The sequence below is a fragment of the Anomalospiza imberbis genome, chromosome W, assembly GCF_031753505.1.
Source record: "Anomalospiza imberbis isolate Cuckoo-Finch-1a 21T00152 chromosome W, ASM3175350v1, whole genome shotgun sequence".
NCBI lineage: Eukaryota > Metazoa > Chordata > Aves > Passeriformes > Viduidae > Anomalospiza > Anomalospiza imberbis.
The window spans coordinates 4,466,024-4,538,112 of record NC_089720.1 but is presented as its reverse complement, the minus strand read 5'-3'; positions in this window follow the sequence as shown (position 1 = coordinate 4,538,112).

The following is a 72,089-nucleotide window of genomic DNA, read 5'->3' as shown; positions in this document are numbered from 1 at the left end:
CACCTTTTCCGGTGTCCTACTGCAGCATAAGGGTATTTTTCCCAGAGCCGTCTTCTGACTCTGTGGAGCCGTTCTCCAACTCCTCCCCCACCATGGTCACATCGCGGTGGTCTCCGACTTGGGCTTCCCACTTTTTCACTCCATAGACCCGTCTTCAGAGTCCAGAGGGTCCAAAGGGTCCTGTCTACTTCATTATTACATGGTAATCTCCTCGGTATTGTTAGGAATGAGATGCTCGACTCAGCCCATATATCAAGCAGCAATTCAATTTATTAATTAATATGGTAACATATGAGCAAAGACAGCACTGGGTACAGTGGTGGGGGTTTCGCTTCCAGCTGCACACCGGTTGTTGGGCTTGCTGGTATTTATTGATCATATTCATGCATATTCATAATATTTTCCCAGTTTCTACATGAGCTTTTGACAGTTTCCCTTTCTACCTTTAACATCACAATTCTATACTTGAGGATCGTAAATCTATGATGGTGGTGTTTGGTTCCCTTCCAATTTCTATACCCTATTGTGTATATCCCAGGATGTGTGTCCAGATGGTGAGGTCCAACTTCTATTTTCTGGGATCATTAATCTATGGTAGTGATGTCCAGCTTTGCCTTTCAGTCACTAATCAGCAATCTTGATGTCCATCTTCCTTCTCCAGGAGCTTGAGATAGGGATACTTCCCTTTCTGTTTAAATCCTTTTTAAATTCTAAAGCTACAGTTTAAAATCCTTAGTACTATGCAACATTCTAAGGTTATAATTCAAAAGTCCTTATTACAAACCAGCTTAAGACTTATACATTCTAAAACTACAGTTTAATATCCTTAATACTAAGCAACATTCTAAAGTTATAATTCAAAAGTTCTTATTACAGAACAAGCTTAAGACATATAATTGTTATTTGCAAACAAAAGATTGGTTCAAAAGCCTTCTTTCATGCTTTCCTCGGTTGTTTATTAGAACTCATCTTTATAGCTGTCCCATGGCCATGTTCCACACATTTCATAACCACAACTACACAGGTTGCCTTTATTTATCTGACATGAAACACAACTTTGTATTTCACAGTATCACATCATGGTTCACCAATATGCAGGAAATCAGGACTTCTGGACAACTAACCAATATGATTAAGCAGAAGACGTTTGTTGTTTATGTTATGCACTTATTTATACATTCTAAAACTACTGCACATGCTAGTCATGCATTTCTTCATTGGTGACCCTATCTTGTCCATACGTTCTGCATGCCCTCTTCAGAGTATGTGATTGCTTAGAGTCCAGGTGGTTCACCACCCTCTGTTATCTAGTTCTTGCAGTCTTGGTATTCTGTTTCTCAGCCTTTTCTTTCTTAATTTAGCACAGTTTATGTCTTAGTAACTTTGATGAATTCCAGAGGGCTCTGATAAGAATAACTAGAGATAGTTTGGCTGGGGCACAATGATGCCTAAGTGGTTCAGATACATTGCTACGGGCCATATAATATTGGTTTTTGCATTTATGTATTAGCTTTTGCATGTTGTTAGTGATTATAAGTATTTAGAAATAGTACCAATTATAACTCTTTTTAGCTGCTTGTTAATATAATATAATCAGCTTAAGTATGCACTGTATTGCTCATAGAAATAGTAGTGTAATGAATATAATATCTATGTATCGCTTATGGAAATAATAATGTGATGAACATTTTGTACTATAGAAAATGCTTTTGTCTAACTAAGAACAGTGTAAGGCCATCCACTGACTGACCTGTACATATGATAACTGTGACACAAACCAGAGCACCGGAGGACAATTAGAGAATACCATGTTAAATTTAAGGAGGACATACTAAATCCTTATCAGAGGATGTGAAACAGCAGGATGGAGATACAAGAAGAAATAACATATATTGACCTGACACTCAGGATGTCATGCAGATAAGCTGGAGTCTGAAGAAGTCAAACAAAGGAGTTCCCAAAACATCAGAAAGTTTGCAAGTGATATAAAATTTCAATAGCCAAACCGAATTTTATTTCTATATATTTTATTTTAAAGAAAGCAAGTAAGCAGCGCTGGGTGGCCAGGGAGTCACCGCTCCACTAACAGCACACACCACTTACAAGTTCGGCAAAGTATATATACTGTTTTTAAGCCTACAAAGCATTTTCCAATGAGCTTGGTTAGTCCGAATCAGCAAATATCAATAAGCTGGAATCAGCAATTTCATAATCTTTCCAGGTGGTCGTTGGTTTCCTGTCCTTCTTGTGGTCGTCTGGAGGGAGGCCTTAAACCCGTGTCTGCTACATAATTTTAGTCTGGCAGAAGTGCATCAAAATTTTTATTATACATGAGCATTTAGTCTCTTTGTTGCAATATCCCTTAGCTTTACCACAACTTCCTCTATTATTTTCTAAGTATCAGTCATTTTGCTACCTCATCTCTTTACTCTGCTATACTTCTTCTATTTCAATGCTGTATTTGGCCATTCAGTCAGAAAGTTTCAATTGCTGATTCCATTGCCAATTGGCATGAATCACAAAAACATTTTTCACAATCCCTACCCATTTTCTTTATGTTATTGATTTCTGTCATTGCTTCAAATTGAGCTAATACTTTTTGGATCGCAGTTCTATTTAGTTCTGCTTTGGTCTTGACTATCATAAGGAAGTGAGGTTTTTCTCCTGTGGTTATTTTAGGGTTTATGGGCGTTACTGAAATCTGCATACCCTGGATCACTGAATGTATTGGCCTAATAAAGCATGGAATCATACATGGTATAAACAATAGGCCTAATGCAGAACAAAGCACCATGAACCCAAACTTCTTCCACCAGGCTCCTTCAAACAAATTATTCCACCAATTGTCAGTTAATATGGAATTCCATTTCTGCACTAGAACATGTGCAGCTCATTTAATTTCATCTGCCAAATTTGTAATAGCCTCTCCATTATCATCAATCTCTAAATAGCACTCAGATGTATTACATTTTCCACAAAACCCCCCTTCTTCAGCTAATAAATAATCTAAGGCTAGCCTATTCTGATATACTGCTGCTCTGGTCTGGGTTAGTTGTCTAGCTACAAGCTTCAATGTCTCTGATGTTTGATTAGAAGTAATTTCTACAGTGGCCTGTAATCTAATAATTCGGTTAAGCATATAAATAGGAGTTCTATAACCCCAGCTGCCATCCTGGGCCCAGGAGGCAGGATCATAGTAATCTATTATTTGTTGGGAAGTCCATTCTCCATTATTCCAGGTCTGTTTTCCTCCTATTTCAGTTTGTTTTATTCTGCACAGAATTTCATAAAGAGATCGTCCTAAATATTCACCTTTGCTCTTTGGTAGCAAAAAGAATGCAGGTTGTATAATTCCAATTGTACAGGTACCTTTCCATCTCCTTGATAGTTCATTATATGCTATTTTACCACATATCTAAAATAATCCATCTGGAGCTTTCCAATTTTCAGCCGTCTGCCCCAGATTTTCCTAATATCCCTTAAGAGCTTTTACTTCTTTACAAGGATTAGCATGTGTTACACTTTTCCAGCAAATAGTTCTGTTGGCACAATTGATAGACCTGTTAGTGGTTTTGGCCACCAGGTCGTAAAAGTGGAGTTGGTGGTATATATCATCTTGCAGGGGGTATGTCTTAAGTATGTAGTAAAATTGTTTCCTTCCCTAGAAATACAAATTTGGCCTACTACTTCATGACTCAACATCTACCCCTCAGGTCGAATTTCATTAGATTTATGTGTCCTGTTCTATAATATCAGCTGATCAGGCCCTACCCCTTCTCTTCTCCATGGCCATTGCTCAGTCATTTAGGATCCCACACAAATCTAACAGTTAGTCACATTCAATTCCTTAACTACTTTTTACATCAAATCAATAAACAAATTTTTTCCTAATGTGGAGAGGTCCCAGTCACTGAGTTTTTTCTTAATTTTTTCATACAGGTCACTTCCTGCTCTTGCTCTTTTCTTTTTTTTTTTTTTTTTAGTTTGAATTTCCCCTAAATTCTTTGTGATGTTTTTCACTAATTCTTCCTTGAATTTATCTTGTACTCCCCCTTTATATGAGTATCGCTACATTCCACCTTTGGTAAAACAGAGGAATGGTTTTCCCCAGGGACAAAACTGATAGTTTCGAGGGGCCCATCCTCCCATTCCTAAATGTGTTGCCACCCAATAACTCTTCTCTCTGTACAATAGTACAGGTTTCAAGTTTTCCTGGCTCATAACATCTTGCATTAATATGAGTGCGTGCTGCAAACACTCGGGCCATGGTCCGGCCGTACCTCACATTTTGGTAGCACTTTATGCAGGGATCAGTTATCCCATTCCGTGGAAGACTCAACAGTAGCATAAGGCCCCACAGTTTTATTATCCCTCTGTCTCCTTCGCCTTCCGGGGTGCTTCTGGCAGCGAGGGGTACCATCTTCACGGCAGCAAGGATATTTTTCAGGGGTTCCGTATGAGCTTTCCCGGATTTTGTGCCGTTTCTTAAATACTTCCCAATTCTTTGCTTTGACTGGCTTGGATCCGCAAGGGACTTGATTACGTTCGCGACTGTCCTGGGGTGACAGGACATTTTCATGCTTTGTATCCCAATCGTGTATTCCTGTTCCCGTGCTCTCAGTTTGCTTTGTCTATAGCCGTGTCCCTCCCCCGGCTGCTTGCTATGGCTTGCTGCTGCTAGCTTTAGGCCTGCTTCGCTTGCTCTGCTCGCTTGCTTTTTTTGTTTTTTTCTTTGCTTGCCTTATTTTGCCATTTTTCTATTTTTGTTTTTCCCTTCCTTCCTCCCCTTCCCTGAAGACATCGGACCTGCTTCGGACCTTGATTCGGGAACGTCAAGGAACTCCTCCGGAGTCTGCACTACAGAGAAGCTCAGCACCCTCCTCAGCAGACTGCCCAAGCCGTTCGGCCTCTCTCAGACTGGTGAAAACGTTTGTTGTCATCTCGGGCTGTTTTTTCTTGTGTTGGGGAGTGTTTTTTTGTTCTTGCTTAATAAACAAGTTTTTTCCACTTATCCTCCGAGGAAATTCCTCTCGAACCCGGTAGTGGGGAGGGGGGAGGAGTTGTGGAGGTTTGTTTCCTTTAAGGGGCTCCTTTGGAGATTTTCCCCTAATTTGTCCTAAACCAGGACAATATATTTTTTGGTGGCCCGTATGGGGAAATCGACCAGACAAAGTGGAAAAAACTTCATTCTAAATAATATTTTGGTCTCAATTGTTTAGTGGGTACATTGGTATGTCTGTTTTTGAAGTTATAATGTCATTTGGATTGAAAGCCTGCCTCTATTTCTGGTCATTAGGGTTTTTTGAAGTTTTAATACCTTTGTGGTCCCTAGGTTTATTTTCTTATCCAGAAATAGCTCCGGTATTGTCCCTAATGCGTAGCTTTTGTAGCAGAGGGGCACTAACCAGAATATTTATCGGGCTGGGCTTGGTTGTGATGATTTGCAAGAGGTTTATAAAAATGTTGCTATCGGTTCCAGGAATGTATGGTTTGTGGTTGTGGCTGTGTACTCAGTTTGTTAGGGGAGAAGCAGGGGAGGAGGCTTTTCAGCCTTTGCTTTCCTTTTTCTCCTCTGAATTATTTACATCTCTATTAGAAAATGTTTGGTTCTCCCTGACTGCCAAGGACACCATCTTTCTGGCATTTAATTTAGTAAGCTTTCTTTATACTGTCTGCAGTTTATATAAGATGAAGGCTGAAATTTCTAGAGGGGCTGGTGAGACTCCTGATTTAGGAGTAAAACCAAGGGTGAGGAGTCCTGAGTGGTGTGGGAAATGGGAGGATATGGGCCAAATTTTAAAGGAGTTTTCTGATCCTATAGTCTGGGACTTTCCATCTGAACAAATTCAGAACCCAGCTGAGGTGGTAAAGTACCTGAAAGAGAGGTGCCATGGTAACACTAAGGAGGAAAAGATCATTGCAGTGAGCTGGGCCCTGGCACATGCTTATCGCACCCTGCTAGACACTGTAGGGGAGCAGACAGAGGAAAGGGAACAGGGAGATAAGTTAGTTACTATCCCAGTCACTCAGGCTGCAGCCAACATCCCAGGCTCCAGGCCAGTAGTTAAACCAGAGAGTAAGCCTCAACCAATGGCTGTTGCTGCTAATACAAGAGGTGGAAAGTGCAAAAGCAAGACTGACCGAAGGGTGGAGGATGATGATGATGATCCAAGAGAAGGACCATCACCAAAATCAGAAACCACACCAAATGGCACAGATTCCGGAGCCAATATTGATTTTTTCTCCCTGAAGGACCTTCGAGGCTTAAGGAAGGATTATAGGCGACAGCCCGATGAATCTATAATTAGTTGGCTAGTCCGCCTTTGGGATGCAGCAGGGGAGGCTACCATTCTGGATGGCACTGAAGCGAGGCATTTGGGATCCCTGTCACATGATCCTGTGATCGACCAAGGCATGATGAGAGGGGCTAGCCCTCACAGCCTCTGGGAACGGGTCCTGGACAGCGTAGCACAAAGATACCTGTGTGCAGATGACCTCTATATTCAGCAGACACGGTGGAAGACCATAGAACAGGGGATCCAACGCCTGAGGGAGATGGCAGTGGTAGAGGTCATTTTTTCAGATGACATAACAACTAGGAATCCAGACTTCGTACCGTGTACACCTGTAATGTGGAGGAAACTTGTGCGACTTGGGCCACCTGAATACGCTTCTGCTCTAGCAATAATGAAGCGGGATGAGGTATATGAGACTGTACTCGATATGGCAAAGAAGCTTCGAGCATATGCGGATGCTGTACATGGCCCGACTCATGCCAGAATTGCAGCTGTGGAAACACGACTGCAGAAATTAGAAGACAAAATAGAGGAAAGTCGTAAGAAACTCAGGGAAGAGATTAAAGAGGACCTCCTCCAAATCTCAGCTGTACAAATTAGACGCCCTGGTATCCAACGCAAACGTTCCATTGTTGGGGAGAGAAGGTACACCCCACGAGCTGAGTTGTGGTTCTTCTTACGTGAGTCTGGAGAAAACATGAGGAGATGGGATGGGAAGTCTACTGCTGCTCTGGCACAACGGGTGCGTGAATTGAAGGAAGGTAAGAAAAGGGAAGCAGCTCCAGTTGCCCGTAGTCGAATTGTCAGGCATAATGATGACGATGATTTGTCGGATCCCCTGGAAGGAACCTCCAAGACATATGTCTCTGGAAAGAAGGATAACCAGGCTTAGAGGGGCCCTGCCTCTAGCCAGGTAGAGGTTAGGGAAAATCGAATCTTTTGGACGGTGTGGGTTCTATGGCCTGGCACATCAGAGCCACAGAAATACAGAGCTTTGGTTGATACTGGTTCGCAGTGTACCTTAATGCTTTCAGGACATGTGGGAACAGAACGTATTTCCATTGCCGGGGTGACGGGGGGATCACAAGAATTGACTCTGATGGAAGCTGAAGTAAGCCTGACCGGGAAGGAGTGGCACAAACATCCAATTGTGACTGGCCCCGAGGCTCCGTGTATTCTGGGCATAGACTATCTCAGGAGTGGCTACTACAAAGACCCTAAGGGACTCAGGTGGGCTTTTGGAATAGCTGCTGTGGAGGCAGAGGGCATTAAGAAATTGAACACCTTGCCTGGATTGTCAGAGAACCCATCTGCAGTAGGACTCCTGAAGGTAGAAGAGCAACAAGTACCTGTTGCCACCTCGACAGTGCATCGCCGGCAGTATCGAACAAATCGAGATGCTGTGATCCCCATTCACAAGATGATTCGAGAGTTAGAGAGCCAAGGGGTGGTTAGTAAAACCCACTCACCCTTCAACAGTCCCATTTGGCCTGTACGTAAATCTGAAGGAGAATGGAGATTGACCGTGGATTACCGTGCATTGAATGAAGTGACACCACCACTGAGCGCTGCTGTGCCGGACATGCTGGAACTCCAGTACGAGCTGGAGTCCAAGGCAGCAAAGTGGTACGCCACAATCGATATTGCCAATGCATTTTTCTCCATCCCCCTGGCTACAGAATGCAGGCCTCAGTTTGCTTTCACCTGGAGGGGCGTGCAGTACACCTGGAACCGACTGCCCCAGGGGTGGAAGCACAGTCCCACCATCTGTCATGGACTGATCCAGACTACACTAGAAAAGGGTGAGGCTCCAGAACATTTGCAGTACATTGATGATATCATTGTGTGGGGAAACACAGCAGCAGAAGTGTTTGAGAAAGGAGAGAAAATCATCCAAATTCTCCTGGAAGCCGGCTTTGCCATTAAGAAAAGTAAAGTTAAGGGACCAGCTCGGGAGATCCAGTTCCTGGGGGTGAAGTGGCAAGATGGGCGGCACCAGATTCCTACCGATGTCATCAACAAAATCACAGCTATGTCCCCACCAACCAATAAGAAGGAAACACAAGCTTTCTTAGGTGCTATAGGTTTCTGGAGGATGCATATTCCTGAGTATAGTCAGATTGTGAGCCCTCTTTACTTGATTACTCGTAAGAAGAACGATTTCCATTGGGGCCCTGAGCAGCAACAAGCTTTTGCCCAGATCAAGCAGGAAATTGCCCATGCAGTAGCCCTTGGCCCAGTCAGGACGGGACCAGATGTGAAGAACATGCTCTATTCTGCAGCCGGGAACCATTGCCTGTCCTGGAGCCTTTGGCAGAAGGTGCCTGAGGAGACCCAAGGCCGACCACTGGGATTCTGGAGTCGGAGCTACAGAGGGTCTGAAAGTAACTACACCCCAACGGAGAAGGAAATCTTGGCTGCTTATGAAGGAGTCCAAGCTGCTTCAGAGGTGATTGGTACTGAAGTACAACTCTTCCTGGCACCTCGACTACCCGTGCTGGGGTGGATGTTTAGAGGAAAGGTTCCCTCCACCCACCATGCCACCAGTGCTACATGGAGCAAGTGGATTGCCCTCATTACACAGCGTGCCCAAATTGGGAAACTAAATCGTCCTGGGATTTTGGAGGTAATTACAAATTGGCCTGAGGGTGAAAACTTCAGGCTCACTGGTGAAGAGGGAGAAGAGCAAGTGACCCGTGCCGAAGAAGCTCCACCGTATAACCAACTGCCGGCAGAAGACATACATTACGCTCTTTTTACCGATGGTTCCTGTCGCCTCGTAGGAATGAACCGGAAGTGGAAAGCAGCCGTATGGAGCCCCACACGACAGGTTGCACAAGCTATCGAAGGAGAAGGTGGATCGAGTCAACTTGCGGAACTCAAAGCTGTTCAATTGGCCCTGGACATTGCTGAAGCAGAGAAGTGGCCAAAACTTTATACTGATTCCTGGATGGTAGCCAATGCTCTGTGGGGATGGCTGAAGAGATGGAAGGAGGCGAACTGGCAGCGCAGAGGAAAACCAATTTGGGCTGCTGAAGAATGGAAAGACATCGCTACCCGGCTAGAGAAACTACCTGTGAAGGTTCGCCATGTAGATGCCCATGTCCCCAGAAGCAGGGCTAATGAGGAGCAGCAAAACAATCAGCAGGTAGATCAGGCCGCAAAGATAGGGGAGTTGAAGATAGATCTTGACTGGGAGCACAAAGGAGAGCTGTTCCTAGCACGATGGGCCCATGATGCCTCAGGCCACCAGGGCAGAGATGCCACCTATAAGTGGGCACGAGACCGAGGGGTGGATCTAACCATGGACAGCATTTCTCAGGTTATCCATGACTGTGAGACGTGTGCCGCCATTAAGCAGGCTAAGCGGGTGAAGCCCCTCTGGTATGGGGGGCGGTGGTCCAAGTACAAGTATGGGGAGGCTTGGCAAATTGATTACATCACACTGCCTCAAACCCGCCAAGGCAAGTGCCACGTACTAACCATGGTAGAAGCCACTACGGGATGGTTGGAAACCTACCCCGTGTCTCATGCTACAGCCCGCAACACCATTCTGGGCCTTGAAAACCAGGTCCTTTGGAGGCATGGTACTCCTGAAAGGATTGAGTCAGACAATGGGACTCATTTTAAAAATAATCTTATTAACACCTGGGCTAGGGAACATGGCATTGAGTGGGTGTACCACATCCCCTACCATGCACCAGCTGCAGGTAAAGTGGAGAGATACAATGGATTGTTAAAAACCACTTTGAAAGCATTGGGTGGGGGGTCTTTCAAGAACTGGGAGCAGTATTTAGCAAGGGCCACCTGGTTAGTTAACACTCGGGGTTCCACCAACCGAGCAGGTCCTGCCCAGTCTGAGCCCCTTAATATAGTCGATGGAGATAAAGTCCCAGTGGCCCATATCAGAGGTTTGTTGGGGAAGACAGTATGGATTAATCCTGCTTCGAGTACAGGCAAACCCATTCGTGGGATTGTCTTTGCCCAAGGACCAGGTTATACCTGGTGGATAATGCAGAAAGATGGGACAACCCGTTGTGTACCTCAGGGAGATCTGATTGTGGGATGATATCATTATTTGCTGAACGTTACCACCATTGTCTGTACGTTACATCATACAGACATGAGACAGAAGGAAACGTGAAAGTGTCAAAGGTCTGAGCAAGTAAGATGGAAGGAAATGTGTTAAGTGTGGAAGGTTTGAGCAAGTGAGATGAAAGGTTTTACATTGTGTTCATTAACATGTTCACGATATGGGATAAGGGGTGGAATGTCCTGGGGTGACAGGACATTTTCATGCTTTGTATCCCAATCGTGTATTCCTGTTCCCGTGCTCTCAGTTTGTTTTGTCTATAACCGTGTCCCTCCCCCGGCTGCTTGCTATGGCTTGCTGCTGCTAGCTTTAGGCCTGCTTCGCTTGCTCTGCTCGCTTGCTTTTTTTGTTTTTTTCTTTGCTTGCCTTATTTTGCCATTTTTCTATTTTTGTTTTTCCCTTCCTTCCTCCCCTTCCCTGAAGACATCGGACCTGCTTCGGACCTTGATTCGGGAACGTCAAGGAACTCCTCCGGAGTCTGCACTACAGAGAAGCTCAGCACCCTCCTCAGCAGACTGCCCAAGCCGTTCGGCCTCTCTCGGACTGGTGAAAACGTTTGTTGTCATCTCGGGCTGTTTTTTCTTGTGTTGGGGAGTGTTTTTTTGTTCTTGCTTAATAAACAAGTTTTTTCCACTTATCCTCCGAGGAAATTCCTCTCGAACCCGGTAGTGGGGAGGGGGGAGGAGTTGTGGAGGTTTGTTTCCTTTAAGGGGCTCCTTTGGAGATTTTCCCCTAATTTGTCCTAAACCAGGACAGCGACACTAAATCTTTTTTATATTTGCCTCACTTGATAGTCCCCCCCATAATCCGTATTTCTACAACATCCGCCACTCATAAGAATCTACTTCTAATGTTCCTTCCTCTATTCTCTTTTTTAACATATATTCAGTTAAAATCTGTTCAATGTGTTTACATTCTGGACACAACGCACATGGAGGATAACACCTGCGACAATGACAATACCACCTCTCCTTACAATAGTTGCATTCAGTGCTTACAAAGGGAGAGCAATTACAATATTTTTCAATACAGGTTATTTTATCTCCCGGCATCTGATTTTTGTGTCATTTTCACCTTCAGTTCTGCTGGCTGAGAGGTAATTTTCCAGTCTGCTTCCTTTGTTGTTATAGGTCATTTTACTCGGGAGATGTGTGTCCACCCTTTCTCTGCTTCCCGGATTGCCGTATCTGTGGTCAAGAGCACAAGGAAAGGTCCATCCCAACGGGGAGCCAATCTACTTTCTTTGTAACTATGGATCAATACTTGATCATCTGGTTGTATTTTTAAAATTGCAAATCCTAGGGGAGGAGTTTGATTCATTATTCCTTTCTTCCGAAGTTCTAGAACAATTTTTTTTCCCCAAAGTCATGACATACCCTTGGATCAACATATTGTCTGCTATAGGATTTCCCACCAGCATCTGTTGAGAATATGGCATCCCATATAAAGCCACTGTGCTCACCATGAAGCCCCCTGGCTTCGCCTGCCCGGCAGAGGCACGGCCAGCAGTGGGGGACACCTCCCTGTTTCTCGTGGCACATTCGGGGAGCGGCTAAGACAGAGTGCTTCGCTGTCTGCCTTGTATGGAGGAGAGGCGGCATCCGAAGAGGTAATGAGGGAGTCAACTCACGGCCGGAGAAAAAGTCTAAGGTTTATTGCAAGCTCCAGGGAGCTCTGAATTCCATGTCCCAGAAGCTGAAAGTGGCCACGTGGCTTTTGCAATCACCTTAAGTACCGGGGCGGAGGCAAGGGGGAAGGATGCCCACCACCCAATGGGGGAATTTGGGGGAGTGGAAGGCGGAAGGACAGGCAGAAGCACAAACCAGTGGGAAAAGTTCAAGGGAGGGAGCTGTGTGATGGACAAAGCACCAGGGAGGGATGGCATTGGAGGAGCGGCGGGAGAGCTCAGGGTGGAACCATTGGGAGAAAATGGGGGGTGAAGGAGCAAACCATTAAAGAACTGTTACAAAGATATAAAAACACAATACAACAACTCCTCCTTTTTGTTTTAAAAAGGAAGGAGGAAAAAATTAAATGAAACTAAAGGTTTGGTTTTTTAAAATTGACCCGACCCAGCCCAAGAGTCCCATCTTTTAAAGAGTCCAGTCAGCCAGTCTCAATCTGCAGTCCTGCTGAGATGGAATGCACTGAGTGGGAGCAGCAGCTGCAGGATGGGGCTTAGCTTGATGTTCATGCTGGCTGGGTCCAGATCAATGAAATCTGAACGGAATCTTGTAAACAAAAGACATTAGGATAGAGGGAGGAGTTAGGGGTTTAAAGGGTGCGACGTCTCTTCCTTCTCCAGCAAGCGCTGGCTACCTGTGCCGTGGTCCCGGACCTGGATACTTTGGGAACGTAAGGTTTCACCCACTTGGAGGGGACCCACTTCAAACCTGAGGGGGTGGACACACAGGCATATCCCCTCCCCCAGGTTATCATTTCATAGGGTCCCTCCCTCTCCCACGTTTCTGGGTTCTTTACCAAGACAGGTGGACGAGCCTTAAGGCTGGTTTGACTGCTTTCCAGAAAATGCCTGGTAATAGGTGGATTCAAGTTCTCATATGTGCAGTTTAAGATATTGACAGTAAACAGTGCTTTGGACATCCGTACTTGAGGGGATTCCACCTTCACTGCCTGTTGCTGTTGATGCAGAACCCTTTTTAGACTCTGGTGGGTCCTCTCCACCACGGCTTGGCCTGTTGGGGAATAGGGGATGCCAGTTTTGTGCTCTATTCCCCATTGTTGCAGGAAGCTCCGGAACTCCTTGGACTTGTACGCTAGGCTGTTGTCTGTTTTGATGACTTTGGGGATGCCCAGCATGGAGAAGGCCTGCACCAGGTGTTTTTTGGTGTCAGAAACCTTCTCTCCTGTGTGGGCTGAAGCATAGACTGCACTAGAGAAAGTATCCACTGAGACATGGACATATTTAAATCTGCCAAATGACTGGATGTGAGTCACATCCATTTGCCACACCTCACAGCTTTTCAAACCCCTAGGGTTTGTCCCTGAGTTCAGGGAAGGGAGAGAATTTTGTTGACAGTTGGGACATGTGGCCACAATCGCTCTGGCCTGTTCTCGAGTGATGTGAAATTGACAAACTAGGCCAGGTGCATTTTGATGGAAGAGCTGGTGACTGATTTTGGCCTGACTGAATACATCTGGAAGTGAGGCCATCTGTACAGGCGCTGCGAGGGCATCAGCTCTTCGATTACCCTCGGCGATGAACCCTGGCAGGTCGGTGTGTGACCTGACATGCATTGCATAAAATGGTTGCTCTCGGTGGGAGACTAATTTTACCAGTTTTGAGAGCAACTCGTACAATGCAATGTTGGAGACTTCTTGCAAGATTGCATTCTCAGCTCTGGATACTACACCTGCTACATAGGCTGAATCTGTGACCAAATTAAATCGTTCAGAGAACCTCTCAAAAGCTCTGACAACAGCAGCCAACTCAGCTACCTGAGGTGATCCTTCCACCTTGGCAACATCTGCCTCCCACTGCTGAGTCTGAGGATCTTTCCAGGTCACGACTGACTTGTGAGATGCTCCTGATGCATCTGTAAACACTGTCAGTGCCTTTAGAGGTGTTTTGCTCTGAATGGGTTTTAGTGCCAATGTAAGTTGGACATCCAAATTGAAAATGTTGTGGGCTGGTCGATGGATTGAAATTTGACCAGTGCAACTGTCCAATGCAAATTGCAGTGCTTCGTTTTCCTGAAGCAGATGTTCTAACATTGCTTTGGATAGATGGCCCGATTCTAATTTTAATGGAATGTGGATGCAGTCAAAGTCACACCCTGCTAACTCCCTGATCCAGACCCTTGCTTTCCGGATCAGTTCTGCCACCAGCTCTTGTGGTCATGTCATCCTTTTGGACCTGTTGTGACTGAGGAAGACCCACTCTATGATTAAGAGTCGGTCCTTCTAGTCCTGGTCCTTCTTCCCTATTTGGGTGACCTCCCATTGGAAGATCACCCTGTGGAGGTGTGGTAGCTTACCAAGAATGATGAATTTGAAGGGCAGGCCTGGTTGGTAACGGTGGGCCTGCCTGGCAGACATCATGTCCTGCACTTTCTCCAGTGCGGCCCTCGCTTCCTGGGTAAGGGTCCTAGGAGAACTAGGCCCCTCTCCCCCTTTCAATAAATTGAAAAGGGGGGCTAGGTTTTCGGTGGAAATACGCAGCCAAGGCCTCACCCAGTTATAAGAGCCACATAGTTGCTAGTTGCTGGACATCAGCCAAAGTCCTGATGTTATTCTTGATGGCTAATTTTTGTGGAGCAATGGTCCGCTTCCCGATCTCCAGGCCCAGGTTCTTCCAAGGTGGCATCCTCTGAACCTTTTCTTCATGGAGCCCGAACCCTACAACAACCAAAGAATTGATTGTCAGGTCAAGCGCGTGGGTAAGTATGTCTTCATTTGGGGCACACACTAAAATGTCATCCATATAATGAAGGCTGATGGCATCCTTCATGGCTGCATGGACTGGGGACAGCAAGGAAGAGATGTACCACTGGCAAATACATGGCCTGTTTTTCATTCCCTGAGGAAGAACTTTCCAGTGGTATCTCTTCCTTGGGGCTTCTTGGTTAATGGTGGGAACTGAGAATGCGAAGCGTGGGGCATCGTCTGGGTGAAGGGGAATTTGAAAGAAGCAGTTCTTAATGTCAGTCACAGCCAGATTCCAATTTTGGGGGAGCATTGCTGGGGATGGCATCCCTGGCTGGAGAGAGCCCATGTCTTCTATTACGCTGTTGATTTGACAGAGATGGTGGATGAGCCGCCATTCGTCTTTGCCTGGTTTTTTAATTACAAAGATGGGGGAATTCCAGGGAGATGTGGTTTCCTGGATAATCTCCTTTTTTAGCTGCTCGTCTACGAGCTCCTCGAGCGCCTTTAATTTTTGTTTATTGAGCGGCCACTGTTCTACCCAGACTGGAGAATCTGTTTTCCAATTGAGTTTCTGGGTAGCGTGCTTTTCAGTGACCGCTGCCCGAAAAACCTGGGGGGTCTCTGGGATGTCAATTCTGACCCCACACTGGGCAATCAGGTCTCTCCCCCACAAGGGTTCTGTGTAATCTAAAATGAATGGGCATATAGAAGCTAATTGCCCATTTGGCCCCTCAATTTGGACAACACTCCTTGACTGTTTTGATAATTGAATGCCCTCAACACCTTGTACATGTCCAGCCACCTCCTGCAACTCCCAATGTGACGGCCCTCCCCGGGAGGGAATGACAGTCACATCTGCCCTCATGTCTACGAGTCCAACAAAGGTATTGCACTCCCCCCTCCCGGTGTAATCTGCATGAGATCTTTGGTTTTTCAGCCCCCAGTACCTGAGTCCAGGCGATGGTATGATATGTGTTTTTCCTCTGTCCCTGGCTCCACGAAGGCTCAGACACTGGGATGGCGTGGGCGATGACTTGGCCTTTGGGCAGGTACACTGGTGGGTGAATACAATGCAGCCAAAGGATGAGTTTCCCCGGATCTGATGTCACAAGGCCTGGGAGAATGTGAATATCTAAAGGTGTGTATTTGGTGTCCCCAAGGATGACATACTACGATTGTTTCCCCAAGTACCAGGTTCCTTGGGGTTCACTGACACAAAATGCCACGTGGTATCACGAAGATGGAGGGGCTCTGTCAGAGCCAACCTGAAAGGCACATTTTGAGAATCAGTGTTTAAAATAGGTCTTGGTTGGTGTGAGTGAGTCAAGTCCGCTGAAGAAGATATGTTAATGTTTGGTTCCCCTCCCCCCCCGACGATGTTTTCGGCCCCACCCCATTTCTATCATCGCGCAGGGAGGGACTGCGCTTAGATTTTAGTTTTGTGATTGCCCTCCTTCAGAGGCAACCTTTTGTTTTTGTTGGGACTTCTGGAAGTTAATAAACTGTTGCCTCAATGGCAGTTGTGCATCCAATGCCCTGGATCCCTGCAAAGATGACACCGCGGGTCTGCTGGGGGAGGTCTCTTAAATGTCCGTGGAGTGTGCGGCGGCTGGCTGCTGGATGGCAGGTCAGGGAAATCGGCAGATGCCACCCTCCTCAGTTCCCTCTGTTTGTGATGTTGATCTGCGGATGTAATTTTGACTTTCCTTGTGCATACTTCTAACATGGACTGCAGGGTCAGCGGTGGGTCGAGGGCCAGGCTCAGGTTTGCATCTTTACACTTTTCTTTGGCATTTTGCCGAGCAATTTCTATAAGGATTCCCTGCCGCACTCCCGGGTCCTGTACTTGAGGGTCCACCGTCCTGCTAAGTCGCTCAACGAACTTAAGAAAAGACTCAGAGGGAAACTGAGTTATAAACAGATAATTATCAATGGGGACATCCAGTCGCATCCCGAAAAACACCTTTTCCGCCACCTTCACGCTCTCCCGGAGAGCCTCCTGAGGTATTTTTGCCGGCTTGTTTTTCCCCCTCCTCCCATTCCCCCTCCCCGCAAAGGTGATCAGTGGTCAGCAACTCGTCCTCATCCACCGATATGTCCTGAGCCCATAGTGTTGTTAAAGCGGACCGTGCTTCCTTTTTCCACACTGCTTCCCATACTAAAAACTCTGTTGATGATAGCAAGCATGAGAAAAGTGCACAGAGATCCGCAGGAGTTAAGGCATTTCCCGATAGAGTGGCCTTCAACAGTCCCTTGAAATATTCGCTGTCCCTACCAAAATTTTTTGAGCTTTGCAGAGCTCTTTTTTGATCTGGTAATCAAGTGGGGACCATTGGGGCCTGGGTCCCCCCCCACTCTTCCCAGGGATATAGGTGACCAGAACAGCGGCGAGAGCGGGGATAGAATCAGGGTTCTGGTTCACAGGCCCCTCTCCTGCCCTGGAAGCCCGAACGTGGGAACTGGGGGAGGGGTCATGGGAACCGTGGGAAAAAAGGATGACATCAGAGGGGGTGTGGCTAGGACATGGGAAGGAGATACATGACTGGCATATCCCAGAGTGGGCGGGACTGGGGGGTGTGGTTTGGGGGGAGATGGGAGGAGCTGGAAGGGAAGGTGGGATGCCGAAAAGAGGGGAGGAGTCAGGAGACAGGAAGGGGTTGGTCGATGGGCGGAACGGGTTTAGGGGAGGGGCGGGCAAAGGATTATGGGAAGAAGAAGGCCATGTGGCAGGGCCCACCACGTGGCATCCGCCATCTTGTGCCTCATGGGGAGAAGAAGAGCGTGTTATATGTAACAGGTATAATTCGCGCCATTTTTTTTTTACATTATATATATATATATATATATATATATAATGTTAAATAATTGTTAGGATGTACCCTTTGGCATTAAAAGCCTCCCTTCTCAGGCAAAACTGAGTGTGTGTTGAAACCTGATTTACAAGCAAGGGGATGTAGCTCACCAGGAGATGGACCTTATCTGAAGCGATATGGAGACACCCAGGCGCTGATCACCATCAGGAACATCCTCCCCCCGGGCCGATATATGTGAATACTCTGTTCCCGTAAATTTCATCAAGAGTTTCCACGACACCAGCCTTTGAATTTCTCTGCCTTGTCTCCGAGAAGGAAATCTCATCAACTTATGGGACTTTGAATGAAACAAAGGACTGAATGCTGAAATCCTGGCTTCAGGCAAAATTTTCCCTATAAAAATCGCTTGTACCAGGATGGTAGTGTGGAGGCATAGAGTGAAACCTCTGCTGAGGCTGATCTCTGTGTCTTGCACCCAGCGCCGATCCCGGGCTCGGCACTGTCCTTTTCCGTGTGGCTGGCTAAGTTAGATCTTTATTGCTAAAATAAATTCTTTTAATTTTTTTAATTTGGCTGGATCATTTTTCATTTATAACAAGCGCATGGCAGGGCCTGCCACGTGGCGTCCACCATTTTGTGCCTCAGGGGAAACTTCTTCTGAGATACTAAAACGAACAGTGGACTTTTGGGACGGGGCTGTACAACACGGAGAAGTAGGGGGACAGGAAAGGTCCCGAGCAGTCTGGCCAGGACTGTGGGGAACCAGGGGGACAAAGGCACCCCTGCGGCTCTTGCCGGGCTGTTCCCTTTAGAATTCCCAGTTTGGGGCAGACAGGGGAGGTAAAAGGGTTAGGATGGGGAGAACTAGGGTCAAGTTTGCTCCTATGTGGCTGTTCCTGCATTTTAGAAGAGGCTCTGAAAGTATTTTTAATTTTCATGGCTAGGAAAGCGAACCTAGAAAGGGAGGAATCCCCTAGCCGCAACAGCTCACTATCCACTAGATTCCAAAACTCCAACTTATGAATTTGGTCAGCCGAAACATTAGAAAAATGCAGGAACAACCACTAAACAAACTTTTTAACTTCTCTTTTTTGAAAAGGAATCCCATTCCTAAAAAGGACACCCACAACTTGGCAATAGACTCCCTTTTGAGAGACAGAAAGCCGAGCACCCATCGTGGCTGATGTTAAATCTGTTTCTTAAAAACACATTACTCAGGGAAAGAACAAAAGGAAAAGAGAAACTCCTGCTGCTGGCCGCCTGCTAAAAGGTGCTGAGCAGCAAAATACCAGCTACTGTAGTAGTGAAAATCTTCCAGAGGTGGAAAAAGTTGACTCTCTTCCCAGAAACAGGCAGGGAAAGAGTACCAGAAAAAAGCAGGCCAAGAAAGCTCCCCACTACACCGAGAGGGAGAACAAAGGAGGGAGAAAATATACTCACTGCTCTGAGGCTGGCAGCAGGAAAGGAAAAATCCTGAGTAGTATCCTCCTCGTGGAACTGACTACGTGGTGCCCTGTGGCTACCAGTTCCTTCCCTAGGAGTGTTACCCACCAAAAAGGGGTTTGCTACTCCTGGGGTAGTTTGCCGGCCATGACACGGAGTCCAAACACCGCTGCAGAATAAATCCAACAGGACGTCCTGCCATCTCCTCCATGGGGTCTGGCGATGTCCTCAGCCCCCACGTGGGCACCAAACCTGCCGCCATGCTCACCCTGAAGCCCCCTGGCTTCGGCTGCCCGGCAAAGGCATGGTCAGCAGTGGGGGACACCTCCCTGTTTCTCGTGGCACATTCGGGGAGCGGCTAAGACAGAGTGCTTCACTGTCTGCCTTGTATGGAGGAGAGGCGGCATCCGAAGAGGTAATGAGGGAGTCAACTCACAGCCGGGGAAAAAGTCTCAGGTTTATTGCAAGATCCGGGGAGCTCTGAATTCCATGTCCCGGAAGCCGAAAGTGGCCACGTGGCTTTTGCAATCACCTTAAGTACCGGGGCGGAGGCAAGGGGGAAGGATGCCCACCACCCAATGGGGGAATTTGGGGGAGTGGAAGGCGGAGGGACAGACAGACACACAAACCAGTGGGAGAAGTTCAAGGGAGGGACCCCTGACCCTCGTCCACTCACTCGATGCCTGAGGTGGAAGATTTTGGGAGGGTGGGATTAGGAGCTGTGTGATGGACAAGGCACCAGGGAGGGGTGGCATTGGAGGAGGGGCAGGAAAGCTCAGGGTGGAACCATTAGGAGAAAATGGGGGGTGAAGGGGCAAACCATTACAGAACTGCTACAAAGATATAAAAACACAATACAACAATATAACATCTCATATGGGGAGATCCCATGCTCTGAGTTCAGCATTGTTCCAATATTTAACAACGCCAATGGTAAGCACTTCATCCAAGATAGTTTTGTTTCAATCATTAGTTTTGTTAGCTGATGCTTTAGGGTCTGGTTCATTCTTTCTACTCTCCCTGAACTCTGAGGGTGCCAAGGGGTATAATATTCCCAAGAGATCCCTAGAGCTTTCATTGCTTCTTTTAACACTTTTGCGGTAAAGTGGGATCCCTGATCCAAATCAATTACTCTAATCATCCCAAATTGTGGAATTATTTCTTCTAAGATAATCTTTGTAACAAAATGTGCTGTTGCTCGTGCCACAGGGTAGGCCGCTACCCAATGAGTTATTTGGTCTACTATTACTAACAAATTCTTATATCTTCCCACTTTCAGTAGTTCGGTAAAATCCACTTGTATCTTTTAAAAAAACCTATATGCAGTTTTTCTCCCTCCCTGCAGGGTCTGTCTAAATGTCTTCTTGTTAATTTTCTGGCAATTAATGCATCCTTGTGTCTCCTGTTTTGCTCTATCAAATATTTCTATACACTCAAAAAACTTTAAAAAGTGGTCGCTTAGTGTGGTAGTCTGTTGTTTTGCAGTTTGTTCTTCTGCAGTAGTTTTTAAATATTCCTTGTTATAAGTTTGTAATGGTTCATTCCAAGTACTCCATTTGGCTTCCCTAGTGGTTCAGTCCTGAGTTGTTTACCCCAAGATTCTCCCGCCATACACCTGTCAATCTCCTTGTTCCCTTCTGGAATGTTCCCTGTCCTTCATCCCTTCCTCGAAGCAAGATTGGGGTGCAGGGCTTGCTCCTTCCCCTTGGTGGCTTCTATTGGATAGCCCTTACCCTGCACCCCTCCCCTAATGCCTTCCTAATGGTAAAAGGTTGTATCCTTCCCTTTTTCCCGCCTCTCCTTAAAAGCAGATTTTTGCCTCCAATTATTGTCATTTGTCCCTGAATCCTCTGGGGAAATAAAACTTTCCTGGAACTCAAAGTGACCCCTCTCTATTCCTTTGCCTCGGTTTCTCGTACTGTGCTGCTGCTGTTACCCATGCCACAGCTGTCTGCTGCAGGGAGCTGCGAGTCCCCTGTAAGCAGTGCTACCCGGGGGAACTCAGTGAAGATTCGGGGGCGGCCACTCTCATAACTGCACACCGGTCTCAGGGAGTGAGCTGGCTGGGGAACATCTTCCCTGTGACCGCAGCGTGCAGATACAGCTTAGTGCTTGTGTTCCCCAATGAGTTCGTTGATGTAACTGATTAATTATTCTTCGAGCATAACTTTTAGACAGCATTTCTCTACCATCTGGTAAAAGCCACTTATCCCCTTCTAGCATAGCCCCTAGTTTCTCCATCTCTTGCATTTCCTTATGGCATAGCATTTTTGATACTTTATCTCATCATCACTTTTACTCAAATTATTTAAAGACACGGGTAAGCATACTGATGCCCTTTGTGCTTCTGCATAGGCCAAATTATTCCCACGAGTCTGATAATCCGTTCCCCTCTGATGTCCTCTTACATGGACAACAGCTATGGCTGATGGACCCCTCAAAGCATCTAATACTCTTAAAATCAATTCATGATGAACAAGTCCTCTCCCTCAGGTATTTACAAGTCCCCTTTCTTCCCAAATCTTCCCAAAGGTAAGTACTACTCCAGACGTACTTTTTTAGGGGGCGTGTGGGCCGCACTCAGCCTCCTCCTGCTGCGAATGCAAGGCGGCCCATCCATGCCAACCCCCAGTGGGGCGGGGGACCCTCATACCCCATGCCCCCACAGGAGGCAGCCAGCTTCGCACCCCCGCCAGCGACACAATCGCAGAGTTTCGTAGTGCCGCCACAAGCCACACCTGTGCCACAGGGCCAGCAGGGGATGCCCCAGAGCAGGACCCCTGGGTGGTCCTAGCCATGAAAATAGGGAAAGAGCCCCTGATGATGTGGGGGACATGCCGCCTTTATAACAGTCAGGATCCCCACGTCATAAGGCTTCAGTTTTGGGCGGACACGGGATCAGACTGTTCAGTTTTTCCCCAAGCGCTTTGGCCCCGACATTGGCAATGTAAAGAAGTCCCCCCAGTAAACAGAGTGGGAGGACCGTCCCTGGCGTGGAAAAGCACCCAGTTGGTGGCTATAACACTTCACATGAAAAAGAGACCAGAACAGACAGTGGCAATCTACCCCTACATTTTGCAAAACTCTCCACCCTTGATAGGAAGGGACATCCTTGCTATGTTAGGAGTCAGGATCACAAATTTATCATGAGGGCCACAGCCGTACACCCATCGCTGCCGATCAAACTGACTTGGAAATCATCAGACCCCGTATGGGTCGAGCAGTGGCCCCTGTCAAAGCCTCAAATGGCAGCCTTGCTGGAACTGGTCGACCGTGAGCTGCAAAAGAGTCACATAGAACCCTCCACCAGCCCGTGGAACACCCCTGTATTTGTAATCCCCAAAAGGTCTGGAGAAGGTTATCGCCTCATCCACGACCTGAGGGAAGTGAGCAAGACAATCCAACCTATGGGTCCAGTTCAGACACTGCTGCCCACGAACTCAGCCATTCCCGAAAGACAGCCATGCACAGTGCTGGACATCAAAGATTGCTTCTTTTCGATACCCCTGCACACTGAGGACAAGGAACGGTTCGCCTTTTCCGTCGTGTTCCCAAACGGCGAGCGACCCAACCTCCGCTTCCAATGGAAGGTGCTACCACAGGGTTTTGTGGACAGCCCAACCATATGCCAAATCACCGTGGACAGAGCACTGATGCCAGTCCGACACTCCTACCCCGCTGCAACCATCGTTCAATACATGGACGACGTCCTCGTCGCCGCACCATCAGCAAGCCAAGTGGATCACTTGGTGTCCACAATCAGGGAAACTCTTCAAGCCAACGGCTTTCAGATCGTGAACACGAAGATCAAAAGAGGACCCTGTGTGATCTTCCTGGGAGTGGGAATCACAAACTCCTACGTGACCCGCCCCAAGGTGAAGGTCCGCTGAGACATCAAGACGCTCCATGACATGCAGCGCCTTGTGGGATCTCTACAGTGGCTCCGCAACATCATCCTAATTCCTCCCGAGGTCATGGACCCCTTATATGACCTCCTGAAAGGAAAGCACCCCTGGGAACCCAAGGACCTGACACTGAAAGCAGCGAGCTCCCTCGACTTCATCGAACATCAGATGTCTACTGGCACACTTGCCAGGTGGAACCCAGGCGTACCGCTTGACCTATACGTCCACTTTACACAGAAGGGAGGAGTGGGAGCACTGGTCCAAGGACCTTCCGAAAAGTCCCAGCCAATCCAATGGGTGGTCCTCGGAAGACCAGCTCGTGCATTTTCCCCAGGAGTCAAATGAGTCGCTAACCTCATCATGAAAGGCAGGAAACTTGCCTTGAGACACCTGGGAACCGAGCCGGCAAGAATCCACCTTCCCTTCCGCAAGCGGCCGACCATGGAATCAACCGCAATATCGGAGCACCTGGCCCTTGCTCTCACTGGCTTCGGAGGAGAAATCTCCTACGCCACCAGACCACCTTGGACTCAGCTACTGGCCATTGTCAACATAGACATGCCACCAAAGGTCATGGATCAACCGCAGCCAGGACCGACGGTCTTCACAGACGCCTCCTCCACGACTTCTACTGCAGCGGCAGTGTGGCAGGCAGGAGAACAATGGCATTGCGTCAAAACATGTGACCCCACACTGTCAGTGCAACAACTGGAAGCAGCAGCAGTGGTCTTGGCGTGCGGACTCTTCCAAGATGAACACCTCAACATTGTAACGGACTCTATATTCGTGGCAAGGCTCTGCCTGGCCATGTCGGGACCAGGTGTGTCAACATCTGCAGCGGCCTCAATGCTTGAAGAAGCGCTATCCTCGCGACAAGGCACCGTGTCTGTCATTCATGTCAACAGCCACAACCCAGTCAAGGGCTACTTCCAGACCGGCAATGACAAAGCGGACGCCGCGGCAAAAGGAGTGTGGACACTGCAGGAAGCTCGTCAGCTGCATGAGTCGCTCCACATCGGAGCCAAGGCACTGGCAAAAAGATGCAGGATCTCGACAGCGGATGCAAAACACATAGTGGCCACTTGCCCTCACTGCCAAAAGTCACCCCTATGGACCAGTGGGGTCAACCCAAGAGGTCTCAAGGCCTCAGAAATCTGGCAGTTGGACTTCACTGTATGTCAACTGCTGAAGCCATGAGCATGGCTTGCAGTGACAGTGGACACTTACAGCGGAGTGATTGTGGCCACACAGAACCCCAAAACTAACTCTAAGGCCACAATTCAGCACTGGCTGACAGCTATGGCATGGCTTAGTATCCCCAAGCAAATTAAAACTGACAACGGTTCCAATTTCATTTCCAAACCAGTGCAAGAATTCGCCTTGAAATGGGGCATCACTTTAGTGCACAGTATCCCGTATAACAGCACCGGGCAGGCCATTGTTGAGTGAGCAAATCAGACCCTGAAAGCCAAGTTAGAAGTATTGGCAAAATCAGAGGGCTTTGCCAATTCCGTACCCCCAGGAGAGCAAGCGCGTATGCTGGCAACCACTTTGCTAGCACTGAATCAATTCCCTAGGGGAGATGAAACAAACAGTCCTGTTCGAAAGCACTGGGCCACCCGAGCACTGGAGGAGGGCCCACAGGTTGTAATTAAAAATGAGCTAGGCGAATGGGAATGGGGCTAGAGACTGGTCCTCACAGGACGGGGCTACGCGGCTGTTAGAAAAGAAGGCAGAATCAGGTGGTGCCCACTTAAGTCAATCAAGCCTGACCTTCAGAATGAGACTAACAAAAACTGTGAGTTTCTGTTTGCAGGACATGCTCATGGGGCGCCCCCGTAACGCGTACACCCCTGTTCCAGAGAAGAGCGACAAATCACCAAGCTGCCAGACAGCACCCAAGAGTCCCGCACCAGTGAGACCCAGACATCAACGGTGTTTTTTCTGTGATTTTGCTGTTAGGGCTTGTCGCCAGAGGGCGAGCCAGCCCAGACTGTTACCCCCATCAACCATTCAGGTGGGTCATGCAACATCTTTCAAGTGATAAGGTGTTCAAAGAAATCACCACATCGAGCGCCCCATCCTTTGTGTTCCACGTTACCGACCTGTTTCCAGGGCGACCAAAAATAGGCCCCTATCACCCACATCTCATGCACATGTACCTATCCTACTGGTGCCCAGCCTCCAACCCAGGGAAAAAGTACTGCAACTACCCGGGGTGGGGGTATTGCGGGCACTGGGGCTGTGAAACCATTGTCACAGATGCCAGACCGTCAGAGGACGGGTGGCAACCGCAGGAGCCCGACAAATTTTTACAGTTCACCTGGGCACCCACCGGCTGTAAAAAACCCGCCTTCCAGAAAGGATTCTTTCGAAACTATTATAAAGACCCAAAACTCCGGAGATGCACTGACTATAACATAACTTTTTTGCAGCCAGATCTCCCTAGTTGGGCCACAGGCAGAACGTGGACAGTGGTCCTCAAAACGCCAAAAGAGTGGGTGAATGTACGAATTATCAGGCTCCAACTGCCAGTGCCCCAAGCGGTCGGACCCAATAAAGTTATTAAAAACGTGCTGAAAGGGAAAAACATAACCCACCCTAAAGCCTTGCCCACAAAAGTCACCAATATCCCGACCGGCTATACGGATGCCTTCCAGATAGGCCGCTTAGCTGAGTCTAACTCGAACCCAATCTTTCGCATGCTAGAAGCTACCTTTCTATCTTTAAACGAATCCAACCCGAACCTAACTGATTCCTGCTAGCTTTGTTATGATGTTAAACCTCCCTTCTACGAAGGAGTTGCTTTAAACACCCCCTTCAGTTACTCTGCAGCCAACGCCCCCAACCAGTGCAGGTGGGACACTCCCCGCAGAGGAATCACCCTGAGCCAAGTCACAGGTCAGGGCAAATGTTTTGGCAATGCAACCCTAGCAAAGCAGAAAGGTAACATCTGCACCGAAGTTGTCAAGCCCGACAAAAAGATCAATAAGTGGGTGGTCCCCTCCGCGTCAGGAATGTGGGTCTGTCAACAATCTGGGGTGAGTCCTTGTGTGTTTCTTGCCAAATTCGATGACTCTGTTGACTTTTGTGTCCAAGTTCTAATTGTTCCTAGAGTCCTGTACCACTCAGACAAAGAGGTGTACCACCATTTTGAGGAACCCAGCCGACTCCACAAAAGAGGAATAATAACAGGTGTAACTATTGCAATGCTGCTCGGCCTGGGAGCAACCGGCACAGCCACGGGTGTCTCAACACTCGCGACCCAACACCAAGGACTTTCCCAGCTGCAAGTGACCATCGATGAGGACTTGCAGAGAATCGAGAAATCCATCTCCTTTCTAGAGAAATCAGTCTCCTCGCTTTCAGAAGTGGTCCTGCAGAACAGGCGAAGACTAGACCTCTTGTTCATGCAACAAGGAGGATTGTGTGCCGCCTTGAAGGAAGAATGCTGCTTTTATGCAGACCACACGGGAGTCGTCAGAGACTCCATGGCAGAACTCTGAGATAGACTAGCTCAGAGAAGAAAGACAGGAAAACCCAACGGGGTTGGTTTGAATCCTGGTTCAACCAATCACCATGGCTCACCACTTTAATTTCCACCCTGATAGGTCCACTGGCAATACTGCTTTTAACTCTTACCTTCGGACCATGCCTGCTAAACAAGCTGGTCTCATTTGTTCAGGCCCTCCTGGAACGAGCCAACATTCTGTTTGTAGGCCAGCAACAAATGCTGTAAACCAAGCTGCGAACACTGCCAATTGCAAGTTTTTCTAACACACCTTGCGAAAGTTACTCAAGTTTACCAAAACCCCTTTTCCCTTATCAAGCTACTACTTTATACCTCATTTCAGTGCCTATGTGTATAACTACTTCATTCATTTGTGAAAAAGGTGGGGGGAGATGTGGTAGATAGGGACAGGCGGACGGAAGATTTCGGGATTTAACGGCAAGCAGCAGGACCCTTCCCCCCTCATCCAAGAGCCTTCCCCTTTCATCCTAAGATATGTTATCACCCCTGAAGGTATGCAGCCCCTCCTAACTCCAGTAATTTTCCACTCCTTACTAACCCTAGTTAGTCTCACCGTCCCCCTCTGACGTAGTGAAGCCCCCTTGACTATATAACTCCACGAGGTAAGGTAATAAACACCATTTTGACCATCCACCACATTAGTGTCTGTGCGTGTCTATGGCCCGAGTGACCCGGGCGAGGCTGGGTTGCCGTGCTGTCCCTTGAAACCAGGTCGTCTGTCTTCTTAGCAGAAGGCAACATTTATATAGTTCCATTTTCTCTTTCTAGTATTTCCAATGCTCTGTAGAGGGCCTACAGTTCACATGCTTGGGCCGACCATGCTGTGCTAAGTGGCCTGGATTCAATTATTTCCATCCTTTTCCCATCTACAATCACATATCCAGAATTTCTTTTTCCCTCTACCACTCTTGAGGATCCATCTATAAACACTCATGCCATCTTTTAATTCTTCTTCTTCTAAGTCAGGTCTGATCTTAGTCTGAAGCTCAATAACTTCTACACAATTATGCTCTATTTTCCTCATCGTGTCCCCAAACAAAAACTGTGCCGGATTTTGGGCTCTGGTCATTCTAAGCGCTAAATCTTGTGAATTTCTCAAAATTGCCTCATATTTCAATATTCTGCTATCGATGAGCCATTTTTCTTCCTTTTGCTGCAATATTCTTTGCACATCATGAGAAGTGTACACAGTGATCCGGCGTAGGTGACATTTCTAGCCTCCTCTACTAATAAAGCTACTGTGACTAAAGCTTGTAAACATGTCGGCCATTCCCTACCTACAGGGTCCAATAATTTAGAAAAGTATCCTATTGGTTTTTTGGTTCCTGCCCAATCCTGTGTCAATACCCCATAAGTGATTTGGTTCAACACATCCACAAATAATTGAAATGGCCTGCTGACATCAGGCAAACTCAAAACTGGGGTTGTCATTAAGGCATCTTTCAGTTGTTCAAGCCGTCTTTCATCGTCTAGGGTCCATTTTTAAGGATTTAGTGTCAATTTTTCATACAAAAAGGTAGCTTTTTCACTATATCCTTCTATCCACTATCTACAATACCTCAATAGTCCTAATAGCTGCCTAATTTGTTTCTTTGTAGTTGGTGTGGGTAATGAAATAATACCCGATACTCGATCTGGGCCAAGTTTCTTTTTCCCTTTGCTAATCCAATGCCCCAAATACTTAACCTCTGGTTCTACAAATTGCAGTTTTGATCTTGATACTTTCAACCCCTTTTTCTCCAAGAAAGTTTAATAACATAATGGCTCCTTCCTGGACAGTCTGCTCTGATTCTCCCGCTATTATTAAGTCGTCTACATACGGTAATAACTTAATTCTATCTGGAAGTTCAAAAGCTTGTAAAAGTTTCTCCAATGTGGGTTCTCTGCTTGTTTTTTCTACCTCTGTTGAGGTCAGGATTGAAGGCACTTGAGACGGTGGTTCATGTTCGGACTCAGGTGCTTACCATTTCTTATCACTGAAACAGCCTCACAGCCATGAGTTCTTCAGTCTTTCATTAGCAAGTCATAAAATGGACAACTATCTCTTGTTACAAGGTCTTTTAAAACTAAACTATCCAATTAAGAAATGACACCTAGATTATTTCCCCTTTTAAACCAATAACATCCCTCAAAGCCTGCAATGCAGACTTTTCTGTCCAATTACAAAACATCACCCAAACACATGAAGAAGAAGGAAGAAGAAGGCGAAGAAGAACAACCTGCCTCCACCCTAAAACCTCCATCTTGCTTCATATTAATTTCTATATTCTAAAACCCCAAACTCTAAGTTTTCCATCCTGTGATATTATACACTTCTAACCAACTACACACCTGTAATCCCAGTGCTATTAACCAATTTTGGAAGTCTTCTCCACATCCTCAAGTCAAATGCAGTGCTCTCTTGCGAGTCTGTGCCTTTCAGCACAGAAAGTTTAAAATTCTCAGCATCCAGGATTCCCAGGATTCCAGCATCTCCCCCTCTTGTCTGAACCATGAACACTGCATTGACAACTTTGTCAGTCCTCTGTCAGACACACATTTGACCGAACCCCATGTTTTGCTTAAGCTATCATCTAACAAAATTCTACAACACCACTGATTCCCATGCCCATGAAGAAACCCAAAGTTCACAATCTTCTGTGGGCGAAACACAAGGGTTGGAATCTCTGTGCAGTCCACATCTATGTGTCTTCTTCTCTGCTTGTGGAGAGGTTAGCGTTTTCTTGCATCTGGTAGAATTTCACATTCTTCACTGAAATCCACCTGGACTTTGCACCTGCTCAAATCACAAAAAAATCCACATCCCCACAGGGACTGGAGGATTTTCTCAAAATCCTGGAAGTGAAGAATGGGCCCTGGTGTGAAAATAAAACATTGATCAGTTCTGTTTTGCAAAATTGTATAAAGACATATAAGATAACAACATAAGTTGCTATTACTAACATTCTTTGGTTATGAGCATGAGAAAACATAAAGAGCAAAACAATGCATGTAGTAAAGAAGACACTAACAGCAATTAGGAATCAATCAGATAATACACATAATCAATAACACATGCAAAACCATACAATTACCAAGCACTACAAATTTGAACTGTCATCCCAGAGTCTGCAGCAGCTGATAAACCTTAAAACAACAGAAAATTGGAGAAATCATGTGTGGATTCATGTTTCTCCAAACTCCCTTTGCAAATAGGCTCAGCTGTCATATATGGTCAAATTGCCAAGCCAAAATGACTTGAATAATTTTTGATGCAGAAAACATCTGGGTTGATTGTCAACCACTCCATCCAAGTAGAGCTAGAGCTTGGCCAGAAGCCGAACTCTAATTGGTAGGTGCCACTTAACACATTTTAAAACAAGACTCTTAAAAATAGCAGTTATGAGCAAAAAACCTTATGATCAAAACCCAATCAAACCATCAAATAATTGAATCCCTCCGAAATTTCCTTCGGGATAGAGATTCTTCAAACACAGCAAACCTCTTCTTCAAAGATATGAAAATGGTCACAGTCAGGATTGTGAGCCAGGATCTGGATACTGAGAGTGTGAAGGTGGAGGAAATGCAGAATGAGCCTCTCTGCATGAGAGACTAATTACCTAGTACGAAACTGAAAACCAAAAAAGAAGTTAAAGTTACAGCTTGTCAGAACCCAGAATGTCCCTTGGACACTCTTGGATGTTCCGGGCCCAGGTCAGAAGCATTTGAGACCCTGGCATGCAGCCACAGACCCCTGTGGCTTTGAACCTGATCCATGGAACAATTTACCAACCTTGCAGGAAGAACAAGAAATCACAAAAGTTTAGATATTATAGTAGAAGTAGTCACAAAGTGAAGGGAAGAATTTTTGAGTGCTGTACAGGGGGGTTTTAGGCCTTGTAAAGAGGGGTCTGAGTTTTGTACATGGGGGTCAGAAGTTCTAAGATGGAGGGATTTGGGTGTGCCCTGTCCTCCTTCTTTCTCCTTCCTAACCTCCATGTTCATGGTGATGGCACTCACAGATTGGTTTAGAGTAGAAAGTCCCCATTCAATATACGTGATAGGCATTGGGGAAAAACCATAAACATTTAACACGTAATGTATGATATAAAAGAAGGCACCAGCCCCCTGGGAGTCAGTGTGCGTGCCTTTGTCTGACCTGCTGAACGGACTGCAGCAGTTCAGGAAGAAAATTTTTTAGATAACATACAATAAACTACCTTGAGACCGGACGACTGAAGACTACTGAGTCTTTCTTTGAAGGCACGGGTTGGAGGAGAGACTTTTCCATCTTTCAGGGTCACCCCAATGTGGGGGAGAGCCCTGACAACAGCTGGACTCTCTGCTGGAGTACTTCTGTAACAATAACTGAAGAAAGCCATGAGACTAGCAGTCTGGATAAAGAAAACATATGAGTAGTTAAGAAACAGAAAGGCCTGAAGAGACATATGTCTTGTAGGTGATCACACAAAGAGATAGTAAAACACATAAAAGCCGGCTGTAAATACTACAACAATACCTTAATAATAATTCTTATCACAAAAATCAGAGAATTCACATTATATAATCAACTTATCAACAGGAAGTGTTTGAAGGGGTCAAGACAACCTTTTTTAAGCAGTCATATAACATTAACAACAATCACTATTTATCAGTATTACTTATAGAAAACAAAAATAACAAATGTTACAAACTCAGTACCAACAATCCCCAAAACTATGACCCATTGGGGAATCAACTGATGGCCCTGCAGATAGGATCTGATTGACATTTCCCAAATGCTCTGTCTTCAGAGACATTTTGGGTAGTTAAATCATTACTAATACTTTTATCTTTACATGGTGGTTTCCCTCCCTGGGAAGCATTTTTCACGGTAAAAGACTTTCATCTATATAATATTTGGATTAATACTGATTTGCATAGTGTTCCCCTTTTCTGCATCTTGGGCAACAACTCGGTGCTGCTGTGTTTTCTGTGCAGTTGCCCTGTTGTAAAATTGGATAAAGCGCTGCGAGAGTTCTTGAAAGTTTTTTATCCTGCGCTTGGAGGAGTTTCCCAACCTGTTCTCCCCAAACGCCTGCTTGAATTGCTGCGACATGCTGAGGTGTGCCCACCTTACTGCATGCCTCTATCATTTCAGTCATGGTTGGTTGACCAGGCATGGCACTAATTATACGTTTGCACTCTGCATTGGCATTTGCAAAAGCGAGACTTTGAAGCAAGTGTGGCTTTGCCGCTTTGTCGCTTACTTGTCTGTCTACTGCTTGCATGAGACGATCGATGAATTAAGTGAATGGTTCAGAAAGATCTTGCTTTATTTCTGTATAAATGCCTTTTGGAGTTCCAGCTGGTGGGATTTGCAAAATTGCCTCTTGTTCTGCCTCTTTGATGTCTGCAATCACGTCTCAAGGCAACTCTACTGACTGATCTTCAGGTCTGTCATGGGTTCATCTCCTGCTCATTGGGCCAGTGTGAGAGCTGCATGTGGCCCTCCCGCATATCTATTTCTCAGTTGAGTGAGGGCTCTCCGCCATCTTGCATCCTACAGCAGGAGTTGTGGATCTGTAAAAATTGTCGAGGCAATGTACCTACAGTCAAAAGGCACCAAATCATAATTGTTGAATGTGCCTCTCAAAACCTGTTTGAAGTATGGAGAACTGAGGCCATTAATTTTCGCTGCTTTCATTAAAGTTTTCACGGCGTCACGATCCAGAGGTTCCCATCTAGGATTTTCATTTCATCTCTCATATCTCACTGACAATGCAATGTGATCTGTGTCTGCTATATCAAAGTCTCTTCCTTTCAATGCTTTCTTCCTGATGTCTGCCCAGTTTGTTGAACCGGACATGTCTCTTGGGACATTTCTGCTAAATGGAACCAAATCCATGACTATATTTGGTAGATTTGTAGTTTGCCAGGATGCACCTTCTTCTGACCTGAAGGTTGCATGCATCCCATGCACCCCTCCCCCTTTTGTCTGAGGCATGGTGAAGGGCATCTGTGGTTGTGCACACAGGGGAAATGAGGGTGCAATGGCTGAACCTGCCATTGATGGCACTGCAGATGGCATCGAGGTAGACATATGGGGAGTATTTACAGAGGATGCAGAAAGGGTGCTGCCATCTTGCCCTGGAAAGGAGGTTTGAGGAAAGTGTGCACTGTGTCCTGGTAGGAATTCCTGAAGACATTCGCTGAGTTGGAGGAAGAGTTGTCGTAAAAAGTATTTTGAAAAATGGGAAAACATGTGGGTGAATCATGGAGCTGGACCGTTGCCCTGGAAACCAAGCTCCTGGGGCAGGCAGTTGAGGTGCTGGAGTTTTGCCTGTTGTGGGCCAAAAGCAGGGTGGGATCTGTGATGGCATAGGAATGCCTTGTCCAGCTATGATGGTTGTAGTATTTTTGCCGTCGATTTCTTGGGGTGGTGGCTATGGTGCCCCTGGATCACCTGTGGCTTGAGCTCTGTTCTCCTGATCAGTCTTTGGAAAGTGTGCTGCAGCTGCTGTGTCTTCTTCTGACATTTCCCATTCACCTGGGAATATATTCATTGTATTGTGTTCTTTTGAAAAGGGAACTGGAAAAGATGCTTTAAAACTTCTAAAACATGGTTGAATTGGCTGCAGTGGTGCTGTTTGTCCACTTGGTTGTGCTGTTGCTGAATGGTGTGGCTGCATGGATCCCGATCCAGGTTGAGGCTCCGCCGCCAGTGCCAGTGCCGTTCAGCCCTGTGCTTGGGCTGCAGCAGGCAATGCTGACTCTGTGACCGTGGCCAGTGCTGAATGCAGGGGTACACCCGTAGTTTTGGTTCCCTGCAGCCCGTGTGCAGCAGCGGTGGCTTGGGATGCGGGAGGGGGTGGGACCTGGATGACATTGGCTGGCCCCGAGAGCGCGCTTACCGAGCAACGGGGCTGGGCAGGCCCTTTTGACATCATTTTCGGAGGCTGGGCAGCGGCAGGGGCTGTTGGTGGCCCGTCGAAAATAGGAGGCATTGCCACCATAGCCTCGGGCACCTGAGACACTTCCCAGGGTGGGGAATGGGGCGGGGAAACCAGTGGGGAACAGGGAGGCTCCTCAAAACTTCCCCTCTTCTACTTCAGGGACATGCGCAGGTGTAAGGAATTCAAACAAGGACATATCATCTTCCTCCTCTTCACTGAGGGTAACTTAAATTTGGGAACTGGTTCCGCATTGAGGTTCTGGTCTTCCGCGTCTCCCTCCTCCTACTCCTCCTACTCCTCCTACTCCTCCTCCTCCTCCTCCCCCATCTCCCCGGGGGATTCTTCAGGAGCCCCAAGGGGAGTGGCCTCTTCCAGGATCGGGGAGGGTGAACGCGGGGAGTCATGAGCCATAGGGAAAGATTCTGGAAATCCAGGTAGTAGAGCCGATGGCCCCTGCCCTTCTGCCCCTGGGGAAAAGCCCTCTATTGCTTGGGGGGTCTGCAAGGGTGGGTGTGCAGCAGTTTCTAGGTATTTTGCATCGTATGTTGCTTGGTAGAGAGCCCTACAAGTGGACAAAAGAACCCCTGCATAGATATGTGGGTGTATCTTGTGGGTTTATGTCCTGCAAAGATGCTCCTTCTTCAGGCTGTGAGGCTGTATGCATTCCTTCTTCTGTATAAGGAACTGGTGGTTGCATTTGTTATTGCATATTAGAATTGGAAGGTGCAATATAAGAAGCGGCCAGAGGTGGCGCTGCAGCAGGAGATTGACCATCTTGTTGGTCGCAAAATGGCATCAGAGGAAATATGTAGGAATTGTTCATGGAACAGCCGAGGAGGCCGCCATTTTGTGTGCAAGGCTCCGCCATTTTGTTGTACGGAAGATGGGTGGAGGACACCACTATTTTGTGAAAAGGACACATCCTGCGCACAATCTCTGAGCTGAAACAAAAGGTCTCTGAGGAATTCCTGCGGTACCACACCATGGTATGTGATGGACTGTAGCAGCCAGAGGCCCTGCAAGGCCTCCCTGGCGGTCACTTGCCTAAGATAAGAAATGCCTAGTCATAATGACTGGACCAAAGGAGCCCCTCTTCCGCCTTCAGACCCTTGTTATCTCTCTGTAAGACCATAGGTCAAATTCGCCTCGACCCTTACTATTGGACTGTTTCCGAAAACCCCTACACCCTTTATAAACCCCCACTTCTGCCCAGTTCGGCAGATGAGCTATCACTGAAACCCTTTGCAGAAGCTGCCAATAAAGACACATCTGTGGAACCTCACACAGCCTTCTCCTCTCTCTCTCCCTGTGTCTGCCCAAGGCACTTAGCAAGCAAAGAGCTAAAATCACTGAAGAGCTGAATTCACCAAAGAGCTGATCTCACTTAAGAGCTGAGCTGCTTTGCTAAGATTGCCTGCGGCTGAGAGCTTGCCTGAGGGACCTGGACAGGTTGTGCTTAGCTGGACATCGCTATCCGGGACACCTACGTCAGCCGGGGTCGGATAGACCCCGGGAACCCCAGGCCATAATAATACTGGACTGTGCGAAGGGAGAGGCCATCACTGCTGCCAAGATGCCTGAGGGCATCCAAGGACCCGGGAAGACCGCGGCTGTTGCCATGCCGTCTGTCAGTGTTTGAGAGAAAGCAGGCAGGGAAGGGAGACTCCGCGCCGCTGCTATGGGCATTAGTGAATCACCGATTGTGATTTCTGGGTCTGTGTTTCCAACCCCCGGTCCAGAATCCTAACCGATTTCCTGTTCGCTTGTTCCGAGTGGTCCCTGTTCTCCTGCAATCTCTGTCTGCCCCTGGCTCTGAGAGCCCGCTGGGCTCTGAGAACTTGCTGAAGGCAAAGCTGTGTTTGTTACATTTAAAAATTGTCCAAACAAATTTGGGGATTCTGTAAATCCTTGAGGGAGCACAGTCCACATAAGTTACTGTCTTTGTTTGGCTTCTGGATCTTCCCATTCAAATGCAAAGTAATCCCTATTTCCTACTTCCAAAGGACAGGCCCAAAAAGCATCTTTCAAATCTACTACGCTATACCAGGTGTTCTTCGGAGATACTTGGTTTAATAATATATAGGGCTTGGCTACTACTGGAAACCTTATTATGGTTCGCTGATTTACAGCCCTTTAACCACAGTTAAAGAGTGTCAAAAACGATTTGCCTAAAAATTAGTAAAAAAGAAGCAACAAAAGTAAAAGATGGCAAGCCTGATTTGATCACTGTACCCACCACCGAGAAGATCATATACACCTGCTATGGGAAGCAACCCCATAGGCAGGGGAGGTGGGGGTATAAGCCATACCAGACCTCTGTTATTCCTGTTTCTGTCTCCCATTTGTTGTCTTTTCCCTTTCGAGATACCGGCAAGACCGTGCCACAAATGCTACAGAAAGTATTACATGGGAAGAAACCAAAGTTCCTTTTTTGTTACACACACCCATGTCAACAGCCACTGTTATGACCTATCCAAATTAAGTACCTGCAGGCAAAATGGGGAAAAATATTGGATTACAAGAAACTTAGGAAAAAGTGGTAATAGACAAAGAGTTGAATGTCCAAAGGGAGAGAGATGGATTTGTTTTACATTTGATCTTAGGGATATAGTCCAAGATTCGGTAAAAAAGGCAATTAGTAAACAAAAAGGTAAAACCAGCACAGCAATCTAGCTCTGTATTAACCCCAAATTATATACTGAATCATATTATAGGACTCCAAGCAGTTATAGAGAAGATAACAAACAAAGCTGCTCAGGCATTGGAATTAATATCAAGTCAGCAAAGCCAAACAAAAACTGTAGTGCATCACAATAGGTTGGCTTTAGACTATTTATTGGCTAAAGAAGGGGGTGTTTGTGGAAAGTTTAATATATAAGAGTGTTGAAAATAGATCACAACGGGAATGTCATCCTGGAAAAAGCAAAAGATAGCAGAAAAATAACCCAGGTACCAGTCCAAAATTGGAAAGAAATGTTAAGAAACTAGTTGGTGGGGAAATGTATTTGGGATAGGATGGTGGAAGAAATTAGGATTCTTCCTTTTATGTGTTACAACTGTTTTTATGTTTCTTCCTTGTTTAATCCCATATTTTATTTGATTACCAGCATAGTCCAAAGAATGCAAGTGGACAAGAAATATTGCTCAAGCCAAATGATTTATAAACAATAAGAGGGAGGATTGTGAAAAATGCATATTAAATGATTGGCTCTTCGCAAATATTAAATAGAATACTATATGTGTTATGTTGGAAAGTTATTTTGTAGTACTGTATTAATCCTTTTTAAGTAGTGTGTTAAATACAGTTTTAGGCAATGGCACAATATTAAAATAGAAGCTATGTGATGTAAGATGCCTTTTTGTGACCTGCACAAGGAATGGATAAAATAACCAAGAAATTCTTCACATAGAGATTACAGCAACAGGACACCAAAAAAATCTCAAGACAAGGATTTATGGCCTCTTTATCGGACCGTGCAGACTCCTTCCAGACACCCGTAGCCAAAAGGATTGATTTACAGGATGAGAGGGAGAGTTGAAAGAAAACAGAAAAATTCCTAGTTCAAAAGGAATATTTGCATCATGTATGAGATATATGAATATGCAACAGGCTATGGCTTTTAAGGGTTATTCCTTTGTTAGCAGACATGCTTTCTTGAGCAAAGCATCCGGGCGTCCATAATTCTTTGCTTTTTATTGTCTTTTATTGTCCTAACTCTGATTGTCCAAATTCTTATTGCTCTAATTTTTATTACTTGATGCAGGGACCAAAAAAAAAGGTGAGCTGGACAGGAACAAATGCAGATCCAAACCAATATGGTTAATCCGAAGTTCTCCGTTTATTGTTTACAGACAGTAGTTTTTATACACTTCTAGATAGTTTACAATCGTGAGCACACTCTCATTGGCAAGCAAACATTGTTTGTTCCTGTCTTAAGGTGGCTAAAGTTTCACACTGCAGACCTACACTAATTCACAGCTAGATAGCTCAGTACTTTCTGCTATACCTTAACATAATTTCTGACTGCGCCACAAACTTATTCTTAACTGCGCCACAGGCTTCAAGGCCTCACCGAGGCCCACATCTGAGGCCTAGGCAGGGTAGCTCAACCTTCACTTTAAACATGTAAATCACGCACATCTAGATCGTGACCCATTTCTCTCAGAAATTCCTCTACAATTACTGTTTTTTATAACTATTTTATTACTATTAAACTTTTAAAATTTTTTAAAAAGTGATTGGTGTTTTTCACAATTTGGTACCGAAACCTGGGAATTAACACGTCACTGCCAGGGCCCTAGGGGATTCCGAGTGGGGGAGGCGCACCCTGCCCATTTGGCAGCCCTGCTCTATTTCTTCTGGCGTGATCGGCAGACAAAGGTTGCAACCAGTGGACAAAAAGAGACAATAAAACAAAGAAAAGGAAAAAGAGTCCCTAAAACCGCGGTAATTGGACCCTAAGACTAACGTGTACCCGAAGAACAAAGACCCAAGGACAAAAAATAGGTAAGTATTTGTTTGGACAGGGCGGATAAGGGGGGGGATGAATGTGTGTGAATGAAAGGTGGGCTGCTTATCCCAGACCTGCCAAGTGAGTGCGGTAGTCTCCCATGCTGTGTTTCCGTCTTTTTTGCGAGAAAAGCGGCCAGTAAAGGGACGAAGCGAGTGAAAAAAAAAAAGTGAAATAATCCCTCCCGGGGAAACTGGGACTGGGTCTTAGGGAAGAAGTAGAACCCCGTGGAGAAAAGAAACCAAGTGTTTTCCTGGCATAATCCACTGACAAAAAAAAAATTAAAAAAAAAAAGGAAATAGTGTGGAAGGGGTCCCTAAAAATTCTGCTGGATTGAGGGATAAGAGTGCCCAAGAGCATCCAGGATTCAAACCTGCTGGGTTGAGGGATTAACATTCCAAGAGCATCCGGGGTTGAGCAAAATTCTGCTGGATTGAGGATATGCCCAAGAGCATCTGGGGTTGGACAACACAGCTGTATTGAGGGATAGTCAAGAGCACCGGGACTGGCCAGTAACACCTAAAAGTGTAATAGTTGAATTGAAAGTAAAAGGTACCTTGTTGTCTTGTTTGTGTGAGGGTGGGTCCCACACCAACAACCCGTTTTTTCCCCTGTGGGTGGGGGCTGAGGCAAAACCCACAAAACAAGCCTTGTCCCCCCAGGCGTGAGGGGGAAGCTGTGACTACAAAGTGTGAGTCACTTGCAGACAGCCTCACAGGTGAATTGGCACCAGAGGCAACCAAATTCAGGGCACTTCCCGGAGGCCTGGCGGTACTGAAGCCCAGAGAGGCTGCCCCCAAAGCAAGGATGGCACAGTATCCTAGGACATTTTAGCACCGCAGCTGCGCAGGGTAGTCGTGTAACCCATTCCCCGGGGTGGGGGGGGGTGGTGGGGAATCCAGATCAGGCAAGGTGCGGAGGTCCGAACCCCTGACTCTGAGGCTATCTCTAGGGAAGAGGGATAGCCAAACCCTCGGGGAGGTGGAAGGGGTCAGGGTGGAGGCCTACAGAGATCCGTGATTCTCTGGCAACAGAAATCCCTTCCTGTAAGTCTAAGAGGTTTGCTAATGTTTCCTTCCTCTGTGCAATAAAATAAAGGGAAATGTATGAAGTGCTGAACCTAAGTCAGTGGGAAACTTAGGGGTGTCAGTACTCAAAGTTCTGGGGGGTAAAATGCACCTGGGGAACACCAAGTTTGCGAGGTATGCCCCCAGGCTCCCCATGCCCATGCCTGTCTGTATAAAACCTTACACAGTCCAGGTGGGTGAGATACCACAAAACTCGACCAGGCAGAAGTTGAGAAGTATGAATGAACAGGCCTGAGGGTGTGAATGTGTGTGAGAGTGAGTGAAAAGTAAAGGTGAGTAAATGGAGATGAATGAAGTATATGTAATGTAGATTGTTTATTTTGAGCTTCACTTTATCTCCTTGGAGGGAGGTGTATTGTGTTACATAGTATTGTGAGAAAAAGAGGCTTTTATTTTTTTGTGAGTGTAGTAAAAAAAAAGTGGTATTTAAGTTGTTAGAAAAAAGAAGAAAAAAAAAAAGGTGAAGAATGGAGGTAGGAGATGAATAGATAAAATCTTGAAAAATGGGACAGAAATCCGGTAAAATGGATACAGGAAAGAAAAAAAGGAGTAAAAAAGTACCAACAGAAATACCCCAAGATAGCCCTCTGGGAGTTATGTTAGCCAACTGGGAAAAAAACCCATGTACAAGAAAAAAGGAGAAGGTAAAGATGATACAATTCTGTATGTTCGAATGGCCAAGAAAGGAAATAAGATCTGACCACATTTATTGGCCTAGGTACTGCTCTTTTGAAAATTGGATTTGTCAGGCTCTAAATGTATTTGTGAATTCAAATGAACCGTTTAATCTAGAAGAGAATATGCCACATGTTGGACATGAGATTTTAGGAGAATAAAAATCTTTAAAGTATCAGAGACCCCCGAGATAAAACAAGAAAAGAAAAAGGGGAAAGAAAAGGGAGGTGAGCAAGAGAAAAATATAGGAAACAAAAAAGAGTGGGATCCTTTGCAGGTCTCGCCCCCCTCGTTTCCGCTCGTGCCCCCACCGCTCGCGGCTGAGCCGTCTCTCCCGGGTCGTGGCTCGCCGCCCACTTCAGCTCCGCCTCTCCCGGTCCCAGAGCCTGCCCCGGTCCCGGTGCCTCTCCCGGTCCCGGCACCTGTCCCGAGTCCCGGCTCGCCGCCTGCTTCAGCCCCGGTTCCCGTACCAAGTGTGGACTTGCTGCCCGCGGCAGCTTCGCCGGTCCCTGCCCACACCCCAGCCCCGGCCCCGCTGATGAATTCGTCTGCCCCAGTCCCAGCCGCCTGGTCCGCAGCCGCCCTAACGGCTATGCCGGGGGTCCCTCCGGCTGCGTAGTCTATGACCACCGCTCCGACCGCACTGGGGGTCCCGTCGGTCCCTGCCGTCCCATCTCCGATCGCTTTCCCCACTGCCCAATCCCCGGCAGCCCTGCCCGTGCCGGCGGCGCTGGGCGCCGCCGCTGCTGCTTTGCCTCTGTCGGGAGCCGCCGAGTCAGCCGCCATTAGCCACGTGCAGGCTATCCGCGCTCCCGTCTGGTATCGCCCGGAAATACTCCCTCCTCTGGCAGTCCCGGCAGCAAACCCCGCCCAAGCTCCGCCCTTGGAGGATCGAGCCTCGGCGCTATGCCCTCCCCTCACCTCCCTCCCTGCCCTGAGCTCGGTGCCCTTGGTAACCACAGCTCCTGCTCCAAGTTCTCTCTCCCTGGAGGAGGCACCTTATCGAAACACTAGAAGTTCAGTTAAAAGACAACCCTCTCCTGATTCTTCACAACACGGGAAAAAGGCTATAGATGATAAAAACCAAAAATACTGGGATAAAGGGATTGGTCTATTTCCACTAAGAGAGGTCCCAGTGGGAGGGGGTGTAATGGGATTTGTAAATGCCCCTTTGACTTCTTCTGAGGTCAGAAATTTAAAAAAATAAATCAAAGGGATTTTGGAGGATTCCATAGGCACAGCTGAACAATTAGACCAATTTTTAGGTCCAAACATTTATACTTGGGAAAAAATGCAGTCTAAAACGAAAATAATCTTTTCTCAGGAAGAAAGGCAATTAATCAGAGCAGCTGGAATAAAAGCCTGGGATAAAGATAATCCACAGGGGCCCCCTGGAGAAGAGAAAATGCCAACTGCACCTCCCGAGTGGGGTCAAAATAATGAGGAGGGGAGGAAACACATGAATGAATATCGTAACTTAATAATCAAGAGAATAAGAGAGGCAGCACCCCGAGGGCAAAATGCTAAAAAGGCTTTTGAGGCACAACAGGGGAAAGAGGAAACTCCAACAGAATGGCTAGACAGACTTAGGAGGAATATGAAACAATATTCCAGAATAGATCCTGAAACTGATATGGGAAACGCTTTGTTAAGGACTAACTTTGTTACTAATGCTTGGCCAGATATTAGAAAAAAAAATAGAAAAAATTGAGGATTGGCATAATACATCATTAGATGATTTATTAAAGGAAGCTCAGAAAGTTTATGTCCGGAGAGATGAAGAAAAAGTTAAACTGAAAGCAAAAATTATGGCAGCCACCATGTGAGAAAACAATTTCCCGAAAAATCAAAAACACACAGGCACTACTCCTAGATATGAGGGTCGTAGAGACAAGGGAAAGGAAAAGAATAGAACCCCAATACGAAACAAGTCTCAGGAGTATTCCAGGAATGTCTGCTTTTACTGTGGGGACGAAGGACATTATAAAAAACACTGTCCTAAGTGGGTAAAAGATCTGAAAATTTTAAAGAGATGGGCACCGAGGAAGAATAGGGATGTCATAGGCTTTATTTGTTTGGGGACAAATACCATCTGGAGCCTGTGATAACTTTAAAAGTGGGTCCCCAAGAAGAAGAATTGGAATTTGTGGTAGACACAGGGGCAGAAAGAACCTGCTTGTTAAATATTCCAAAAGGTTATAGTGTAAGCAAAAATACTGTAAAAGTAACAGGTGCAAAAGGGGAGAGTTTCACATTTCCTGTCATTAAAGATGTGGTAATTGAGGAGGAAACTAAAATCTGGATGGGGGATGTCTTATTGGTCCCTGTGGCAGGTAGCAACTTATTGGGACGAGACTTTCAAGTGAAATTAGGAATAGGGGTTATACTGGAAGATGGAAAAATGACAGCTAGAGTTTTAAAATTAGGCCAAGAGGATGAAGAAAAAATTCACAAGGAAGTTTGGGCTGGTGAAGGAAATAGGGGGGATTAAATATTGACCCCATAAGGGTTACGATTGAGAGAGAAGATTGTCCAATACGTGTACGTCAGTATTCTATATCCTTAGAAGGATGGGAAGGTTTGAAGCCCGTAATAGAAGGGCTAATAAAGGATGGGACATTGGAACCTTGTATGTCCCCTCATAATACCCCTATTCTCCCAGTAAAGAAGCCTGATGGGAGTTATAGACTTCTACAAGATTTAAGGGAAGTTAACAAAGAACTCGGACTCGCTACCCAGTGGTACCAAATCCTTATACTCTTCTAAGTAAGGTCCCTCCCCAGCATCAGTGGTTTAGTGTAGTGGATCTTAAAGATGCTTTTTGGGCTTGTCTATTAGCCAAGGAGAGCGGCGATATCTTTGCCTTCAAATGGGAGGATCCACAAACTGGGAGAAAGCAGCAATTAAGATGGACAAAATTACCACAGGGGTTCACTGAATCTTCAAACTTAGTTGGGCAAGCTTTGGAAACAATACTACAAACTTTCCCCACTCCTCCTGGGATACAAATTATCCAATATGTGGATGACCTTTTACTATCTGGGGAAGCTGAATTTGAAGAGGCTACTATAAAACTTTTGAATTTTCTCAGGGAAAAAGGATTAAGGCTATAAAAAAGGGAAGCTGCAATTTGTAGAACTAGAGGTAAAATATCTTGGACACTTGATTAGTAAGGGTAGTCGGAGGCTCAACCCAGAGAGATTACAGGAATTTTACCCCTCCCTCTTCAAAGAGGGAAATCAGAAAACTACTTGGATTATTGGCATATTGTAGATTATGGATTGAGGGGTACACACAGGAAGTAAAATTTTTGTATGGAAAATTGACAGAGGGAGATGATATAAAATGGACCAAGGAAGATGATAATAAATTGGGGAAACTGAAGTTAAAACTGGCCTCAATACCAGCTTTAAGCTTACCTTCACTAAAAAAAACCCCTTTCATCTGTATGTGAATGTAGAAAAGGGGGTAGCTCATGGAGTTCTGGTATAGGAGTGGGGAGGAGTGAAGAGACCAGTAGCTTATTTATCAAAGATGTTGGACCCAGTAAGCCATGGCTGGCCAGTATGTATTCAAGCTATAGCAGCTACTGCAATCCTGGTAGAAGAAAGTCGTAAGCTCACTTTTGGAGGTAAACCAATTGTGTGCACACCACATGCAGTACAAAATGTGTTAAACCAGAAGGCTGAAAAATAGTTGACAGACTCTAGAATGTTAAAATATTAAGCAATCCTGATAGACAGTGATGACCTGACACTAGACGTAAACAGAAGTTTAAATCCAGCTCAATTCTTATATGGAGAACCAGCAGATAACCTAATACATAACTGTCTAGAAATTATCCAATATCAAACAAAAGTTCGAGAAGATCTTGAAGAACAAGCCCTTTCAGAAGGGGAAATAATCTATGTGGATGGTTCTTCCAGATGTCTTCAAGGAAAAAGAATGTCAGGGTATGCAGTAGTTGATGGAAAAAACATGCAAACTACTGAAAAAGGAAAATTACCTTCAAACTGGTCAGCTAAAACCTGTGAATTCTATGCTCTAAAAAGAGCACTGGAATATTTAGCACACAAGAAAGGAACTATATATACTGATTCAAGATATGCCTTTGGAGTAGTACATACCTTTGGAAAAATTTGGGAAGAAAGAGGATTACTTAATTTGAGAGGAAAAGGATTAGTACATGAGGGGCTCATTTTAGAGGTTCTAGAGGCATTAAAATTACCAGAAGAGATAGCTATAGTACACATTAAGGGACACTAAAAGGGAGTGACCCCAGAAATTATAGGAAATAATTTGGCAGATCAGGAAGCTAAGGATGCAGCAGAAAATGGAGCTGAAAGAGTCATGTTAATATTAACTCCAAATGAGGAAAAATTGGAAATTCCACAGTTTAGTGAAGCAGAGAAAAAAGAATTAAACAAAATAGGAGGTGAACAAGATGAATCAGGGAAATGGAAACTCCCTGATGGAAGACACTTAATAAAATGCTTACCAGGAGAATATTAGAAGATATGCATCAGAAAACCCACTGGGGTACTCAGGCTTTGTGTGATCATTTTTTAAGGAACTATGGGTGTATTGGGATTCTTGGAGTACCAAAGCAAGTAACTGAAAGATGTATAACTTGCCAAAGGAGAAATAAAAAGGTAATGCGAAAAACAACATTAGGAGGTCGGAAATTAGCTCTTCGACCATTTCAAAGTATCCAAGTAGATTTTACTGAACTTCCTCAAGATCAGAGATGGAAGTATTTATTAGTAATGATAGACCATCTAACTCATTGGGTAGAAGCAGTTCCCACTGCTAAGGCCACAGCCAATGTGGTAAATAAAACCCTTTTGGAACAGATTATTCCCAGATATGAAATAGTGTTGCATTGTGTTTTTAACAGTTCTGTAATGGTTTGCCCCTTCACCCCCCATTTTCTCCCAATGGTTCCACCCCCAGCTTTCCTGCCTTTCCCTCAATGCCAATCTCCCTGAAAATGCTTAGGCATTCCCCTGTCTCCGTACCCTGTCCATCACTCGGCTCCCCATCCCACTCTCCCAGAATCTTCCACCTTGGGCATCGAGTGAGTCGACGAGGGCCAGGGGTCCCTCCCTTGAACTTCCCCCATTGGTTTGTGTGTCTGTCTGTCCCTCCGCCTTCCCCCCCCTGCCGAATCCCCCCATTGGGTGGTGGGCGTCCCTTCCCCCTGGTTACCGCCCCGGTACTTAAGACAATTGCAAGAGCCTCAAGAGCACTTTCGGCTGTCGACAATGACATTCGGAGTTCCTTGGAGATTGCATTAAACTTAAGACCTTTTTCCCGGCCTGGAGTCGACTCCTTCATTACCTCCTCGGACGCTGCCTCTCCTCCTTCCAAGACAGACAGCAAAGTGCTCTGTCTTAGCTGCTCCCCAAATCTCGTTGAGAAACAGGGGAGTGTCCCCTGCTGCTGACCGTGCCTTGGCTGGGGCAGGCAAAGCCAGGGAGCTTCAGGGCAGGTACGACGGCAAAATAGTTAATAGGATAGACTCGGACAGAGGAACGCATTTTACGTCAAGAGTGTTACAACAAATAATTCAAGCCTTGGGGATAAAATGGGAGTTACACACCCCATGGCACCCACAGAGTTCTGGCTGGGTAGAGAGGATGAACCAGACTTTAAAGAGAACTTTGACTAAATTAATAATTGAAACTCGAATGTCATGGGTACAATGCCTACCTTTAGCCTTACTGAGGATCCGAACACAACCCAGGTCAGACCTGGGAGTGTCACCGTATGAAATGATGTTTGGGTGACCTTTTCTAACCACCCAACATGAAAATGCTACCTATGAGGTGGGGAAGTGAGTGTTAAAGGATATGTTAACACCATTGCAAAAACTCTTGAAAACTTGCGGTTAAAAGGAATAATCCCTCAAACCAAACCTTTAGACTTTAAAATCCATAATATTCATCCAGGGGAGTGGGTGCTAGTAAAAACTTGGAAAGAACAATCTTTAACTCCACAATGGGAAGGTCCTTTTCAGGTATTGCTGACAACCGAGGCTGCAATCCAGACCAGGGAATGAGGGTGGATCCACGCCAGCAGAATCAAAGGACCCGTGGAAGAACCTAAGGAGTGAACGATAGCATCTGAACCAGGTGATACAAAATTGACTCTTAAACGGGGAATGGGTGGTAAGGAACTGGGAAGACCCAAATGATCCAAGAAACATACACAGGATCACACCTAACTGGGAAATAAGACTGAGCTTATATCAGTGGTTTCAAGTACCGCCTGGACAAGCTTTGAGACGCCTCCGGTACCCTCCTTGGGGAGGAATACTGCCACTACAAACAGGAGGATCAGGACTGTTTAGGATACAAAATTCTTGTATTTTGGCCTTAACCTCTGATTTATACAAAGAGGAGGATGAGTTACAACCTCAGTCAGTGTCATCTCATATACCCTGTTTGATTCACCCAAATACTGGACATGCTAGTTGGGTTAAATGTAAATGTTTTAATTGTAGGAAGAATTGGTATTGTAGTTCGCACAATCAATGCCCCCGTTGCAGGAAGTGTCTAGTGCCAAAAAGATCCCCTATCCAGGTAGAACTCAAAGCAACTGAAATAATAACTTTGTTTTGTGGATGGGAATTTGTAGAGGAATTTCTGAGAGAAATGGGTCACGATCTAGATGTGCGTGATTTATATGTTTAAAGTGAAGGTTGAGCTACCCCACCTAGGCCTCAGATGTGGGCCTCGGTGAGGCCTTGAAGCCTGTGGCACAGTTAAGAATAAGTTTGTGGCGCAGTCAGAAATTATGTTAAGGTATAACAGAAAGTACTGAGCTATCTAGCTGTGAATTAGTATAGGTCTGCAGTGTGAAACTTTAGCCACCTTAAGACAGGAACAAACAATGTTTGCTTGCCAATGAGAGTGTGCTCACGATTGTAAACTATCTAGAAGTGTATAAAAACTACTGTCTGTAAACAATAAACGGAGAACGTATGATTAGCCACATTTGTTCGGATCTGCGTTTGTTCCTGTCCAGCTCACCTTTTTAATTTTGGTCCCGGTATCAGGAATTATTAGTGCCTGTTGAATGGGAGATACCGGAGGAATAGTGGGAAACCACAGTTAAAGAGTGTCAAAAATGATTTGCCTGGAAATTAGCTAAGAGAAAGTAACAAGGAAATAGAGGGCAAGACCAGATTGGCCTCTGTATTTGCCACCAAGAAAATCAAATACACCTGCTGTGGGTTGCAACCCCATAGGCATGGGAGGTGGGAGTATAAGCCATACTGGACCTCTGTCATTCCTTCTTCTGTCACTTATTTTTTCTCTTTCCCCTATTGGGATATTGACCAAGCCATGCCACAGGTGTTACCGAAAGCTGTATATGGAAAGTCTCCGAGGTTCCTTTTTTATTTCTCACACTCATGTAAACAGTCACTGTTATAACCCATCCAAATTAGGCAAGTGCATGCACAATGGGAAAAAGTACTGGATTGCGGAGAATTTAGGAACAAGTGGTAACAGGATGGGAAGTGAATGCCCAAAAGGGGAGAGATGGATTTGTTTCACATACGCGATTGGAAATAAAGCACAAGATTTTGTAAAAGAGCAATTGATAAACAAAAAGGTCAAGCCAGCACAACCACCTAAACCTGTGCCAATCTCACTTGACGATTTGTATATGAAACTTGAACAGCAATTAGAAAAAGAAATAGATATCTCAAGCATGGGTAAAAAAATCAGTTTGTGCAATTGGGGGAAAGAATAAGTAGGGAACTCAACATAACCAACTGTTGGGTCTATGGAGGGGCTTTGATGTCAGAAGAATGGCCATGGAAAGGCAGCAGCTTATGCCCAATTGAGCTCCTAAAGTGGAACCAAACAAGTATAAGTGGAGAAAACCAACCAGAGGGGTGGATTTTGAGTGCAATAGTCATAGGGGAAGAATGTCTCTGGTGCAATGGGAAAAAGTTCCTTCATGAAGTAGGAAAAACTCCCTGTAAAAGATATAAGGTTAGTAATGGAACTTCTGTATGGTGGGTCCCAGAAGAACCTACCATGTACTGGACCCAAGAAAAAGTAAAAAAAGGAAATTGTGAGTATAATTGTAACATTAGACTTTTTCAATGTAATGATACAGGCAAAAATCCTTATTTTGGCATCCCGGAAATTGCCAAATTTTGGGAGAATATAGATCAACAAAAATTTGACTATTGGAAAGCTCCAGGTGGCTTGTTTTGGATATGTGGAAAAAGAGCATACCCAAAATTCCCCTTACAGTGGAAAGGGAGTTGTACTCTGGGAATCATACAGTCAGGATTTTTTCTTTTACCAGGACATGAGGGGGATCAGTTAGGGATACCAGTTTATGAGGATCTAAAGAGAAACAAAAGAGATTTGATTGGAGGGTTCCAAAAATGGGGAGACGAGGAATGGCCCCCTGAACGCATATTGGAAACCTATGGGCCAGCTACCTGGGCACAAGATGGGAGTTGGGGATATTGGACCCCAATTTATATGTTAAATCGTATTATAAGGCTCCAAGCTGCTGTAGAGATAATAACGAACAAAACTGGTCGGGCAGTGGAATTAATATCAAAACAACAAACCCAAACAAGAGCGGCTGTTTATCAGAATAGGTTGGCTTTGGACTATTTATTAGCTGAAGAAGGGAGTGTTTTTGGAAAATTTAATACATCAGATTGTTGTTTAAAAATAGATGTCAATGGGGATGCTGTTCTGGATATAGTCAATGATATCAGAAAAACTGCCCATGTACCAGTTCAAAAATGGGAATCAATGCTAAATACTAGCTGGTGGGATAACGTGTTGGGAGTAGAATGGTGGAAAAAGGCTTCTTCCTTTTATGCGCTATAGCTGGTCTAATATTTCTTCCTTGTTTGATCCCCTGTTTCATTCAGCTCACCACCAGTGTGGTCCAAGGCATGCAATTAGTGACCATGGATCAAAAGTTGGCTACAACAAAAACGGTGCAAAGGATTATGGTGTTAAAGAAACAAGATAATGTAGAGGATCTCTTCAAAGAAGTGAGATTGATTTGTGAAAAAAATGAGCGAATTATGAAGGCTAGAAAACAATGAATATTGCTCGAGCCAAAATAAATATAAAAAGAAAAAGGGAGGATTGTGAAAAGTGCTTATTATATGGCTCTACAAAGATATTTACTATATATGTATTATGTTATATTGATTAGAAGTGCTGTATTAACATTTTAATAGTACAGTAAATGTAGTTTTGTAGTTACAATGGAGCTTTTATAGTTAAAATAGAAACTATGTACGTGGGAAGAAAGGAATGAGGTACTTGCGTCGAGATAGCAGCCACAGGACACCTAAATCTTCCAGAGAAAAAGAATTTATGACTCCCTTATCAGAAGAAACTAACTTCTTCCTGCCTCGCTCAGTCCTGAAGATGCCACAGCATTAAGAAGACGTTGACACTGATCAGACAGAGTTCTTTGTTTCGACAGAATTTATGCATCATGTATGAGATATATGAATATGCAGCAGACTACTGCTTTTAAGGGTTAATTCTTTGTTCACAAGGCATGCTTTTTGTGGCTTAGTGTCCGAGAGCGTCCGTACGTCTGTAATTTTTTGTTTTATTGTCCTTTATGGTCCTAACTCTGATTCTCTAAATTCTTATTGCTCTAATTTTTATTACTGTTTTTATACTATTACACTTTTTAAAATTTTAAAACAAGTGATTGGCGTTTTTCACAATCCTCATAATTATTTTGGCCAGAATATAGTTCCGTAATTCCAGTATATGAACATGAGCTTCACATTAGTAATATATCGTTCTGTCCTGATCTGTTGAAGCTTCAGGATAATGGACTGTTGGAAGCAGGGCATGACGTGTAAGAGAAGAAGGGGAGGACCCTGTCGCTGGCAGGACACATGTGGAAGAAGGGCAGAAATGCAGCAGGCGGGATGCGTAAAAGACAAAAGCAGGGACCCCCGGCCTGGCGGGACATGTGACATTAAAAGATTTGTAAGAGCTCAAGAGCACTTGGAGGTCGCCAAGCTGAGAGGCATGGTGTTAAAGTGATAGCGAAAGTCACCATTCAGCAGAAATGGCACTCGTGTTGGGACAGGTAGCTGAGGTAACTTTCCCAGCCCACGGGTGGCAGGGAGGAAGGACCATGTGGCTGCTCCATGTGGAGCAGTGGTGCACTGAGTGCAGTAAGCTCCTGGTGCGCTGGCAGCACAATAACCTCCAGAGCTTATCAGCCGAGGCGCGTGCTTGCCCACAGTGACTTAGTGTGGGAGAGGGCAAGCGGGGTTTCACAGGACCGCCATGGTGGTTCTCTTGACCCGCGGGCACGAACGAGGCCAGGGGCCGAGTCTGTGTGGAGCGGTGTATGCAGCGGCGCCGAGCACGGCAGGTTTCCAATACATACCAACCCAGTGAGGAGGGGAGAGGACCGACAGAGGCACGGTGTTAAGATTGCATGCGGCGCTGCTGGCAGTCAGAGACCAGCCGAGGTGCGGGTGCCCCCAGGCCGGGGCACAGGGTCTGCCATGGCTCTCCTGTTGTCATGATTTGATGCTGGCGCAATGCCAGTGTCCCCATGAAAATACACCTTCCCCAAATGAGTGCTGTGAGATGTGATCAGGAACAGAGCAGAGCAGGCTCGAGCGTAAAAATAAAGGAAAAAACTTTATTACCCTACAACTGTAATAAAAGACACACACTGAATCCAAAATAAAAACCCTCCAAAACATTCCTCCTCCCCCCACCCAATTTCCACCAAAACACAGTAAGACACAACCCTGGATTCTTGATCAAGTTACCACCCTTCAGATAATCAATACTCAGTCCATCAAGGGAGAGAGGAGTCTCTCCTGTACCACAGACCCCCAAGAAACACAATTGCAACCTCTTGTGTTTCCCTGTCACACATGGCAACGGCCCGAAGGAAATCTGCCATTGTGACACCCTATTGGGGTTCCCAATATTCCGATGGAGACCTGCCCGGACTTGTCCTGCTGCTGAGTCCAAAAGGCGGCAGCTGGGGTGGTTTTACCCCAGCGACACCGTTTGGCTCACCCAGAGGCTGCAGGCGGCTGCAAGCTTGCCAGAAGCCCCAGCAGATGGTATTCCTCAGTGGAGAGACTTTAGGCGATGGTGAAGAAAGGAGTCACTTCTGCCAGAGGGTTTGATCCAGAGTGTTTATTCCAGCTACAAAGTTCTGAATCCTGTCACAGCTCCAACAGAAGTGCCACCACGTGGCTGGAGTGTCCTTTTAACCCGGGGGTAAGGGGAGGGGCAGGGACAGGTAGCCACCAACCAGGTGAGGGGGAGGGGTCCCAGGGGGAGAAGAGACACCTGAGTTGACCAATGGCCACAGGGGGCAGGGAGTATCTTTTGAATCTACCAATCATTCGACACCTTGTCTCACAGCCAGGGCTCCTGGGACTGGGGGTGGGGGGACAGGAAAGAGGACTTTACCTTTGGGAGGGAGGAGACACACCGCAACAACACCCTCCTATGTCACAGTGCTCTCACCATTGTGCATGGACCAAGACTGCTCATAGGGTTCCTTTAAGGATGCTTTGCCAAGGACCAAAAGAAAAACCGCTTCTCATTTTGGGACCACAGTCCCCCCCATTTTCTCCTCCCCTGGGGCCGAGGGTCCAACAGTTTCTCCTTTTTAGGACAACAGTCCCCCCCCATTTTCTCCTCCCCTGGGGCCGAGGGTCTCGAGAACAGAGATCTTCTTCTTCTCCTCTGAAGACAGAGGGCATCACCACACCCTCCTCAACTTTTCTCTGTTCACTCCACTCCTGCACTTGCAGTTGCTGAAGCAGGTCACTCCCACTTCTGCACTCTCTTGGCTCAAGTCATTGCATCCCCCTAAAAAAATGCAGTCTCAGTGTTGCCAGAGAAATTGGTTCAGTCTACGGCTATACAAGAAAAGTCCAGCCAAGGCCACTCCATCATCTCCTCCCAGCTAGGATTTCTTCTTCTAACATCTCAGGTCCCAGACTGTCTCTTTTCTCTTTCAAATCGAGAAGGAGTAGTGTTTTGCAAAGCTTTCTTTTCCCAGGAAAGGGTTAAAAGTCTCGGGCTCCCAGGACGGCTGAGATCTCACAGCAGGCTGCCGAACTCCCACAGCTGGGCACCTGCCTCCCCCCCCCACCTCTGTCTTCTCTGTGGAGTACTGCCGGCACATGACATCAAATTTCCAGGTGGAATGGGCTCTCTCTTCCTTTCTCTCTCTCGGGGGGGCTGCCTGGGACATCTCAGTGTTCCTCCACCCTTCCATCCTGTGGGGGGCCGGCCTGGTTCCATTCCCCTCACCCCCCTCTCTCTCTCTCTGGGGTTCCGGCCTACCTCAGCCACAGGCCTAATGGCTTCCCCTCCCCCACCCCCACCCAGCCTGTGGCTGGGCAGAGGAGGTCTGAACTCTTCACTGACCAGAATAGAAGAGAGTTCTTTGCTTTTAATCCCCTGTGTTCTCAGAGGCGTGTCCAATGCCTTCCGTAGTCACTCCAAGTGCCAATATCTAAACCTGACCACTGATTGGTTTGACCCCAACTTCCTGACAAAATTCACTTCCTTGTCAAACCACAACACCTGTGGAGCCGTGTGATCGAGACACCACGTGAGTGATGGCGCCTGTAGGCGGCGAGAGGCTGTGGACAGCGGGATGGCTGTCGGCGGCAACTTTCGCCAAATGCGCGGGGTTTCCAAGCCAGGGACCGCGGGAGCCCGAATGGGCGGTAGCGGGCCAGGGGCGTCTGGCGCGGTAACTTTTAGCGGTTCCGACCCAAGTGAGGGTGACCGGGGCCATCAGACGCACTGCAGCCTGAGGCTGCCGGTGGCGAAGGCCGCCCTCGTGGACCGGGGAAGTTTGGAGGCGTGGGACCGCCGGTGCCGATTGCCTTTGGGCTCGGCGCTGCCGGGGGTCAGAGCGTTGGAGCCCGGAGCCTCCGATCTATCGGTGCGGGTTGCCGGCGGGGGGAGCCGCACTCTCGTGGACTGAGAGATTAGGAGGCGTGGCACCGCCAGGGTCGGGGGCGGGCTGAGTTGTGTCACCTTGCGGACCACAGCGGTCACCAGCCCGGCTGGTGGAGACTGCTGAGAGTCGAAAACTCCTGGTTGTGCGGGAGCTTCTCTAAAGCCCACTGGTGTGGGGCTAAGCAGACGCGGAGCAAGGGCGGGCCAGTGCGGGGACCGCCGCCTGGCCGGCGGTTGGCCCTGGTCGGGCAAATTTTCTCCGAGGCGGTGCGCCACGACCGGCTCCGGGTCGGCTGGGAAGGCCTCCGGCAGGCAGATGGCCCGGCACTGCGTGAGCAGCGGTGGCGGGTGTTACAGCCCCTGGGCAGCAGGTCTCGCCGAATCCTGGGGCCGAGGAAGAGGCGGGACATGTGGCGTACAGAAGCCCCCCTCCCCGGCGGTGCTCTCGGAGGACCCAAGTCCTTGTGATCGAGGCCGCAGCCCGCGGCGACTCGGAAGTTCCTGGGGGGCAGCTGCGCCCAGCGGGGCTGGCCTGGGGCACCAAGCTGCGGAGACTCCCCTGCGATATTCATCAGCGTGGAGCCGCGCGAACACGATAACACCATGTGAGTGGCTCAGCAGATCCTTCCAGTGATGTTCCGAGAATATAAGCTAATGATTTGCTTTTATTTTCCAAGAAGAAGGCAGAGCTTCTTCTTTCTTTTTTCCTCTCCTTTCTTTCTCTTTCCTTTTAACCAATCAGGGAGACGGGTTCTATCAGGAGAACCTGTAGTTAAAATGAACTGTGAGCCGCCCTCCACAATGATAGGGATCTCAAGCACCCCCTTTTAACTAAAAGTTAAGAGGCATCCCTTGACAAAACACAATAGTGTAGCTGTGTAAAGGGTGGATGTTATAAACGCCAATCACTCGTTTTAAAAATTTATAAAAGTTTACTAAAAATAAAATGGGAAAAAAAATAATACAAGTATAGTAATAAAGATTAAACAATTAGAGTTAGGACAATTAAAGAGACAATAACAGCAAAAAGTTACAGCCCGGGCTGGGTACCTCTCTCTGGACAAAAGTGAGCCAGGAGAAGGACCCCGATAAAAAGAATTCCCTCCTTAAGAGGGGTAACCTGTTGCATACACAAATCACTTCATGAATATGCATATATTTATTTAAAACAAGAAGTTTGTCCGGTACTTGTTGAGGAATTCTTGTTAATCCCAGGCGCCTTGAAGTCTAAGTCGAGTTTGGAGAAGTACGGTTTTTTGTTGATAAGGAGAGCCATAAATTCCTCTCCTCTGGAAGATTTAGGGGTTTTTGTAATTGTTATCTCTGTGTGAAGAATTCCTTGATTATCTTCTTCTTCTCTTGAGCAAAACGAATACCACACACACATATTTTCTATTTTAACTACTGAAGCTTAATTTCAATTACAAAACTACATTTACTATATTATTAAAATGTTACTACAGCATAACTTTCCAACCTAGCATAATACATATCGTAAATATCTGCGTAGAGCCATACATTCTGCATTTTTCACAATCCTTCCTCTTTCTTTTTATAATTATTTTGGCTCGAGCAATATTTACTGCTTTCTAGTCTTCACTTTTCGTTCATTTTCTTCATAAATCAATCTAGCCTCTTGAAAGGGGTCTTCTATATTATTTTGTTTCTTTAATACCATAATCTTTTGCACCGTTTTTGTTGTATCCAATTTTTGATCCATGGTCACTAATTGCATGCTTTGAACTACACTGGTGATGAGTCGAATGAAACAGGGGATCAAACAAGGAAGGAATATTAGACCAGCTGTAGCACATAACAGAAAGAAACCTAGCTTTTTCCACCATTCTATTCCCAACACGTTATCCCACCAGCTAGTATTTAGCATTGGTTCCCACCTTTGAACTGGTACATGGGCTATTTTTCTGATATCATTGACTATATCTAGGACAGCATCCCCGTTATCATCTATTTTCAAACAGCAATCTGATGTATTGAATTTTCCACAAACACCCCCTTCTTCCGCTAATAGATAATCCAAAGCCAACCTATTCTGATACACGGCTGCTCTGATTTGGGTCTGTTGTCTTGACATTAATGCCATTGCTCGACCAGTTTTGTTTGTTATTATTTCTACAGCGGCTTGGAATCTTATAATGCGATTTAACATGTAAATTGGGGTTCGATATCCCCAACTCCCATCTTGTGCCCAGGTGGCTGGCCCATATGTTTCCAATATACGTTCAGGGGGCCATTCCTCGTCTCCCCATGTTTGGAACCCTCCAATTAAGTCTCTCTTGTTTCTTTTTAGATCCTCATAAACTGGTATCCCTAAGTGATCCCCTTCAGGCCCTGGCAAAAGAAAAAATCCTGGCTGTATGACTCCCAGAGTACAACTCCCTTTCCACTGAGAGGGAAGTTTTGGGTATGCCTTTTTTCCGCATATCCAGAATAAGCCATCTGGAGCTTTCCAATAGTCAAATGTTTGCTCATCTATATTCTCCCAAAATTTAGAAATCTCTGGGATGCCAACGTAAGGATTTTTTCCTGTATCATTACACTGAAAAAGCCTGATTTCATTATTATACTCACAATTTCCTTTTTTTACTTTTTCTTGGGTCCAATACATGGTAGGTTCTTCTGGGACCCACCATACAGAAGTTCCATTACTGACCTTATATCTTTTACAGGGAGTTTTTCCTACTTCATGAAGGAACTTTTTCCCATTGCGCCAAAGACATTCTTCCCCTATGACTACTGAACTCAAAACCCACCCCTCTGGTCGGTTTTCTCCCCTTATACTTGTCTGGTTCCACTTAAGGAGCTCAATTGGGCCTAAGCTGCTGCCTTTCCATGGCCATTCTTCTGACATCAGAGCCCCTCCACAGACCCAACAATTGGTTATGTTAAGTTCCTTACTTATTCTTTCTCCCAATTCTACAAACTGATTTTTACCCATCCTCGAAATATCTATCTCTTTTTCTAATTGTTGTTCCAGTTTTGTATACAAATTGTCAAGTGAGATTGGTACAGGTTTAGGTGGTGGTGCCAGCTTAGCTTTTTTGGTTATCAATTGCTCTTTTACTAAATCTTGTGCTTTATTCCCAATAGCGTATGTGAAACAAATCCATTTTTCCCCTTTTGGACATTCACTTCCCGCCCTGTTACCACTTATTCCTAGATTCTCAGTAATCCAGTACTTTTGTCCATTGTGCATGCAGTTTCCTAATTTGGATGGGTTATAACAGTGACTGTTGACATGAGTGTGAGAGATAAAGAAGGAGCCTCGGTGTCTTTCCATATACAGCTTCTGGTAACACCTGTAGCATGGCTTTGTCAATATCCCAAAAGGGAAAAGACAGAAAATGAGTGACAGAAAAAGGAGAGGTCCAGTATGGCTTATACTCCCACCTCCCATGCCTATGGGGTTGCAACCCACAGCAGGTGTATGTGCTCTTCTTGGTGGCGATTATAGCGGCCAATCTGGTCTTGCCCTCTCTTCTTTTGTCACTTTCTCTTAGCTAATTTCCAGGCAAATCGTTTTTGACACTCCTTAACGGTGGTCTCCCACTGTCTCTCAGCTATTTCCCATTCAACAGGCACTAATAATTCCCATCCACAAAACAAAGTTATTATTTCAGTTGTTTCAAGCTCTGCTTGGATGGGGGATCTAGTTGACACTCGACACTTCTTGCAATGGGGGCGTCACTTGTGTGAACTACAATACCAATTATTCCCACAATTCAAACATTTACATTTAACCCAACCAACATGCCCAGTATTTGGGTGAATCAAACAGGGTATATTACGTGGCACTGATTGAGGTTGTAATCCGCCCTCCTCTTTGTATAAATCACAGGCTAAGGCCAAAATACAGGAGTTTTTTGTCCAAAACAGTCCTGATCCTCCTGTCTGTGGTGGCAGTATTCCTTCCCAAGGAGGGTACCGGAGGCACCTCAAAGTTTGTCCAGGCAGTATTTGAAACTACTGATGTAACTCAGTCTTACTTCCCAGTTAGGTGTGATCCTGTGTATATTTCTTGGATCATTCAGGTCTTCCCAGTTCATTACCACCCATTCCCCGTTTAAGAGTCAATTTTGTATCACCCGGTTCAGAGGTTATCGTCCACTCCTTAGGTTCTTCCACAGGTCCTTTGATTCTGCTGGCGTGGATCCACCCTCGTTCCCTGGTCCGGATCGCAGCCTCGGTCGTCAGCAATACCTGAAAAGGACCTTCCCATTGTGGAGTTAAAGATTGTTCTTTCCATGTTTTTACCAACACCCATTCCCCTGGATGAATATTATGGATTTTAAAGTCTAAAGGTGTGGTTTGGGGGATTATTCCTTTTAACCTTAAATTTTCAAGAGTTTTGGCAATAGTGTTCACATATTTTTTAACATTTTCTTCCCCTACCTCATGGGTAGCATTTTCATGTAGAGTAGTCAAAAAAGGTAATCCAAACATAATTTCATAAGGTGACACTCCCAGGTCTGACCTGGGTTGTGTTCGAATCCTCAGTAAGGCTAAAGGTAGGCATTGTACCCATGACATTCGGGTTTCAACTATTAATTTAGTTAAAGTTCTTTTTAAAGTTTGGTTCATTCTCTCTACTCGGCCAGAACTCTGTGGATGCCATGGGGTGTGTAATTCCCATTTTATCCCCAAGGTCTGAATTAATTGTTGTAACACTTTTGACGTAAAATGTGTTCCTCTGTCTGAGTCTATCCTATTAACCATTCCATATCTTGGAATAATCTGTTCCAAAAGGGTTTTACTTACCACGTTGGCTGTAGCCGTGGCAGTGGGAACCGCTTCCACCCAATGAGTTAGATGGTCTGTTATTACTAATAGATACTTCCATCTTTGAACTTGAGGGAGTTCAGTAAAATCTACTTGAATACTTTGAAATGGCCTAAGATCTAATTCCCGACCTCCCAATGTGGTTTTTCTCATTACCTTTTTATTTATCCGTTGGCAAGTTATACATTTTTCAGTAACCTTCTTTGCTATCCCAAAAATCCCAATATACCCATAGTTCCTTAGAAAGTGATCACACAGAGCCTGAGTACCCCAGTGAGTTTTTTGATGCATGTCTTCTAATATCCTTCTAGTAAGTATTTTATTAAGTAATTGTCTTCCATCAGGAAGTTTCCACTTCCCTGATTCATCTTGTAAACCTCCTATTTTTTTAAATTCTTTTTCCTCTGCTTCACTAAATTTTGGAATTTCCAATTTCTCCTCATTTGGAGTTAATATTAGCATAACTCTTTCAGTTCCATTTTCTGCTGCATCCTTAGCTTCCTGGTCTGCCAAATTATTTCCTCTTACTTCTGGAGTCACTCCCTTTTGGTGACTTTTAATATGTACTACAGCTATTTCTTCTGGTAATCTTAATGCTTCTAAAACCTCTAAAATGAGCCCCTCATGTACTAATCCTTTTCCCCTTGAATTAAGCAATCCTCTTTCTTCCCAAATTTTTCCAAAGGTATGTACTACTCCAAAGGCATACCTTGAATCAGTATATATAGTTCCCTTTTTGTGTGCTAAATATTCTAGTGCTCTTTTTAGAGCATATAATTCACAGGTTTGAGCTGACCAGTTTGAAGGTAATTTCCCCTTTTCAATGGTTTGCATGTTTTTCCCATCCACTACTGCATACCCTGACATTCTTTTTCCTTGTAGACACCTGGAGGAACCATCCACAAAAATTATCTCCCCTTCTGAAAGGGCTTGTTCTTCAAGATCTTCTCGAACCTTTGTTTGGTATTGAATAATTTCTAGACAATCATGTATTCGATTATCTGTTGGTTCCCCATATAAAAACTGAGCTGGATTTAAACTTCTGTTTACTTCTAGTGTTAAGTCATCACTGTCTATCAAGATTGCTTCATATTTTAACATCCTAGAGTCTGTCAACCATTTTTCAGCCTTTTGATTTAACACATTTCGTACTGCATGAGGTGTGCACACAATTAGTTTGCCCCCAAAAGTCAGTTTACGACTTTCTTCCACCAGGATTGCAGTAGCTGCTATAGCCTGAATACATACTGGCCAGCCATGACTCACTGGATCTAACATCTTTGATAAATAAGCCACTGGTCTCTTTACTCCCCCCCACTCCTGAACCAGAACTCCATGAGCCACCCCCTTTTCTGCATTCACATACAGATGAAAGGGTTTTTCTAGTGAAGGTAAGCTTAAAGCAGGTATTGAGGCCAGTTTTAACTTCAGTTCTCCTAATTTATCATCATCTTCCTTGGTCCATTTTATATCATCTCCCTCTGTTAATTTTTCATACAAAAACTTTACTGCCTGTGTGTATCCCTCAATCCATAATCTACAATATCCCAATAACCCAAGTAGTTTTCTGATCTCCCTCTTGGAAGAGGGAGGGGGAAGGGATAAAATTCCGGCAATTCTTTCTGGGTTAAGCTTCCGACTACCTTTACTTATTAAGTGTCCAAGATATTTTACCTCTGGTTCCACAAATTGCAGCTTTCCTTTTGACACCCTTAATCCTTTTTCTCCAAGAAAATTCAAAAGTTTTATAGTAGCCTCCCTGACTTCAGCTTCAACTTCCCCCGATAGTAAAAGATCATCCACATATTGGAGAATTTGTATCCCAGGGGGAGTGGGGAAAGCTTGTAATATTGTTTCTAAGGCTTGTCCAAATAAGTTTGGGGACTCTGTAAAGCCTTGTGGTAATTTCGTCCATCTTAATTGCTGCTTTCTCCCAGTTTGTGGATCCTCCCATTCAAAGGCAAAGATATCTCGGCTCTCTTTGGCTAATGGGCAAGCCCAAAAAGCATCTTTAAGATCCACCACACTAAACCACTGATGCTGGGGAGGGACCTTACTTAGGAGAGTATAGGGATTTGGTACCACTGGGTAGCGAGTCCGAGTTCTCTTGTTTACCTCCCTTAAATCTTGTACTAGTCTGTAACTCCCATCAGACTTCTTTACTGGGAGAATAGGGGTATTGTGAGGAGACATACAAGGTTCTAATGTCCCATCCTCTATTAGCCCTTCTATTACTGGCTTCAAACCTTCTCGTCCTTCTAATGAGATAGGATACTGACGCACACGTATGGGACAATCTTCTCTCTCAATTGTAACTTTTATAGGATCGATATTTAATCCTCCCCTATTTCCTTCACCAGCCCAAACTTCCTTTTTAATCTTCTTTTCATCCTCCTGGTCTAATTTTAGCACTTTAGCTGTCATCCTCCCATCTTCTGGTATAACTCCTATCCCTAATTTCACTTGAAAGTCTCGTCCCAATAAATTACTACCTGCTCCTGGGACTAACAAGACATCCCCCATCCAAAATCTAGTTTCTCCCTCCATTACCACATTTTTGATGACAGGAACAGTGAAACTCTCTCCTTTTGCTCCTGTTACTTTTACAGTATCTTTACTTACACTATAACCTTTTGGAATATTTAACAAACAGGTTCTTTCTGCTCCTGTATCTACTACAAATTCCAATTCTTCTTCTTGGGGACCTACTTTTAAAGTTATCACAGGCTCCAGATGGTATCTGTCCCCTAGAAAATAGAGCCTTTGACCCCCCTATTCTTCTTCTGTGCTCATCTCTTTGAAGATTTTCAGATCTTTTGCCCGCTTAGGACAGTCCTTCCTATAATGTCCTTCGCCCTGACAGTAAAAACAGACATTCCTAAAATGCTCCTGAGGTTTGGTTTGTATTGGGGTTTTATTCTTTTCTGTTCCTCTGTCTCTACGACCGTTAGGAGTAGAGTCTGTGTGGTTTTGATTTTTCTTGTACTTGTTTTCTCTCATGGTGACTGCCATAATTTTTGCCTTCAGTTTAGCTTTTTCTTCATCTCTCCGGACATAAACTTTCTGAGCTTCCTTTAATAAGTCATTTAATGGTTTGTCATGCCAATCCTCAATTTTTTCTAATTTCTTTCTAATATCTGGCCAAGCATTCGTTACAAAGTTAATTCTTAACAAAGCTTTCCCCACATCAGTTTCAGGATCTATTCCTGAATATTGTTTTATATTTTTCCTAAGTCTGTCTAACCATTCAGTTGGGGTCTCTTCTTTCCCCTGCTGTGTCTCAAAAGCCTTTTCCTAAGTCTGTCTAACCATTCAGTTGGGGTCTCTTCTTTCCCCTGCTGTGTCTCAAAAGCCTTTTTAGCATTTTGCCCTCGAGGTGCCGCCCCTTTTATTCCCTTGATTATTGTATTGCGATAGTCATTCATAAGTTTTCTCCCCTCCTCACTATTTTGACTCCACCCCGGAGGTTCAGTTGGCATTATGTCTTCTCCAGAGGGCCCCTGTGGATGTTCTTTATTCCAGGCTTTAATGCCTGCAACTCTTATAATTTCCCTTTCTTCCTGAGAAAATAATATCTTCATTATAGACTGCATTTCTTCCCAGGTATAAACGTTTGGACCTAAAAATTGGTCAAGTTGTTCAGCTGTGCCGATGGGATCCTCTAAAATCCCTTTGATTTCCTTTTTAAAATTTCTGACTTCGGAAGAAGTCAGGGGAGCATTCACAAATCCAATCCCACCCCCTCCCATCGGGACCTCTCTTAGTGGAAATAGACCAATTTCTTTATTCCAATGTTTTTCTGCAGCTTTATTTTCGTGTGGTGAGGAAAAATCAGGAGAAAGCTGCCTCCTAACTGCACCTCTAGTATTTTTATAAGGAGCATCTTCCAGGGACAGGGAGTTCCTTGGAGCCGGAGCTGCGGTTTCCAAGGGAACGGGACTCGGGGCCGGAAGGGCGGTGTGAGGAGGACATACCATAGAGGCCAGGTCCTCCAGAGGTGGAGCACGGGCGGGGTTTGCTGCCGGAGCTGCTGAAGGGGGCAGCATGTCCGGGGGATACCGGATGGGAGTGCGGTCAGCCTCCACGTGGCTCACGGCGGCTGAGCCGGCCGCTCCCGGCAGAGGCAGGGCAGCGGCGGCAGCGCCCAGTGTAGCCGGAACGGGCAAAGCCGCGGGGGATGGGGCCGAGAAAACCGCTGCGGGAGAAGCGGCCAGAGACGGGACAGCCGGGACTGACGGGAGCCCGCCGGGCGCGGCCAGCGGACCAGCCGCGGACAAACCGGGCAGGATGGGGGAGGGGGTCGGTCGGGCAGCCGCGAGCAGCGAGGCGGGGGCCGGTACCGAAGCGGCAGGCGGCGAAACAGGGACCGGGAGGGCCGCCGCAGGCAGCGGGGCGGGAGCCTGCAGAGCCGCCGCCGCGGGCACGGGAACCGGGGCAGGAACACGCGGCGAGCCAGAGCCCGGGGTGGGCGCAGGCACCGGGACAGGCACCGGCACCGGGGCCGGCGGAGCTGAGGGGAGCAGCTCGCTGGGACCCGAAACCGGTGCTGGGGCCGCAGGCGGTGCAGGCGCGAATGGGAAGGGAGGAGGTAACATTTCTAAAGGATCCCATTCTTTTTCTTTTCCCTTTTTTTTCCTTTCTTGTTTTGTTTCGGGGATTTCTGATACCTTAAAGATTTTTACTTTCCTAAAATCCCCTGTCCAACACGTGGCATATTCTCTTTCTTCTGAATTAAACGGTTCCTTTGAGTTTACAAATACATTTAAAGCCTGACAAATCCATTTCTCAAAAGAACCATATCTAGGCCAATAAACGTGGTCAGATCTTATTTCCTTTTTTGGCCATTCAAGCATACAAAATTGTATCATCTTTACTTTGTCTTTATTTCTTGTACAAGGGTTTTTTTCCCAGTTGGCTAACATAACTCCTAGGGGACTATCTTGGGGTATCTCTGTTGATAATTTCTTACTGGATTTCTGTCCCATTTTTCAAGATTTTATCTACTCACCCCCTGCCTCTGTTCCACCTTCCTCTCCCTACTTAAATACCACTTTTCCCTCGACTACACTCTCAAAAAAAAAAAAAAAAAAAAAAGAACAACTCCTTTTTCTCTCACCACCTTTCAACACAACACACTTTCCTCCAAGGAACTACAACAAAGCTTAAAATAAACAATCTGCATTGCGTATACTTTCATTTGTCCCCATTCGCTCAAGTTTATTTTTCACTTACTCACACACACAACAAAACAACCACAACAACAAGGTACCTTTTATTTTTCAACACACCTATTACACTTTTAGGTGTCCCTGGCCAGTCCCGGTGTTCTTGGATACCCCTCAATCCGGCTGCATTGTTGCCAACCCCAGATTCTCTCGGGTGTACCCTCACTCCGGCAAAATTTTACTCAGTCCTGGGTGCTCTCGAAAATTAATATCTCAACCCAGCAGCAACCCTGGGTGCTCTTGAATATTAATCCCTCAACCCAGCAGACTTTTATTCAACCCTGGGTGCTCTTGAGGATTAATATCTCAACCCAGCAGCAACCCTGGGTGCTCTTGAATATTAATCCCTCAACCCAGCAGACTTTTATTCAACCCTGGGTGCTCTTGAATATTAATCCCTCAACCCAGCCCATTCAATTCAATCTCTCTGGGGGGATTCTCTCACTCTTTTATCACTCGCTTCGTCTCTGTACTGGCCGCTTTTCTCGCGAAAAAGACGGAAACGCAGCATAGGAGACTACCGCTCTCACTTAGCAGGTCTGGGGTAACCAGCCCGCCTCTCATTCACACACATTCATCCCCCCCTTATCCACCCCATTCACACATTCATCCCAACAAATACTTACCTATCCGTTGTCCTTGGGTCTTTGTTCTTCGTGTACACTTTGGTCTTAGGGGCTAATTACCGCGGTTTAGGAATTCTTTCCCTTTTCTTTGCTTTATTGTCGCTTTCTGTCCATCGGATCGTAACCTGCGGTCTGTGGTCACACCAGGGGAACAGAGCGAGACTGCCTAATCAGGGCAGGACGCGCCTTCTCACTCTAATTCTCCTACAGCATCCACAGCGAGGTATTAGGAACCATCCTCTGCTACCATTTGTTATAAACGCCAATCACTCGTTTTAAAAATTTATAAAAGTTTACTAAAAATAAAATGGGAAAAAAAATAATACAAGTATAGTAATAAAGATTAAACAATTAGAGTTAGGACAATTAAAGAGACAATAACAGCAAAAAGTTACAGCCCGGGCTGGGTACCTCTCTCTGGACAAAAGTGAGCCAGGAGAAGGACCCCGATAAAAAGAATTCCCTCCTTAAGAGGAGTAACCTGTTGCATACACAAATCACTTCATGAATATGCATATATTTATTTAAAACAAGAAGTTTGTCCGGTACTTGTTGAGGAATTCTTGTTAATCCCAGGCGCCTTGAAGTCTAAGTCGAGTTTGGAGAAGTTCGGTTTTTTGTTGATAAGGAGAGCCATAAATTCCTCTCCTCTGGAAGATTTAGGGGTTTTTGTAATTGTTATCTCTGTGTGAAGAATTCCTTGATTATCTTCTTCTTCTCTTGAGCAAAACGAATACCACACACACATATTTTCTATTTTAACTACTGAAGCTTAATTTCAATTACAAAACTACATTTACTATATTATTAAAATGTTACTACAGCATAACTTTCCAACCTAGCATAATACATATCGTAAATATCTGCGTAGAGCCATACATTCTGCATTTTTCACAGTGGAGAATACCATAACCTATTTATTTACTCTTTGAACAGTAACATTCTGCTTTCATTAGTGCATTTGAAATCACTTCATTTGCAAACTTACAAAGCCTTCCAGAGAAAGCAGTTTCCAAATACCTTGTGGAGGCTTTGCACAGAAATGCTGTTAACAATGCAACATCTTAATGATATCATAAAGAGCTGAGCTGTTCTTTCTGTGTGGGAAGTTTGATACACTGCCTGATTGTATTGAATAATTTGGGCAATTCAGAAGCTAGTTTAATAAGAATTTTTGGATTGTATTTCTAAATGCTGTTCATTATATCAGAAATCCTCTTGAATTTTGCCTAACAAGAGAGGAAAGATAGCTTCTTATTTAAGCAGCTGGGGGAAGGGGACTTGGGTTTGGTTTTTGTATTACCCTCTTCAGAAAAGATGCAATAAATCTATACTTGGCCTTAAAAGAATAGAGGCATTGGATGAGACATATTAATATATGCCATGGGAACACTGAGAATTTGAAAATTTAGCACCTCTTCATTTCAAAGCCTTCAGTCTAATCTACTGGAAAGTCCCTCAGAATTTTCATCATTCTGAGAACAGGTGACAGCCAGTGCTATGCCCTGTTCTCTCACTTTTTAGTACCTTTCTCTCTGGTTCTAGTTTGTATCTCACCCCAAAGGCACAGAGAGTAAAATACTACCTAGAAGTGGCAAGGTGGCAGCAAGCAGTACAAATGTCTTACTACTCTCTTTCCAGAGGAGCTCTAGGGAGTGCTTTACACGTATGTACCAGTGTGTATCTATGAGTACGTGTGTACCAAGGTGTGTAAGTCTACACATATAATACCTGTGTGTACCACTGTGCACAACTCTGGGTACACACACACAAGTACCAAGGTGTACACGTGTTGCGTGCATTACTATATACATGTGTTAAATTACCCCCTCTCAGGTATGACTAAGTTTGTGTACAACCCTGTGTTTGTAAGTGTGCACAGGCTCTACAAGTGTGACCATAACCCTGTGTAAGATATGTATGTTGATGACATTACACATATTCGTGTGCACAGATTTATATACTTGTGTTAATGTACACAAGTTCTACATACGAGCAAGTCTCGTGTTTGTGAGCACATGTGCATTAGTAGAAACTACATGAGTGTCTCTGTGACACACGTGTGCTAGTGTGTGCAAGTAGAGTGTGCACAGCTCTGTGGGTGTGTGCAGGTGTGTGCTGCTAATAGGTACCTCTGTACTCCAGGGTTCTATCCAAATAAACAAGTACCTGTGTGTGTGTACTGGTTCTGCACATACCCTTACGTGCAGACATGGGCTGAGCATGCCCAGAAACACGGCTCTGGATGCACAGCTCCGTGCATCCGGCTGCTGTCTCGCCTGAGAAAACAAACGTGTGTGTTTGTGCGCGTCAATGTGTATGTATCTCTACTGAGCTCTACTGACCAGAGGAGCCCCTAACTCCCTGTGTACAATATGTAGAGTTCAACTTGGTTTATAATAGAGATACAAACCAACCCATTCAAACTGCTGTTATTTATATTCTTACCTCGTGCCTTAAGTTTGCTGTAGACTTGTTATAACATATAAATGTGTGAACTCATATACTGATAGACTAACACTACTCCCCTGTTACTGTACTTTGTGAAAGACAAGTAAAAGCCTCACGACTACTCTAGGTGCTTTAGATAACTGTTCAAGTAACATTTTGAACAGAGAATTTAAATTGTATTAGTCACTAATATAATTTTCCTATGAAAATTACAAGGATCTGTTAAGGGGAGGAACAGTGGAAAACATTAAAATTATTCACTTAAAACTGAAGTATAGTGAGAACCAGAGGGCAAGACCAGGTTGGCCCCTGTACTCACCAGCGAGAAGATTATAATAACCCTGCTGCAGGCAGCAAACCTGTAGGCATGGTAGGTGGGTGTAAAAGCCATACTGGACCTCTGTTCACAAACTCTACCAATCATTTTACTTAAAACCCTTTTCCACTGTCCTCACCCACATCAACAGATACTATTAAAATGAGTTAATTACTCAAGGCGAATAACTTATAAAAAAAGAAAGGGGGGGTTTGTTATAGATGGATGAGATGATTGGCTCTTGCAATTAAGGGATGAATATTGTGTGAATATTAAGAGAAGCTTTACTGATGTATAGTCATGTTATTGTACTTTAGATGTCCTCTGTTCTCCCCATAGTTCCGTTTTTCCTCCTCCCCTCTGTATTGTTGCCATCAGACAGCCTGGGTTGTCTAGGGCAGGTAGAAAGAAGGCATGCACATGTGCCCCTTACATGGGGCAGATGGGAATGGAAAAGCTTGTTGCTAAGGGGGCGCGGCCTGACAACATCTGACCTTCCAATCAAGTTACAAGAAAGCAGTCTCCACCAATAAATGGCAAAGAAGAGTTGACTGACAGACTTTGGGAAGGGGCAGGGTTGGCTGATGCAACCCCCCAGGAGTATAAAAGACTGAGCATTCATCTTGAAGGCAAATTGGCCACGTGGTGGGCAGCTATAAGGGCAGGTCCCAGTGCTGCAATTTTTCCTTATTTAGTCCTTTTGTTGAATTTTTGTTAAGGTTTAATAAACCTTTTAAAATTTTTAAAGTGAACAGTTGTCTCTCACAGGGGGCTAAAAAAATAAGGAATTGTAAAAGACTACATGGAAGTTCATAGACATCTGAGGTGAAATTAGGGTTCCATAAAAGTAAAATTTTTCTTTGTTTTCAGCAGTGGCAGATTTTCATCTTTTAAGCTTAAATCTTCTCTGACACGCAAAAGAACATAAAATATAGAAACACTTTAGTTTAAACCTGAAACATTTGTCTTTTGGGAATCTTATTTCCACTTGAAGTGTGGCTGGATGAACACTACTGAAGCACACAAATACCATGACTATTTCTGCAAACTGCAGAAATTATTGAAAATTCTCTCCTAGTGGCAGTAAGAGTAAACATGTCTAAAGGTTTCTTTGTATGGAGAGCAGCTACAATGAATGGTTTCAACATCAAAATTAACTGGAAAACAACAATTTCAGGTAAAGTGTTTAAAAAATAACACTATTTCTCAGTCACATTTTCAGGATGATGCACACAAACTAAACTGCCCGAGGGCAACAGAGCATTACAGTGCACTGTAAGACTCACCTTTTTCATGGAAGAGCAGAAGTTTAGCAAAGCTTTGCCAACTTTCTGTCCCCTCACAGAGAATCTAAGTATTCAGAATTAAGCATTATTGGTTAGAGTCTAAAATAAAAGTGACTGCAGTAATGACCTACCAGTACTACTCAACAGTATGCTTCAAGAGCAGATTGAAAATTAGTATTCACAGAGAAAAAGACAAGAAGGCAGGAAGTGGTAAAAGGGAGGGGGAAAACAAAGCACACTCTAAGCTAGTGTTTGACATCTTTGTATTTCCTCCTTCTCTCTTTGGGGACTTTCTACTTGCTCTCAGTCTTATCTTAATCAGTCTAACTACAGGCTCTCTAGACAGAGCCAGCCTCCCTGATAGTCTAACTACAGACTTTCCAGACAGAACTCACCTCTGTGATTAGCTAGAAGGAGAAAGAAAGAAGGAGAGGAAAAAAAGGGAAAAAGAAAGAAGAAGCTTTGCCTTCTTGGAAAACACAAGCAAATAAACAACCTGTACCCTTGGCACACCAGCGCAAGCAGCTGCCGAGCTGCTCACTTAGTCTCACGTTTGCACGACTTTATGCCAATGGGAAAGCAGGGAAGCCTGTGCGCGTCAGTGCCCCAGACCCCCCTTCTCAGCACACTAGCACAAGAAACTGCCGAGCTGCCTACATGGTCCCCCACGCTCACACGGCTCCATGCCGGCAGACACTGCAGAGAAGTCTCCGCAGCCCGGCATTCCCAGGCCACCCCTGCCCAGTGCCACTGCTCCTAGCACCCCCGAGTTGCCGCAGGCAGCCCTGTACAGGCAAGCTCACAGTGCTGGGGCCCCGCTAAGAGGCACTGATTGCCAGTTGCATCTCGTGCAACTGTGCCCTGTGCCCCCAAGTCGCTGCCCCCTCCATGCTGAGCTGGCAGTGCCAGGGACAACAGCACTGGGCTTCGGCGCTCCTGTTCTACATGCTGGCGGGTGTTACAGGAGAGGTATCACGTGTTCGCGCACCCCCCTTGCCATGGCGTCCGCTTGGCTTTATGCCGGTGGGTTGTGGAGGAGCCCCTGCACAACCAGGAGTTCTTGACCCTCAGCGGCTTTTTATATAGACTGCATCTCGCACTGCCGCCGGGCTAGCGACTTGTGCAGTTTCCGAGACCCTGGTACAACTAAGCCAGCTCTTGTCCCCAGCAGCTGTGCTGCCACCGCCAAGCTAGCGAACACTGCAGTTTATAAGACCCTCGCACAACTGAGCCTTCCCCAGACTTTTGGCAGTGCTGTGCACGAACTGCACCCAGCACCACTGCTGCCGCCTCTGCTGGGGCAGCAAGAACTGGGAACCACCACGCCAGGTCTCTGCTGGCCACTACTTACACAGACCAGCCCCCGCCTGTGGCTCCTGCTTGGGAAACCCCCCACAACCTCTCTGCTCGCAGTCCCCGCTTGGAAAACCCCATGTGCAGTTCTCTCTGAGTGGCTTTTCCGCTGCTGGCACCGACTCTATGCATCTGCCTCGAACACGCGGCACCCTCTGAGTGGCGGTTTTGCCGCCGTTGCAGCCGGCTCTACACAACCCCTGATACACCCGGCTCTGTCCGAGCAGCGGTTTTCCTCGCCGCTGGTGCCGGCTCTATGGAACCGGGTACCCTGCCACTGAGTCAGTCCTGCTGGGCTCCACTGTTTGGCGTCCCTGAGTTGCTGCAGGCAAGTGAGCCTGTGGCATCGGAGCTTTACTGCGCTTAGCGCTACCGAACACTGTTTACACAAATCTGCCTCCGCTTGTGGTTTGCGCTGCCGGCGACCTCGCTCACAGCTTTTTTTTACCCGTCTCTCATTTGCATCTTGCCAGTCACAGGTCTCCTACCTCCCTTTTCTCCACGTCCCTCATCTGGGAGACCCCGTACAGCCCATTGTTCGCGGCCTTCCCGCCCAGGAAACCTTGTCCGCTCATGGTCCCTGCCCGGGAAACCCTGCACCACTGGGCCAGTGCCGGACACCCCCGCGCTCAGTGTTCCCCAGTCGCCACTACTAGCGGCAGCACCCCCTCTTAAGCTTCGGTTGGCAAGCTCTGGAAGTTATCGTGCTGAGTGCGCACCAGAAGCCCACTGTGCTGAGCACTGCGCGTGTCGCTGCTCCACGTGGAGCAGCTCCCTGGCTCCCTTTGCACCGGCGGATTGGGAAAGCTGCCGCAATTCCTCTCTGGATGGCGATTTTCACCATCACTCCAACACCCTCTAAATCTGGTGACCCTCAATCTAGCGTTTCCAGATGCTCTTGGGTCCCCTTAAATCTCATATCTCTCCATCACATGTGTCCCACCGGCCACAGGGTCCCCACTTTCCTCTTCTACTTGTCTCACTTGCAGCTTCTCTGCCCCTCCTCTACACACGTTCTGCTGGCCACGGGGTCCCTGCTTTCCTCCTCTACACATCTCGCCTTATATGTACAGCCACCCAATTGTCCTTAAGTTCCAACGGACTCTCAGAACGGATCCCGTGTACTACTTGCCTGGAGCTGACGTTTGTACACTCAGATTACGGACGAACAATCTGGCCAAACAATCATGAGGATGGTACTTACCTTCCCCCTGTTCTTTTTCATTATTCAGTCTTTTGCTGTCTTTGGTGTCTTAACCTGCTAATCTCCGGTGATCCAAAGAGAAGTCGATTGAGCCGCCGAACTCGGTGGGATGCAGCTCCCTCTCAAAATCTCCCAGGGTCACGGAGACAAATTCTTTATCCTGGGTGAGTCCCCAATTGTGAGAAATGACCCTGACTTTTAAAATTTTAAAGGTTTATTAAACCTTAACAAAAAAAAAATAGAACAAAGGACTTAATAAGGAAAAATTACATCACTGGGAGTCTCCGTGACTAGCAGCCACGTGCTCATTTACAAAATGGATGCTCTGCCTTTTTTACCCTTAGCCCCTTCCAAAGTTTTGTTAGTCAACTCCTTCTCTGCTGTCTATTGGTGGAGATCACTTTTTTGCATCTTGATTGTGAATCATTAAAACTGAAAATCGTGGACAAAGACTCTCTAACTAGTATTGGTATTACCAATATCGAGGACGGGATGTGCCTTGGCTTGTCTGGCCCCTGCAGCTGAACCAAATAGCAGCAACTGTGGTGTTTCACCCCAGAGACACCTTTGGCTAGCTGGATGCTGCAGCTGGGCGCATGGAGTCAAGTCCAGACATGCCGGAGCTCCGGTGGCGGCAGGATGGATCTTCCTCTTGTAGAGGGTCTGCTCCCTCAGGTTTCCCTCTGCCGGAGAGGCTTTTAAGGCTATAGTGAAGGAAAGGAGTCAGTTCTGATGGAGGGTTCTAATCCAGAGCTTTTATTCTGGCCCGCAGGCTTCTGAATCCAGCAACTGCTCCAACAGAACTCCTGGACCACGTGGTTGCTCTCCCTTTTACCTGGGAGATGGGAGGAGGGAAGGGATAGGGAGCCCACCAACCAGGTACGGGAGAGGAGGTCTCAAGGGACAAAGGACACCTGGATGGCCCAATGCCCCCAGGGGTATAGGGCATCTTTTGAATCTGCCCAATTCCCTTCTGGAATTCCAGGAGTGACAGACAGTGCTTGGCAGGGGTCAGGGTGGAGAAAGGAAGGGTGATTGACACACCTTGGAGGAAATCTTCAGGGGAGAAAACCGGGGTTCGGGGGTAAACCATGAAATCACACTGCAACAAACTAGTTAACGTTAGAAAGTGGTATGTTTACTATGCCGGCGGGCATCATGAGGGGGGTTGTCCCTGAAATGTGTGACCACACTGCACAAGGTTCTTTCCCTTCTATTTATTGCCCAAAATAATACATATGCATAACCCCAGCACTTCCCATCCCTGCTTTGTATTAAAATGAGGTTATTAGTCCTTCACGTGTGAGCAATTCTTCTCTTTAATTGGGTCGATGGTCTCGAATTGGGTCAGTGGTTCTAAGGATGAAGTCAGGAAGGTCTTTGTCAGGTCTCTGTGACCCTCTGGCACAATCCAAGGCCCACTGCTTCGAAATGGATTAACACAGAGTCCAGGTGCTGGGCATTGTTCTACTGGTTTCAATATGTTCCTATAATGGTTCACTTGTTCCACTTATTTCTACAAATGAGCTCATAATATTACAATTAGCTTTAGCTTAAGCATATAATAATCATTAACCTATCATTGAGGTATCTACCTTCAATATGAATTGGTTCTAACCCTGAGCTAAAATCTTAACTCTTTAAAATCATTATTAATTTGGAGGTCTGGTGTTGTCATGTCATGCCTCTTAGTAATAAGCTGGCCCTCCCCAAATGCCTTGACTAACAAGGCTATACAAGGGGGAGGGGAAAGAAGACTGTGGGAGGACATATTACAATAACATTACTATACATCAATGAAACTTCTCTTAGCATACTCATAATAGCTATCTCTTAATCGTGAAAGCCAACCATCACATTATTCATTTATAACATATGCAAGCTACACTAACTGTGCTAAACTGACCCTGAGATTAGCTCAGTTGGTTAGAGCATGGTGTTAATTAAAACCAAGGTCACAGGTACAATCCCCATATGGGCCACTCACTCAACTGTTGGACTCAATGAACCTTGTGGGTCCCTTACAATTCAGAATATTCTGTAATTCTAATCACCAAAACTTAATTCTACAACCAATGTATATTGATTTTTCAAGGTGGAGGGAATTCAATAGTTCATCTATGGATGATTGGAAAGACAGGATAGAAGTTGGGAAAGGAAACCAATGAGTATATATGGAGCTGAATGGTGTA